At 30.6% G+C, this 59,890-nt stretch overlaps 4 protein-coding genes and 4 pseudogenes across 10 annotated transcripts; 6 read left to right on the forward strand and 2 right to left on the reverse strand.

Annotated features, from left to right (window-relative positions):
• The first annotated feature begins 7,578 nt into the window (after positions 1-7,578).
• On the forward strand, positions 7,579-9,335 carry LOC111277575 (uncharacterized). Its single transcript, XM_022863992.2, has one exon. The coding sequence runs from the start codon at positions 7,641-7,643 to the stop codon at positions 9,084-9,086; it is 1,446 nt and encodes a 481-aa protein (XP_022719727.2). The 5' UTR covers positions 7,579-7,640; the 3' UTR covers positions 9,087-9,335.
• A 5,349-nt stretch (positions 9,336-14,684) lies between these two features.
• LOC149518244 (uncharacterized) lies at positions 14,685-16,035 on the forward strand (annotated as a pseudogene).
• Positions 16,036-18,098: 2,063 nt separating this feature from the next.
• On the forward strand, positions 18,099-20,840 carry LOC111277576 (uncharacterized; annotated as a pseudogene).
• On the forward strand, positions 19,824-20,817 carry LOC149518245 (uncharacterized; annotated as a pseudogene).
• A 2,207-nt stretch (positions 20,841-23,047) lies between the features above and the next one.
• On the reverse strand, positions 23,048-29,029 carry LOC111277577 (auxin-responsive protein IAA16-like). 5 transcript variants are annotated; one of them, XM_089764013.1, is made up of 5 exons: positions 28,782-29,029; positions 23,927-24,168; positions 23,717-23,836; positions 23,540-23,601; positions 23,048-23,464 (listed from the first exon to the last, which is right to left on the reverse strand). In XM_089764013.1, the coding sequence occupies exons 2-4, from the start codon at positions 24,129-24,131 to the stop codon at positions 23,573-23,575; spliced, it is 354 nt and encodes a 117-aa protein (XP_089620139.1). In that variant the 5' UTR covers positions 24,132-24,168; positions 28,782-29,029; the 3' UTR covers positions 23,048-23,464; positions 23,540-23,572. The 5 variants fall into 5 exon arrangements, 4 of the variants coding, with proteins under 4 accessions (XP_089620139.1, XP_089620136.1, XP_089620138.1 ...); XM_089764010.1 differs by having other exon boundaries at positions 23,540-23,599; positions 23,699-23,836; positions 28,782-29,023; XM_089764012.1 differs by lacking the exon at positions 28,782-29,029 and adding an exon at positions 26,093-27,425 and having other exon boundaries at positions 23,540-23,599; positions 23,699-23,836.
• Positions 29,030-39,923: 10,894 nt separating this feature from the next.
• Positions 39,924-41,687, forward strand: LOC111277578 (uncharacterized). Its single transcript, XM_022863996.2, has one exon. The coding sequence runs from the start codon at positions 40,007-40,009 to the stop codon at positions 41,450-41,452; it is 1,446 nt and encodes a 481-aa protein (XP_022719731.2). The 5' UTR covers positions 39,924-40,006; the 3' UTR covers positions 41,453-41,687.
• Positions 41,688-47,943: 6,256 nt separating this feature from the next.
• LOC149518246 (uncharacterized) lies at positions 47,944-51,324 on the forward strand (annotated as a pseudogene).
• A 1,628-nt stretch (positions 51,325-52,952) lies between these two features.
• LOC111277888 (auxin-responsive protein IAA16-like) lies at positions 52,953-58,831 on the reverse strand. Of its 3 annotated transcripts, XM_089764017.1 has the most exons (6): positions 58,590-58,831; positions 55,902-57,334; positions 53,735-53,976; positions 53,507-53,644; positions 53,348-53,407; positions 52,953-53,272 (listed from the first exon to the last, which is right to left on the reverse strand). In XM_089764017.1, the coding sequence occupies exons 3-6, from the start codon at positions 53,937-53,939 to the stop codon at positions 53,235-53,237; spliced, it is 441 nt and encodes a 146-aa protein (XP_089620143.1). In that variant the 5' UTR covers positions 53,940-53,976; positions 55,902-57,334; positions 58,590-58,831; the 3' UTR covers positions 52,953-53,234. The 3 variants fall into 3 exon arrangements, 2 of the variants coding, with proteins under 2 accessions (XP_089620143.1, XP_089620142.1); XM_089764016.1 differs by lacking the exon at positions 55,902-57,334 and having other exon boundaries at positions 58,590-58,815; XR_016343703.1 differs by lacking the exon at positions 55,902-57,334 and having other exon boundaries at positions 53,348-53,644; positions 58,590-58,814.
• Between the last annotated feature and the right edge of the window lie 1,059 nt (positions 58,832-59,890).

Genomic DNA, 59,890 nt, shown 5'->3' on the forward strand with positions numbered 1-59,890 from the left:
TGATATTGGTGATGGACTAAATCCTTTAGAGGGGAATGAACGTACTGTCGGATCTAACTCAGTCAATTTTAACCCTTCAACTGATATTAGATCTAGCAATACGAAAGGTTTAAGTTTATATAGTATCCTGTCAATTGATCATGCTTTAAATTTGAATACAGGTATCATATACCCCATATTTACAAATCGATTATAATGATAAAAGTATTGCCATTTTACAAATTAATTTTTTAATTTTTGTAGTTGATAACAATGGTCAACAGAGAACCAAAGGCCAGACAACTTTAAAGGAATTGTTTGTACTACCTCCGAACGAGCGTATTATCATGTCTGCAAACTCTGATAAGCAAACAATTGGTGAAGAGGCTTAACTATTGGCTGAATTTCTAGGCATGCTTACCCATAATGGAATGAAATTGCCTATTCATTATGAAACATGGCATAAAGTTTCAATAGAAGTAAAGGCTGATACTTTAAACTTTATTGAAGTATTAGTATAATTAATTACATATAACAAAAATTAATTATTTTAAATTTGATTTATTGATTAAAACTTTTTATTTTTGTATTATTACAATCAAGATTTGTACTTAAAATATCAACTTTATTTGTGCTTAAGTCATTGGGAAAGAAATGAAAAGATTATAAGCATAACTTGAAGAATAAGCATTTCAATAGAAATACAACTGTAGAGGCGACGATGGAAAATCTACCCCATAATGTGATTAGATGGCAATATGAACAATTAATTAGATTTTGGTTTTCAAGAAAATGGAATGTACTAATTTATAACTTTGTATAGTAGAATGAAATAATAAAAGTGTTTTTTACTTTAAGTTGGTAATATTTATATTTGTACAATATACTCAATTATTTTTTATGATAGAAAAGAGAATAGATTGGGATTGGTAGCAGAAAGTAACAAAAATATAGCCACATAAGTGGATCAAAAAGTTTTATAAGAAAGCAAAAAGAAATAGTAAGTTTATGATTTTAAACTTATTCCAATGAATGAACTTTTTATACCATTAAAAGGTAAATATGCAAGTTAACATTTATTGTACTATTTTAATAGTTTTGATAGTTTCAATACATGATATTAAACTTATCAAAAGTTTTAAACTTAGTTAAGATAGATGATATATATGAAAAAGTTATTGTTTACATCTATTTAGGTAACATTACAAATTTTTTGTTATTGTTCTATTTAAACAGTTTGGATAGCTTCAATACTTGATATTAAACTTGTCTGATTGATTGAACTTGGTTTTTACGATTGATATGGGTGAAAAGTTATCGTTATGTCTATTTGGGACTCTTTTTGCCTTTAAAAGGCAAAAATACAAATTAAACTTTTGGATGGCTTTAAATAGTTTGAATGGCTTCAATCCATGATATTAAACTTGTCCAAATAATTGAATTTGGTTGCCATGATCAAAATGTGTGAAAGGCTAAAATGCTTTTATATACGTTTGCGTCTATTTAAGACTATTGTGTTGTAAATGTGCCAAAATATAATACATGATATTAACATTGTTCAAAATTTTTAAACTTGATTGACAAACATGATATGCATGAATAAGTTACGGTTGATATGTATCCTATCAAATAACATATGTTTTTGTATAGGAGATTGAGATGGATGGTCAAATTAGACGTGTGAAACTTTTTTGCTCAACACATATAAACAAAGACGGATCTTACATGAATGTCAAAACATAAAAAATTATGATAATTTGTAATATCTATTTTAACAGAAAGTAAATATTTACTTTTTTTAACATATTATCAATTAATCATTAAACTTAATATTTGTATATAACTATTTTACAAGAGAAAGCGAAAAAGAAAATAGCTGTTGAGATTAAAGTAGCATCTGATGGTTTTTTCAACATGCAAGAATTGAAAAATCGGATATTCATAGAAGTTGCTAGAAAAGAAAGGCATGGACGGGTTTGAGGCCTTGGATTGGGTCCAACACCATCTACCTACTATGGACGAAGCTCTCAGCAATTTACATTCTCAGCAAGTAAGTCTTCGTGAGACATTTTGATATTGAGAGAGCAGTTACAAATTATACAATAACTTTTCCAGCAAATGAAAACAGAAAGAGAACATGAGCATGTCAAAATTGAAGAAGAACGTGCTAGAATAGAGCAAGAACGTGTAAAATTTTAGCAGTTGCATGATCGTTTTGATTATCTTATGAATTTTATGCAACAATAATTTTTAGGAATTGATCTCAGTGGTCCTCCAACTCAGGTAATATTTTAGTAAATATTTATATTTTTTAATATCATAATAGCTTACAATGAAATCTTAAAAATTGTATGCTATTATTCAGTAAGTTTTTGAGCACGCTAGTGATCAAAGTGAAAAAATTCCTTCATCAATTGGCAACCTTCAAAATGTATGCAATCATCAATTTCATACATTTTAATTTCTATTTTGTTAATAAATTAAAAAAATTTGGATGTTATTATAGTAATTATTAAATTTTGTGTTAACTAGATGCATATTTGAATGTGAATTAAGTTTTTATTAATTTCAGTATCTGAATTTAAGTTTGTTTATGAAAATAAAAAATATTAACAAGTATTTTTTTTAAAAAAAATATTTTTTAATTTCGCGGTATTTGTATTAAAGAATATTGCTAAATGAATAATTTAGTGACATTTGGACCATAAAATGCCACTAAAAGTAGCAGCGCTCTTGCTAGATACCGCACTAAATTAACGACATTTTTTTTGATAAAAATGCCACTAAATTAGTGACATTTGTATCTGAAAAATGCTGCTATATTAGCGGCATTTGTATCTTGAAAACACCACTAATATAGCGGCGTTTTTTGGAAAATGCTGTTATTTTTCGTGACGCATGTATAGTCGATACTCTAAATAATATCTTTTGCAAACGTCGTAAATCTTTTAGTGACGTTTATAAATGCCACTAAATGTAAAAAAAAAAATACCACTAAAAACCAAAACCCCTGTAATGTTATAAAATTTAGAAAATCAAAGAAAGGGTGTTTAGCTTTACCTAATTGTAAATTATTACAATAGAACGTGAGTAAGTTTGTATGTGTTTTATGCCTCTATTTATTTCGCCACAAATTTTTTTGGTTCATTCCTTAAAAACAAAGGAATATGCTTACTTAATGACGGACAAACATGGCGAGAATAATTGAAATTTTGAAATTATTTGGTGTAACATATGTTACAATGTCATAATATAAAAGGATAAGAATAGTTGTGAAATTAATATCATTTGGCATAAATTGGATTAGAAGTATCATAACACCTTAACAAAAAGTTATGATAATTAAAAAAGTAATAAAAGTAAAGACAAGTATAAAAAAAATATTATTGTAACATAAATAATATTTTTGATAATATAAAAGAATTATTATTATAAATAAATAATAATTGTAAACTAGAAAATAAGTGTTGATATAAAAAAGGTAAGAATAATAGTAATATTGATATCATTTGGGATAAAATAGTTAGAAGTGTCATAACACCTTTAAAAATTTTATGATAATCCTAAACGTAATGAGATAACAACAAGCGTAAAAAGATATTGTTATAATATAAATAATTAAGTTGGTAATGTAAAAAAATTATCATTATAAATATAAAAAATAATTTTAAACAAAAAATAAGAGTTAACTTAAAATGATGAGAATAATTGTAAGATTAGTATTATTTTACCTAAAATGATTAGAAGTATCGTTACACCTTTAAAAAAAATTATAATAATTTTAAACATAATGAAAAAAAACAACAAACATAAAAAGATATTATTGAAATGTAATAAATTTGTAACATAAAAAAATTAGTATTATAAATAAAAATAATTCTAAATCAAAAAATAAGTGTTAAAGTAAAAAGATGAAAATAATTGTAAATTTGGTATAATTTGCCATAAAATATGTTCAAAGTTTTGTAATACTTAAGAAAAGTTTGTGATAATTTCAAATATAATAAAGTATAAGAACAAGCATAACAAATTTTATTATAACATAAATAATTAAATTGATAACATAAAAAATTATTATTATTATAAATAGAAAATATTCTAAACCTAAACATAAATGTTAACATAAAATGTGAGAATAATCGTAAAATTGGTAAAATTTAACGTGAAATGTGTTAAAAGTATCATAATATAAAAAAGTGAGAATAGTTGTAAAATTAACATCATTTAACATAAAATAGATTAAAACTATCATAATAACCTAAGGAAGAGTTGTGATAATTCTATAAATAATGAAATATAAGAATAAGTGGAAAAAAATTATTTTAACGTAAATAATTAAGTTGACAACATAAAAAAATTATTATTATTAATAAAAAATAATTTAATCAAAAAATAAATATTTACGTAAAATTATAAGAATAATCATAAAATTTATATCATTTGACATAAAGTGTATTAGATGCGTTGTAACACTTTAAGAAAAAGGTTGTGATAATTTTAAATATAATAAAAAAGAAAAACAAATGTAAAAACATATTAGTATAATGTAAATAATTAAATTGATAATATAAAAAATTACTATTATAAATAAAAAGTAACTTCAAACCAAAATATAAATATTAATGGAAAAAAAAGAGAAAATAATTTTATCATTTGACATTCAAGAAAAAGTTATGATAATTTTACATGAAATAGAAAGTAAGAACAAATGTAAAAAAATTAAAATAATTAATTAATTGGACAATGTAAAAGAATTGATTTTTTTTTTAAATTAAAATATTCTAAATAAAAAAATTGTTAATGTAAAAAGATAAAAATAATCATAAAATTTATATCATTAGATGTAAAATGAGTTTGAAATATCTTATCCTTGAAAAAAGTTTTAATAATTCTAAATATAATGATAAAAAAGTATAAAAATATATCATTAAACATAATTAACAAAGTTAATTTCATAAAATAAATTGATATAATAAAATTAAAAAATATATCGTCTTTTTATTTGTTAAATTAATAAATTAAATAAAATTATATATATATTTTTTAATATTTAGTTGTTAACTTATTCTTTCTCTTTTCTTTTTTACAAGTTATATTATTTTTACATTTTATCATAATATATAATGAGATGTCATAATATCTCATGATTTTAGAATAAGATCGATATATTTATTACGACCTTATTATAGACAAACCTTAATATATAATTTGTTATGATTAAAAGTTGAGGAGCAAAATATTCTTGATATGCTTTTGAAATTTAATTTAGTGAGTAGTTAGTTACATGAAGTAATGTTTTCTTTTTTTTTTTTTTTTTAAGTTTACGTGATTGAAAATTATCGAATGCTTATCACAGGTTTCAACGATAAGTTATTTTAAATTTATAGATTGTTTATTAAAAATATTGTTGATAATGAAAATTAAGTTTAAATTTTTTAAACAAAATATTCAGTCTTTATCTACTTAACCAATCACGTTGACATAAAACAATGAACTTTTAGAATATGAACAGAATTCAAATTTATCAAATTACTCCAAGAACTCGCATAACAAACCAAACGTCAGGATGCCTAACTATCGAGATGATCTCTTCATCTCTATTCCAAAGGACGGAGCTAATATATCAAAATCTACATCTCTAAATGAATTTGATTTTTCTTTTCTATATATAAGATGATATATATATATATATATATATGAATTCTATACATCAGTACTATCATATTTCAACCCAAGATAAAGGAAATTTTGTTGTTATATATGGTTTGCTAGCTGTATTTTTTTTTTTCAAAATTCAAACTAGTAGAACTTCATTGATTTAACTGATTAATGTCCATCAATACAGTTAGAGTTAAAAATTCAGGAAACTCATCAATCCAGTACATGTCCTCTTCAACCTGTAGACCATGTTTAGCCAAAGTATGGGCTGCTTTGTTATCTTCTTTTTTTGTTTGCCAAATCTGACATGAGTCATTCTTTCTGATATATTCTTTATTATCTTGTATGAATGCATCTATATCGGAAAAAACTTCATTTTTCTGTTGTAGAGCCTTTGGGATTATCCACGAGTCCCCTTCCAGAATGATCTGTCTGAATCCTATTTGTAAAGCTACATCTAGAGCTTTGGTTGCTGCAATCGTCTCAATAACACAAGCCTCAATGACCCTGTGTACACATGTGAAAGCTGCTCCCACCGCTTGACCATTCTGGATGAGATAATTCACACATGATGAATATATTAAATTATTACCATAAATATTTTAGAGAACAATGGAGGTGGTTAATTATTTGTCTGTCATTTTGTCCATAAGTGGGAAAGGTGACAAATATATAATAAATATTAAATATTAACATCTCAAAATATTATCTTACTTAATCATCAAAAATGGATCATGTCGTTTCCTCAAAAAAAATATGATGTTAATTAAACATATATTATTCGTTTTGATTGGGATGCGAAAAATCGTGGAATCTTTCACACGTAGGACCCCATGACGTAAGACTTGCAAATAATTTGTAGGGTTCAATTTTGAATTACAATTTAAAGTTTTTTTTTTTTTAAATTTCAATAAAAAACTTAAAAAATCAACATTATTAGAGGATATAACTCCCCCTGCCTCCCTTTTTTTTTTTGTTGGAAGGATAGAACCCTAATTAATTAAGTGTTTGTAGAAAGGATAAAATTTATTTAGTTTCATGATCGATTCATGCAATTTGATATATATATATATATATATATCATAATGACTGCGTGGTGTGTTATTCAAAAGGAAAAACCATTAGATCAATTTCTTTCCATCTTTACACCATCTCTCATTACATTTTATTATCACTTGACAAGGACAATGCTAAAAGAAAATTAATATGGTCAATGCAAGCAATGATTGAATTTCCACTTGCTTGTGTTTTATTTATAAAATCCTTAGGGTACACACTTGTCTACAAGTTGCAATAAAAACATATAAGATCAGCTATGAAAATTAATTAAAAACATATTAATAATTGATTCTTAAATGTCTCCTTTGCCCATGGCCTTGCCCTACCTTATCACCTAATCTGATATCTCCATCCAGATGTTTCACATGCATGCTCCATTGCCCATGGCCTTGCCCTACCTTATCACCTAATCTGAAATCTCCATCCAGATGTTTCACATGCATGCTCCATCTTTTGTTTCCCAAGACAAACTGTCCCAAACTTTATTATTCCCAAAGGAAATGACGGATCTTTACTTAAGTATCAACGTAAGGTGATAAGGAAATCTCCATCAGATGTTTCACATGCATGCTCCATCTTTTTTATGTGTTTTATGCCTCTATTTATTTCGGCACAATTGTTTTTGGTACATTCGTAAAAAACAAAGGAATATGCTTACTTAATGGCGGACAAATTTGGTCCATCGAATTAAAATAATTGAAAACGTATTTTTGTTTTGGTGCAAGGCTTCTGGGATAGATGCAGAGCAAAGAAAAAAAAAAAGATAATAAAGTGTTAATGGTCGGATTTGATACACATGCTTCACGTAATCACATGCACGCTCCATCATCCAATTCCAAAGGATTAAAGATATTTTGGATATAAATAGGTAACGTAGGTGGTTGTGGTAAGCAAGCACAAGAGTGAAAAACACCAAGAGAGCAAATTCAAAGATTTAGCGAAACATGGCTTTGGCCTTAACATTGGCATTGCCAAGGTATATCGTCCTCAAATCCAATGACAAGAACGACTACTTGGGCTACATCCGTGATGATGGGGAGTCTAATGGGTATATCTGCTTCATGGAAACTCAGGCTGTGAGTCCATATGCAAGATTTGAAGTGGAGACTGCTAGCACTAATGGCTTGGTGAACATAAGGAGCTGTCAAAACAATAAATATTGGGTACGAACCAAAAATCTTTCCATCACTGGAAATCCAGCGGAGCAATACTGGATTACTGCAACCGCCGTCAAGCCGGAGGAAGACCAATCCAAGGAGTCGTGCACATTGTTCAAGACTATCTCTGTAGACCCTGCAACAAATACGGTTCGAATTATGCACGTCCAATCAGGATGCTATTTATGCTTATGGCGGCTTAACAATAAAAAATTTGCTCGCTGCGTGTTGGCAAATTACCAAGTTTATGATCATAACAGCCTTGATATCTTCACAATTATTGATTGGCAGTCGCTGGTGATTCTCCCTAGATACGTGGCATTCAAAGGAGATAATGGTCAGTATCTGTGTCTTCGTCAGATCGAGGGTTACCCATATTTGCAGTTTTCAACTAATGATATTGGTGATTCAACCGTGCCATGCGAGGTTTTCAACACTAACGATGGAGACGTCCGCATCAAGACCATTTCTTCCAATAAATTTTGGAGGCGCAGCCCAAATTGGATTTGGGTGGACTCTAATGACATCAGCAGCTACAACAAGGACACCTTGTTTCGCCCCGTCATAGTTAACAATACGACTATTGGTCTTCTTAACTTGGGCAACAATAATTTCTGCAAGCGCCTCACAACCGAGGGAAAGACGAACTGCCTTAATGCAGCAGTCCCCAGTGTTACCAAAGAGGCCCAGCTAACGGTGGAGGAGCCTGTCTTGACAAGGGACATTTATAATGTCAAATATGTTCTTGATAATTCTAGGGTCTACGACGAAAGAGTCCTCCTTGTTGCCAAGAATACTGCAGATAACCATACCCAGCAATCTAGCACTTTAGACGTGAAGCTTTCCTACACAGATACCAAGACTAGTTCGTGGAAGACTATGTTTTCGCTAAAGTTAGGTATGAAAACCACCTTCGACATCGGCCTTCCACTCATTTTTGAGGGAAAAGTTGAATTATCCGGTGAAGTTCAATCAGCTACCGAGTGGGGAGAGACCACGACATCAACCTCTATTGTGGAAGTTGTACACAAAGTTACTGTGCCTCCAATGACTAAGGTGACGGTACATCTAATTGCAACAAATGGTAAGTGTGATGTTCCCTTCACATTCATGCAAAGAGACACTCTTTATAATGGAGCCACTGTTACGACTGAAGTGCAAGGCGGCACCTTTACTGGTTCTAATTACTACAACTTCCACTTTGAAACCAAAGAAGAGAAGATCACGAACTGAGAAAACACTCAAAACTCCTCTTGGGCACAATTTGGGAATTACAAGGATTGTACGTGTTACGTCTGTGTGTGTGTGTGCTGTATCCACTAAATAAAATTATGTTTCCTTGGTGGAAGCAATGCTTTTTTTCTAATTATTAAACTACAATAAACATGTAAACTGCATGCATAGCCCTGTGGCATATCATGTACTTTAATTTGAGAATAAATAAATTTACGTGTAATGTTATTTTATGTGATTTGGATATTATTTTGTATTTGTCTTTTATGGTAAAGAAATAGATTAAAATTGTATATGATTATAGAAACTATTTTATGTATATTTCCCTTATTATTTTAATTCTAAATTTTATTTTGTAACTGTTTTATTGATTCAAATTCTTCTAGACCTATGCCTATTTTTTTGAATCAAATCATATATAATATTATATTAAAGCATATTCACATGCGTGGTAAAGTTTGCTTGCATGTAATCTTATGTAGACAATTTATAATATTGACACATAAGATAGTTCTTTAATTGCAGTTGATCATCAAATAATCTTATTATTTAAATTTAAAAGATATTCCAAATCTTAAAAAAATCATACTTATCCAAATTTTTTAAGTTGATTAATTTATAATCTTTATATTCATTTAAATGAAATATGATTATTAAGATCAATCCAATGAAAAAAATAAAAATAAAATCTCGTTTAAAATTAACTTGAGTATTTTTTATATAAAACATGTACATATTATTTATCTTGCATTTAAACTATATAAGTACATTGTAAAACAATTTTAAACTTTTGGACTTCATTTATTTATTATATGTTAGGTACAGCATGAATACATTTAAATATTGCATTTTTATTATTATATTTGTAATATATGTTTTCAATAGTTTTATTTTAAATTAATTGATTTTTGTATAATAATCAATAAAAATAAAAGCTTGCATGAAAGATATGTTTTGTTATAATTTCATCTTGTACAATAAATATATATTCAACTTTCACTTTAAATTATTTTTTAGTGTATAAATTAAGTTAAGAATTATAAAAAAGACTTTCTTTAATAAGTTAAATAAGATCATAAGTCAATAATAACATATAATACTTATAATTATTTTTTATTTGCATTACAATAATAATTTTTTAATGTTTTCATATGTCCTACGATATATAAAAAATAATCAAAACTAAAATAGATGAAATTAATATTTCTTATATAGATGGTGAATTTAAACTTTTGTTTGGGGTTAGGTTGACATTATGTAAATAAGATAATAATATATGACAAAATACTCATTAACCAAGTAATTAATTTTTAATTTAAATATTGATAACTTTAAAAACAAATTAAATTATTGATGTTTTTTACTATAAATATGCAAAAAGAAATAATTAAAACAAAAATATTTTCCCTAAATTTAAAATCACATATATCTCTTCTATTTTTTAAAATTTTTAAATGCTTTATTATTTTTTAAATTCAAAAAACACATATCACTTTAAGTCTATTAATAATTAATAATTTGTTCTACATCATTTTTCTCCGTATTCAATTTTCCTTTAAGATTTATATTGTTTTCGTAATTTTATTGTTTATTTTATTTAGATGGTTTCTTCTTCCAACATTATTTTTATTCAATTTTTTTTGTTTGTCATACATTTCTTGATTTATTTTTTTAATATTTTGATTAAAATCATAATTTAATAAAAATATGTCGATACTTCTTTTATTATTTAATTGATCATTCAATATTTATGTTCTCCTAAAAAACTAATATTATATTTATATTCAATTTTTTTTTTACTTTTTGATCCATATCTAATATCTCTTATTTTTCACATTTATTTTCAACATTTTGATCAAGATAATAATAGTAAAATTAAATTTCTTATGACATGTTAATTGAATATAATTTATATTTTATATTTGTCATAAAATTTTAAACTTAGATATAATTGTAAGAAAAATATAAATTTTTCAGTGTAAACACATATTTAAATAAATAAAATAATCCATGGATTGCATGGGTTACAAACTAGTAGTGTTATTATTGCACTTGTTGAAAAATTGGTGATAAATTTAGTTTATCATCTTAAATAGAGTTAAAATTTTAGCCCTCATCTCAAAATACAAAGATAGGCCTATAACTTAAATTTACATTAATTAGACCCAATAATTTTAAATTAGATATAATGATTTAATACGGAAAAAAAAATGAAAACGACAGGGTTAAAATTAACAAAAACTTATGTATAGATTTGATAAAAGCTAAAAAATAAATTTTTATATCTGATGTGTCAAAACAAATCGTAACTCAATAATTTTTATATTTATACAAATCAAACATAATTATATGTATATACAATTTAATTGGATGAATAGTAATTACAAAAAATATGAAGTCATATCTAACTTAAAACATAATCCTTAAGAAAAACTGATTAATTAAATCTACTTGCTTCACAAAGTCAATCGATATTCCAATTTGGTTCACAAAATTTACTTTCAAGTTGAAATTCTTTAATGCACCCAATTAAGATATATCATGAAATTTATTTTATACGAAGCAAATATACTCCGTATTATTGATACTTTGCTTTTGCTATTTGTCTTTTATTTTTAATTATTTTTTATTTTCTCACAATAATTTATTCAGAAAAAGAAAAATAAAAAATGAATAGCAAAAGTATCAATTGATCGAAGTCTTAATTAGTTATAAAAATAGTAGTATATATAGTACTTGATCATTACTTGTTGATTTTTTGCATGAAGTATATATTATCAATTTGAATCTATTTAAAATAAGTCATTTCTCTTTCAAAGCGTTATGATTGGTAAGAGCTACAGTAACAACCGAAAGGTGCTTCTTGAGAAGAAATGTCTATAGCTTAGACCATAGCTAGACTAGGCAATCATGCCAACAAGCGATAAATCCTAGTAAATTGCAATAAATCTATGTCAAAAATGTTTAGACCAACAAATTTTCCTGTAAATAGGAGATAACAAATTAATGCATGTTGTATGAAAATGTGAAATTGTTTGCTATCTGCAAATTATTTTTTATGTATTGTTTTTCCTTTCAAAATTTTCAGCAAAGATTCAGAAGATTCTTTCCAGAGGGAGTAGATATGTATCGTATGTGAGTTTACACGAGAAAGCATGCATTCTATGTCAGCAACAAACAAGCCATGACATTCTTCACAATAATAGATGTGGTTTTCTGAAAATCTTTCTTCCTCGCAAACATCGTAATAATATTCTACTGATACATCCTCAACAAATGAATCCTTAATAATAAGTGGCTGAATGTGATGTTCTGCACATTCAGACGAAACCTTATGTCAGCCTCTGTGCAGAAATAGAAGGGCTCGGTACAAATTTCGAGACATCTAAACATGAAAAGCCTGTATAGATCAATTTGAATTATATACATCAAACCGAATTTGGCAACTGCCCCAAAATATAAAATGAATTATGTGAGCATTCGAAAGTTATGTTTTAGAGGCTGACTCAAAGTATTAAGGCATGTAGGATGGAGATGTAAATGACAGTCGAAACAACTATAGCTGATGCCAACGAATTCGAAAGTGCAGGCATGGCAGATTTTGGTAGAGTGTCGACCAAATGAAGCGGGTGTGGTCATGCATCTTTTTTGGAAATCGAAGACAAGATTCATGTAAAGCATAAATATCATCGCATTCTAGGATAACAATAAGCCAGCCAGACCAAAGATTGTTAGTTAGCAATAACTGCAGTCCACCTTCCTTGCATTGTCAAGTATCAGCATGTGCTCATGACTGAAATGGGATAGCATGTTTTTTTTTTTTTTTTTTCTCCACCTTGTCTTTTGGCCTTGGGCTTTGATTTCTAGGCGTACTGACCAATCTTGCACATTTCACATCGAGCTTGAACTAACACTCGAAGCAGATGTAAACGAAACCATCCGAAATGTCCCCCAAATTCATCGCATATAAAGCGCTTTGATTTGTTTAAAGGAGATTCAGTAGAAGATTTAGAGGATCGGTGCTGGGGAAGAAGAGGATGAAACACCTCAGGGACAAATACAATTCAGTGCATGTTTTGTTTAGGTAATGTCCACTTTCTTTACAGATATAGGCTGGACTACAAATTTCCATCTTGGAAGCCTGGAAGCCAGGATTTTGATCATCTTCCTCAAGTACCTCATGAAAATTCAACGGGACTATGGTTGAAATGTTGAATTTGCATCTGAAATTAACACACACACACACACACACACGCAAAAGGAAAGAAAAAAGGAGACAGTTATTCTGTTTTGAGTTACTATGTTGAGAAAAGAATAATAGTTTTTGTACACAAGCATTCAACCTAAAATCAATTGAGAGGCCTATTTGATTTAAGCCAAGTGGACTGTCTCTTTAAAACAATCTGATCAATTATTGTTTGAATTGCTCTATGCAACATAGCTTGTAAAGCCATTTTTGTACATTACAGTAGTATCATCAAATTGCCTCAAGAGTTGGGGGAAAATTATACCGTTGTCTATGATGCTGCACCGTAAGTTGTCGATTGTTGTAAATACTAGTATCAATTTTTTCACAAACCTCAAATGAAAATTCTGGATTGCCCTGCCCTGATTCATCTTGTTCCATCACTTTCTCCACCGAAACTTCGCCATCCACCTTCTGGGAGGTCGCCGCATGGTCAAATTTCGTTTTTATAAGTTATTTCTTCATGTTTTTATCCTTAACCCATAAATCTTCTTTACTTAACTCAAAATAAAAGGATATTATGCGTTTAACATCTCTTGAACTCTCATCCTCTAAAAAACTAATTAATTAGCATTTATGCTATCTAAACTAATTCTTAGTTAACCTAAACTAATCATCATATTAATAATATATATGTATAGGATACTGCCTACATTAATCTTCCGCATGCGGTCTCTAGCTTAGGTTACTGGTTTAAAATTCATCTTGCTTATCGAGAAGCCCCTTTTAATAGACATATATAACCATTGCCTGAGTGTTGTACACAAGCGTAACAGCTCCATGGTTGGCACGGAAGCTTATGTCGCTGAACAATATGGAAATAAAAAATAATAGAGGGAAAATTTCTGCTTAATCTTTATAGCTTTTAATGAATTAAAATTGGAATGACGTACAAATAGGTGGTGGTTTTTTTTTTAAAAATAAATGTTAATTTTATTTACCAAGAAGTAGGGAAAATAAAATTTGCTATCAAAAAATTGTACATTCACCAATTATAAATCAGGACGAATGGATAACAACTATATTATATGTCTAACAAAACTAAATTTGTATTCGAATGTAGTACCCAATTGAGTCAAAATTATATAATCAGAATCAACAGATTTCACAATACAATAAAACACGTTTTTAATAGTTAATGTTTTCTACTTATATTTTTTAGTGTTACGTTCAATTCATATGAAATAATTGTTTACGTGTCATGGATCGAGACTTAAATTCTGAATCCACATGGTTTTGGGATTCGGATATTCACCCTTCTGATGTCTCGGATTAATCTACCTGTCATGTTCATACCCTCGTGAGGTATTATCATCTTTGACTCTCATGATCTCACGGTTTTGTCCTACAAAATGCACCTCACAAAGAAGAGGTAATGTGAACCCTTTTAGACTCCAGTGATCTTTTTATTATATTCGATATGAGATTTAAAACTCCTTCTTAAATCCATGATATACACACTAAATAATTCTTTTCAAGTTAAATGGAGATGTGGGTTTCTAGAATTTAAACCTCCTTTAATGGCTTTCAAGTAAAAAAAGTTATTTTATTGGAAAATTAGAGAAAGGATGTTCACGCAAACAAGGTAACTTAAAACTGAGTGAGTAAAAGATTAAGTGTGATCTGATTTTGGATCTAAACTAAGACTGATCAGAACTACGTTAGTAGGATATTATCTCTTTGTCGTTACAATAAACTGTACGTTATAAAGGGACACTCTTTATAACGGGACTACTGTCACAAATGAGTTGCCAGGTACAATATCGACTTTCAAACCAAAGAAGAGAAGATCCCAAATTTAAGAATAAATAAATGCATCTGTGGTATGATTTTATATGATTTAGAGATTGCCTTGTATTTGTCTTATGGTAAAAAAAAAAGATTAAAATTGTAAATTTAGCAAATTAAATATGAAATAGATTAAAATCTAGTAAAGAAACGAAGTAAAATAATTTGTGCTTAGGTTCGTGGCATTCAAAGGAAATAATGATAACTATCTGTGTCTTCGTCAGATCGAGGATCACCCATATTTGCAGTTTGCAACTGATGATATTGGCGATTCAACTGTGGCATGCGAGATTTTCGTTGTTGACGACGGAAATGTCCGCATCAAGTCCATTTCTTCCAATAAATTTTGGAAGCGCAACCCGAATTGGATTTGGGCCGAGTCTGATGACACGAGCAGCAACAACAAGGATAACTCGCTTCGCCCCGTCAAAGTTGACAATAAGACAATAGGTCTTCTCAACTTGGGCAACAAAAATTTCTGCAAACCCTCACACTCGAAGGAAAGACGAACTGCCTTAATGCAGCCGTCTCCAATATTACTGAACAGGCCCAGCTAACGGTGGAAGAGTCTGTCTTGACGAGGAAAATTTATAATGTCAAATATGATCTTGATAATTTCTACCAAAGTATCCTCTCCGTGGCCAAGAATTCTGCTAGTAACTATACCCAGAAATCCACCACTTAAGACGTGAAGCTTTCGCATACAGATACCACATTTAGAACTTGGAGGAATAGGTTTTCACTAAAGTTAGGTATGAAAACCACCTTGGACGTTGGAATTCCACTCATTTCAAATGGAGAGAGAATTAGCAAACAGGTGTGGAGTGGGGAGAGACCAAGAGCTCGACAACTGTTCTGGAAGTTATACACAAAGTTGTTGTGCCTCCAATGACTAAGGTGACAGTGGATTTTTAATAGTTGGTGTTTTTTACTTATACCTTTTTGTGTTACGTTCAATTCATATAAAATAAACATGCACGTATCACGGGTTGAAATTTAAGCTTCGATCTGCGTAATTTTGAGATTCGAGTATTCATCCTTTTGACGTTTCGGATCAACCTAATCGTCACAGTTCACATTCTTGTGAGGTATTGTCCGCTCTGGCCCCCCTGACCTCACGGTTTTGTCCTATAAAAGACGACTCACAAGCAAGAGGTGGTGTGAATTCTTTTATACCCCAATGACCCTCCTATAATGTTTGATTTGGGATTCAAGACTCTTCCTTAGTTCCGTGACATTCTCCTCCACCCAACCTCGTAACGCCCTCGTCATGGAGGTTAGCCACCCTGCCTACCTCTCTCGAAGTGCTTGGCATAGATCGAACGGTTTAGGACTGGCTCTGATACCACTTGTCACGGGTCGAGACTTAAGTTCAAACCCGCGCGGTTTCGAGACCCGAGCATTCACCCTTTCGGAGTCTCAGATCAACCTAACCGCCACGGTTTATACCCTTATGAGGTATTGTCCGCTCTGGCCCCCCTGACCTCACGATTTTGTCCTACAAAATGTCCCTCACAAGGGAGAGGTGGTGTGAACCTTTTTATACCCCAGTGACCCTCATATTATGTTCGATGTAGGATTCAGGACTCTTTCTTAGGTCCGTGACATTTTTCTCCACCCAATCTCGTGACGTTCTCGTCACGGAAGCTGGCCATCCTACCTACCTCCCTCGAGGTGCTTGGTGTAGATCGAACGGTTTAGGGCTAGCTCTGATACCACTTGTCACGGGTCGAGGCTTAAGCTCCAACCCGCGCGGTTCTGGGATCCGGGCATTCACCCTTTCGACGTCCCGAATAAGCCTAACCGTCACAGTTCATACCCTTACGAGGTATTATCCGTTCTGGTCTCACAGTTTTATCCTACAAAATGTGCTTCACAAGAGAGAGGTGGTGTGAACCTTTTTATACACTAATGACTTTCCTATTATGTTCAATGTAAGATTCAAGATTCTTCTTTAAGTCCGTAACACACGTACTAAACAATTCTTTTCAAGTTAAATGGAGATGTGGGTTTTTAGAATTTAAACCTCCTTTAATGGCTTTCAAGTAAAAAAATTATTTTATTAGAAAATTAGAGAAAAGATGTTCACGCAAACAAGGCAACTTAAAACTAAGTAAGTGAGTAAAAGATTAAGTGTGATCTCATTTTGGATCTAAATTAAGACTGATCAAAGTTACGTTAGTAGGACATTATATTTTTGTCGTTACAATAAACTGTAAATTTTAAAAAAATTATATTAAATTTAAAAATCAATAATCAAGAGAGATTATTAAAAATAAGATCCAAATTTAAATTTTACAAAAAAAAAAAATTTGAAAGTTTATCAATTCAATCAGTCAAATTAAGAACATATTATCCTTGTGGGCCACTTCCATTTTTTAAGTACAAAAAAATAATTATTTAAAAATAAAAAATTATATATATTAAAATTTGAATTTAAAAATAATATTTTAAAAAAATAATTATATTAATCTGCTGAAGTAAATTTCAAATTTCATTCTACCCATCTAAAACAACTCTCCCAAACTTTATTATTCCCAAAGGAAATAACTGATCTTCACGTAGGTATCACCCGAAAACTCTTCCCATGCTTTGTTTCCAAAATACAAACTGACGAAATGCCGACACGTGCGTACGCTACAAAATAAGGGCAAATGCATACTCTTAAGGAAAATATGTTATACGCTTTTTTTTAATTCTTTAAAAATACTTAGTGTTTTTTAATTTAAAAAAGTATATTTATTCTTAAATTTTCAAAATATTGTTTTGAGATATTAATTTACATGTCATTTATATTTGATATACTATTAATGTATCAATACTATACATTATAATAGAATCACACAATGATACCTTATAAAAAATTAATTAGAAATGTATTTTAAAATTAAATTTATTTGCTTTTTAAAAATTTAAATTTTCAAAATTAATTTTAATTAAATATCATTATATTTATATGATTCATTAACTATTATAAATTTTACTGTGCATCGAATATAATGTATCAAATATAATGTTACAAATAAGTGTATATAGTACATCCTACTCTAAAATCTCTATCCTGAAGGTGTGTAGAAATTTCATACGCACGTTTCAAATGCACTCTCCATCATCCAATTCCAAAGGAGCAAGAAATTTTGGATATAAATAGCTAGCCTATGAGGTTGTGGTAAGCAATCACAAGAGTGAAACAAAGCAAGAGAGCAAACTAATAGTTACTTGGTAGAGATCATCAATTCAAATTCAAATTAAAGAAAGAGAGCTGCCGAAAATGAACTTGATATTGCCAAGATTTATCGTCCTCAAATCCAATGACAAGAACGATTATCTGGGCTACATCCATGAAGATGGGGAGTCTGATGGGTATCTCAGCTTCAAGGAAACTCAAGCTGTGAGTCCCATACGCAAAATTTGAAGTGGAGATTGTTGGCAAAGATGGCTTGGTGCACATAAGCAGATGTCAGAACAACAAATACTGGGTACGAACCAAAAATCTTTCCATCAGAGGAAATCCATTGGAGCAGTACTTCTGGATTACTGCAACCGCCAACAAGGAGGAGGAAGACCAATCCGAGGAGTCATGCACATTGTTCAAGTTTATCTGTGTAGACCCCGTAAAAACTACGGTTCGAATCAAGCATGTCCAATCAGGATGCTATTTATGCTTATGGCAGATTAGTAATCCAGCATTTCCTCGCTGCGTGATGGCCAACTACACATTATGTGATAGTAATAGTTGTGATATCTTCACAATCATTGATTGGGAGCCTTTGTTGATTCTGCCTAGGTACGTGGCATTCAAAGGACATAATGATAGTTATTTATGTCTTCGTCAGATCGAGGGTCACCCATATACGCAGTTTGCAACTGATGATATTGGTGATTCAACTGTGGCATGTGAGATTTTCGTTACTGACGACAGAAACGTCCGCATCAATCCTACTTCTTCCAATAAATTTTGGAGGGCAACCCGACTTGGATTTGGTCGGATTCCGATGACACTAGCAGCAACACCAAGGACACCTTGTTTCGCCCCGTCAAAGTTGACAATAAAACAATAGGTCTTCTCAACTTGGGCAATTATAATTTCTGCAACCGCCTCACACTCGAATGAAAGACGAACTGCCTAAATGCAGCCGTCCCTTCTGTTACTAAAGAGGCCCAGCTAACAGTGGAAGAGCCTGTCTTGACGAGGAACATTTATAATGTCAAATATGATCTCGATAATTCCAGGATCTACGATGAAACAGATCTTCCTGTGGTCAAGAATTACAGTAACTATACCCAGGAATCCACCACTTTAGACGTGAAGCTTTCCTATACAGATACCAGGACTAGTACTTGGAAGACTATGTTTTCACTAAAGTTAGGCGTGACATCCACCTTCGACGTTGGCCTTCCACTCATTTTGAGGGAAATATTGAATTATCTGGTGAAATTCAATCAGGTGTCGAGTGGGGAGAGACCAAGACGTCAACCACTGTTTTGGAAGTTGTACACAAAGTTGTTGTGCCTCCAATGACTAAGGTGACGGTACATCTTATTGCAACAAATGTTAAGTGTGATGTTCCCTTCACATACATGCAAAGGGACACTCTTTATAACGGGACTACTGTCACAAATGAGTTGCCAGGTACAATATCGACTTTCAAACCAAAGAAGAGAAGATCCCAAATTTAAGAATAAATAAATGCATCTGTGGTATGATTTTATATGATTTAGAGATTGCCTTGTATTTGGCTTATGGTAAAAAAAAAAGATTAAAATTGTAAATTTAGCAAATTAAATATGAAATAGATTAAAATCTAGTAAAGAAACGAAGTAAAATAATTTGTGCTTAGGTTCGTGGCATTCAAAGGAAATAATGATAACTATCTGTGTCTTCGTCAGATCGAGGATCACCCATATTTGCAGTTTGCAACTGATGATATTGGCGATTCAACTGTGGCATGCGAGATTTTCGTTGTTGACGACGGAAATGTCCGCATCAAGTCCATTTCTTCCAATAAATTTTGGAAGCGCAACCCGAATTGGATTTGGGCCGAGTCTGATGACACGAGCAGCAACAACAAGGATAACTCGCTTCGCCCCGTCAAAGTTGACAATAAGACAATAGGTCTTCTCAACTTGGGCAACAAAAATTTCTGCAAACCCTCACACTCGAAGGAAAGACGAACTGCCTTAATGCAGCCGTCTCCAATATTGCTGAACAGGCCCAGCTAACGGTGGAAGAGTCTGTCTTGACGAGGAAAATTTATAATGTCAAATATGATCTTGATAATTTCTACCAAAGTATCCTCTCCGTGGCCAAGAATTCTGCTAGTAACTATACCCAGAAATCCACCACTTAAGACGTGAAGCTTTCGCATACAGATACCACATTTAGAACTTGGAGGAATAGGTTTTCACTAAAGTTAGGTATGAAAACCACCTTGGACGTTGGAATTCCACTCATTTCGAATGGAGAGAGAGAATTATCAAACAGGTGTGGAGTGGGGAGAGACCAAGAGCTCGACAACTGTTCTGGAAGTTATACACAAAGTTGTTGTGCCTCCAATGACTAAGGTGACAGTGGATGTAATTCCAACAAATGGTAAGTGTGATGTTCCCTTCACATACACACAAAGGGACACTCTTTATAACGGAACTACTGTCACAACTGAAGTGCAAGGTGACACTTACACTGGTTCTTTATAACTACAACATCCACTTTCAAACCAGATCAGAGAGTATCACGAATTGAGAAAACACTCAAAACTCAACTGGTGCAAAAGCAAGGAATTACAAGGATTGTGTGCATCCACTAAATAAAATAATGTTTCCTTCATGGAAGCAATGTCCGTTTTCTTGTTATTAATCTATAATCAATATGTATACTGCATGCATAGCCCTGTGGCATTTCATGTCCTTTAATTTGAGAACAAATAAATTCCTGTTTGATGTAAATTTATGTAATTGGAGATCATCTCGTATTTGTCTCTGTGGTAAAGAATAAAAGAATTGATTAAAACAAAAAGAAGATTAAAATTTGAAGATTTAGCACATTAAATATAAAATAGATTAAAATGTGGTAAAGAAAATGAAGTAAAAAAATTTAGAAAATCCATTAGAAGTGAAATTGTTATTAACAATTATTGTACTCGAGGCTCAAACAAAATTAATTGGTATTATCTTGTCAAAACATGCTGTGAGTTTGGTTGAGAACATGCTCGCATGCAGACGATAAATCCTTTTCTTGGAAGCCAATGTCGAATCGGTGGTTGTGGTAAAGAAGATGCTGACTTGTTTGGAGTTAGCCAACCATTGAAAGGAGGCCGAATAGATTGTTGGATTGGGCCAACCATCGAAAAATAAACCGACCCACTAGCTTTAATAAATTTGCCATTGAAGACAACATTGGAGGCAACCTACAATTCAACAGTTTTGGGTAAAAAAAAATCAATTTCATTAAATTTCATTAAATTTAGGACAAGGATTTTCATTAATCATGATCTTATCCCAAATTTTAAGAAAAAATAATATCAAAGCATGAGTAAAATAATCATGCACCAAAATACTGAATCAAATGCTAAAATGTTTTTAATTTTTTTTTTTAATCACAAGCTTACATGATAGAAAATAATCTTATTTGGTTCTTTCACCCAACCATCTGACCTTAAAGCTCATTGCAAGCAAACTTAAGCCTCCATTTTCTATCTTATATGGGGTTTTCATTTTTCTCTATCCCTTCAATAGGAAAGCAAATTATCACAACAATGATTGAAGTAGAATAGATCTGAGTAATAAATTTCATGTTAGATCAGACAACCATTATTATCAATATTTTTTTTATTTATATTCATTTCACTTGCCTGAACAAAAGGAATCTTTGAAAAATGGAAAGGACAAAACCAAATTTCTCAAATCCCCAGTTTCATGTTGGGGGAGATCTTAAAGAAAGAGGCTTTTCCATCCTCCATTTCAGTTAATTAAAGCCAATAATTTCAAAGATATTTAGTTAGTTAACCATTTTTTTTCAATTAAGAAGCCTGCCTAAGAATAAATTTATATATGCTTTGTCTTGAGCTGCTTCAAAGTCATTAGAAACCAAAATGCCAGTCAAATTTGGTTATAGAACATGGTTCATTCACCTTATTGCAAAGACATTTCCCACACCTCCATGTTTTGACTATCAATAGGAATGCTTTTTTTATGTTCCATTTTCTTTTTGGTTTAATGTCACTGAATTCCATACTAAATATAATGACATTATTTTATATCTATGTACATAATTTTTTCTTGTACAAAAAAAAAGTGTGGAGAAGCTATCTCACTTCAAGATCAAAATATATCATAGACTTAAATTCAACAATGAATTACATTAAATTTACAAATCATTCAAAAAAAAAAATAATTGGTAACAAAAATAAAATTTAAATCGTACAAGCGAAGAATTATCAACTCAATCAAAACCATTAACCTATTTACATAATTTTGAATCTCTTTATTTATTATCAAATAATTATGAATCATATATATCATTTTTCAATATTTGTGTATAACTCGAGTGTTAGAAGAAAAGGAATTTTGTAGTAAATGTAATGTTTTTATATTGAAAATTCAGATTTTCAATAATTTTATATTAAATATAATATTGACAACTTTATTCATGATTTTCAATATATTCAATGAAAATATTATTTTTATAATAATTTTAAAATTTTCAAAATAATTCTAAGGTCCACACTTGTCTACAACTTGCAATAAAAATATACAAAATCAGCAATGAAAATTAACTAAAAAAAAAAAAGTAATGATTGATTCTTAAATGTTTCCTTTGCACATGGCCTTGCTCCGCCTTATCACTTTGTTCATGGATCTTGTTTATTTGTCTCCTCAACCAATTACAAAAACATTATAAAATTTATGAAATAATAATAATAATAAGTATACATAATTCAGAGAATCTTTTCATACATTACATTGAAAAAAATACATGCAATAATATTACAAAATAGAGTGAAAAAAAAAAAAAAAAACACTCATGACAACTAAAAACATTAATATTTTTAAGAAATTATTAAACAAGCCATTGACAATAAAAAAGGGTTACACAGAAGAAAAGCAAAGTCTTATTGATTTCCTATTATTTGATTTCTTGTCCATTAATAAATCTCCCAATATATTCCTCATAATTTTTTTTTTCTTCATGCTGATGAACACATTCAAACTCCCTACTCAATCCCTATATTCGAGCCGGTTTGCCGCTCTGTTTTTTATCTTTGTAACGCTTGATTTCAACTGAGATTGTTGTTTGTGAAACTGCTTCAACTTCTGTTCTTGCACTTCTCTACTGCTCTTGGAGCTGCAAATTCCATGAAAATCAAATCAATAATTACGATTGAACAGTCATGATTATATAGAATTAATAGTTACTAACCAAGTCCAATTGTCTCAGATCCTTTCATGATTCTCAGTCGTTTGCATGAATCAACGAACATCCTATAAATTTAGCAAAAAAAAATATAAATTAGTAAGATTTAATCATAAAATAAATATGCCAATTAATTAGAAAATGTAAAATTGAAGTTAAAAACTTTCTCCCATGGGACATCACCAACAAGCATCCAATCTCCATCTTTGTCTTCATAAGTTGGAACATACTCAGAACCATTCAAGAGGTCTATCAATTTGCTTTCATTCATGAAATCTTTCATTCCTTGTGACCCACAGTTACCTAAAACATTAATCCCCCCAAAATTTAATTCACATCTTCACATTAATTTGCCTAAAATTAACAAAATTGTATTTTGGGCTTATTAATTACCAATAGTAAAGGAGCTGAACATTTTGCCCAAGGAATCATAGAGTTCTTGGTAACTCTTGTATAATTTCAAGTCCACCTTGCGTAGATAGGGTGCACCATCCATGCTGACCTTAACAAACGCTGCTGCACTGGTGGTGTTGGTGGCAGTACTGCTGCCAGCCTTCTCGCCGGCCTCTTCCTCGGAGCTGTTCTTCTGGACGGCCATGATGTTCTTCCGGAAGGATCTGACTTATGTGTTGCGCCTGAAGCAATAATCACAACAATACAGAAGCAATAGACAACAATCAATAATCAAATACGCAGAAAAAATAAAGCACACCAAGATTTACGTGAAAAACCCTCCAGTGTAGAGGAAAAAAATCACAAGCCACCAGAAAAATCTTCACTATCAAATAATAGTTATACAAAGTTCTTCTCTAGCTAAAACTAGAGCTAATCAACAACTAGAGAAACAATTGGAGAAATCTCACCAAATAAGTGACTCAACAAATACACCCTGGATTTGTTCCTAGAGAGCTTCAAACCCGATCTTCACCGTTCAGAATGTAAAACTTTGAATCATAAACCGCCTGACAAGGTTCTAACTCAATCGGATCACGGATCGACTTTCGTTCAACCAACTCTCCCTTTTTTTCTCTCTCTCTCTGTTTTTCCTGGCTTTTCTTCTTTCTCTACTTGGTTTTCGACACATACCTAAAACAACCCCACCTCTTTTTTATTAAGTAGCTAGGGCTCTGTCTAAAATAAAAGATCAAGGCCCATGGCCTTTACTTGGTCTAAAACCACTTACATGGGACTAGACCCCATTTTTCTAACAATCTCCCCCTCCAGCCCCATTAGGAGGAGATTCATCACCATAGCAGTTTCATTTGGAACTTACCTTGACCAAGGAACTCATTCCGGCTAAGTTACTGCAAAGCTCAAGCTTTTCTCTGAAAAGTTTAACAAGATCATAAGTATCATTTTTTCGCAATTACTCCATCTCTTCTTTCATTGCTTTTAACCAGTGCTTTCTATCAGGAGTAGCCTGCACATCTTGAAAGCTTTCTGGCTCTCTTTCACTGGTAATTAAAATAAAATCTGAACTTCGATACCTGATAGATGACCTGTGCTCTCTAGTAGATCTTCTGGACTGAGACTTTACATCACTTGATGCCGAAGATAGCTCCCCCTGCTCAACACTCTCAGGTAGAGAGGATTGCTCCTCCTATTCAAAACTAATAGCATCTGGCTCATCACCAACTATAGCTGACTCATTCATATCCCCAAGTTCTGTTTCTTGCTCATTTTCACCATCTGTGGCTCTTTCCTGTGGAATCTCTGTCGGTGTTGAAATATCATACTCAACAGTAACCTGTGTAGTCTTCTTATTTTTCTCAAAGTCTGTTATGGTTTTTTTTTCATGAAAGACCACATCCCTGCTTCTGACTGTCTTTCTCTTTACTGGATCCCATACCCTGTAGCTAAATTTTTCATCACAATATCCTATAAACACACACTGTGTAACTTTACTGTGAAGCTTTGATCTCTGCTCTTTCGACACATGCATAAATGCTTTACACCTAAAAACTTTTAAGTGAAAGCATGAAGTACCTTTCCCTGTCGACACTCTTTCTGGAATGTCAAAGCCCAAAGGAACTGATGGTGACCTGTTAAGTAAATAACAAGTTGTATTGACTACTTCACCCCAGAATGACTTTGATAATTTTAACATCTTCAACATACATCTGATTTTTTCCACAATGGTGCGATTCATTCTTTCAGCTATACCATTATGCTGCGGTGTTCCAGGTTCTGTCCTCTCATGCCTGATCCCATGCTTTGAGCAATACTCTTCAAAGTCTTTAGATGTGTATTCCCCATCATTATCAATTCGAATACACTTCAAGGGTAACCCTGTCATCCTCTCAACCATGGCATAAAATTTTTGAAAATACTGCAATACCTGACTTTTATATTTCAACATATACACCTAAGTCTTACGTGAAACATCATCAATAAAAGTAACAAAATATCTGCTACCACCTAATGACTCAACCTCAATGGGACCACATACGTCAGAATAAATTAATTTCAATCTATTTTCTTTTCTCTGAGAACTTTTACAAAAAGAAACTCTATGATTCTTACCAAACAAACAATAATCACATGAATCGAGAGACATACCTTTGGTCAAGGGAATGAAAGACTGCCTTGCCAAAACCTGTAACCCTTTTTCACTCATGTGCGTCAGCCTCCTGTGCCACAAGTTTGTTGAAGCATCATTTTCAACGGTATTTATCTGGTTACCGTTCAATTGCATCCATGTCTTATACATTGTACAGCATAATTTTTCTCTTGCAACTACCATAGATCCTTTGAGAAGCTTCCATTGTTCATTCTTTTGTCAACTTTCATATTCTTCCTTATCAAAGACATTAATAACAAGCAAGTTCATTCTCATATCTGAAATGTGTCTGACATCCCTCAAAGTCAACATGCAACCTATACTAATTTGTACAACAATATCACCAATCCCAATAATCTGTGACACACTCTTGTTTCCCATCTTGGTACAACCAACATCTCCTGTTTTGTAAGTTGTAAACAACTCTCTCTTAGAAACACAATGATATGTCGCTCCTGTGTCAACTATCCACTCAATACCGAGATCACTAACATGATTACAATCACTATGTGTACAAATCAAAGTAACTGAATCACTATCTGAATTCACTGCTGCAACATTGCCATCATTTGAACTCTTACCTTTTTCATCTTTTCGCTCTTGCTTTAAGATTCTACAGTTTCATTTTATATGACCCACCTTACCACAATGAAAACACTTCACTTTACCTCTAGACTTGGATCTATTTTTAGACTTAACACGACCTTTTGAGTCCTGACCTCTGTCGATGTTTTTATCCCTGTTTTCTGTGACTAGAACTTGATTTTCAGGATCTACATCTTTTTGCTTTGCTTTTTCATTAAGCATACTGTCTTTTACAATCTTCAATGTCACCTTATAATCAGAAGCTGAATTAAGAACAATCACAACTAGAGTATTTTAACTGTCTGACAATGAACCCAAAAGAAATAACGCTTTCATTTCATCATCCATCTTAAGCTCCATAGTAGTCATCCGATTAAATATATCTTAAAAATAACTTAAGTGCTCTGTAACAAATCGTCCATCCCTGTACTGTAAAGTTATAAATTTTTTAATAAGCATAACTTTAATTATACCTATTTTTCTCTCATATAATGCTGTCAATTTTTTTAAATAATGTGAGCATCTGATTCTTGTGCTACATGATGAAATACGCTAATATTAACCCATTTTTTTATTGTAGCCAGCGTCTTTCTACCTAGCTTCTTTCAGCTTTCATCTTTCATATTTACTGATTTAACCAAATCACCCAATACTAGCTCATACAAATCTTTACAGTATAAATGATCATCCATCATAGGCTTTCAAATTGAATAATTCGATGCTGTCAATTTTATCATGAAACTTGTATCACCCTCCATGATCTCAAACAGAATTTACTTTTATCTTGAGTTGCTTCTGTATCGATGTTTCAAAATAACTTTTGCTCTGATACCACTTGTTGCGTCTGAAGTAATAATCACAACAATACAGAAACAATAGACAACAATCAATAATCAAATACGTAAAAAAAATAAAGCACACCAAAATTTAGTGAAAAACCCTCCAGTGTAAAAAATCACAGACCACCAGAAAAATCTTCACTATCAAATAATAGTTATACAAAGTTCTTCTCTAGCTAAAACTAAAGCTAATCAACAACTAGAGAAACAATTAAAAAAATCTCACCAAATAAGTGACTCAACAAATACACCATGAATTTGTTCCTAGGGAGCTTCAAACCCGATCTTCACTGTTAAAAATGTAAAACTCTGAATCATAAACCTCCTGACAAAGTTTTAACTCAATCGGACCACGGATCCACTTCCGTTCAATCAACTCTCCCTTCTTTTTTTTCTGTCTCTACTTTTCTTGACTTTTTTTTTTTCTCTACTTAATTTTCGACACACACCTAAAACAACTCCACCACTTTTTTATTAAGTAGCTAAAGCTCTGTGTAAAATAAAAGATCAAAGCCTATGAGTTTACTTGATTCAAAACTACTTACATGAGACTGGATCTCATTTTCTTAAAATGGTGACCATCCCACCACTTGTGCCCTGAAATTTAATGTGCCCTCAAATTTAAGTTACTAGATCATTTTAAATTTACCATAACATTAATCATATTGGTCATACGAATGAAATAACATAAAATTATTGGAATTCCATTCTGATTTTCCTTTATTTTTTGGATTTTATTGTAAAAAATATTATTATCAACTTTTGAGAAGGTGAATGTGGTAATACTTTTGACATTTACCAATGTTTGGTAGCTTAGCTGTGGACTATCTTAGGCACTTTCCTGTTAAAAACTTTGAATTATTGTTTGGTTGTTAGGAAAAAAGTAGTAGAGATTCCACATGTTTTGTTCTTTTCTCTATTTTTCCCGACAAACAACCAAAGCCATCAAATATCAAAATTAAACTGTTTTTTCACTTTACAAAGCCAAGATTCAATGGACACTCATCTTCTTCAATTCCAAATTAATATTCAACAATTGAAAGAAAAAAAAAACCCCTAAAAACAAGAAATTAATTTCACTGAAAAATAAATTAACTGATGCATATGCAAATGCATGCTCACTTCTTGATTTCATTATTAATCAAATGAACTTTCATTCTAAAGGAAATGAAATGAAAAAAAAAAAAAAAAAACAATCAAAAAGACGGAAAAAAAAACAAATATTGAGAAACAAGATAACCAAGAAAAGATATGGGTAGCTTACTTTGCAGGGGGCTTTGCAGGGTCAGTAGATAGAGGAGCAACAGAGCTCTTCTCCTTCATCTTCTCAGTTTCGTTCGCCATCGCCTCCTTAGTTGTTGAAAGGTTAAGTTTCAAATCAACAGTCTCCAAAAACCCTCTTTTTCCATTATTTTTGGTCGTTTCGCCATCATTTCCATTGCCTCCGGGCAACCCCCGGAGATCTTTGGTTCAGGATAATTGCCAGAAGATGTGGCTTTAACAAGCGAGATAAATTAATATTTTAATAAAAATATATATAAAAAATAAAACTGAAAAAAAAAACAAAAAGTAGTATCTCAAAACAGTGAATCCATTGAAAAAGAAAATATGTAAAAAAAATAATAATAAAATGCCAATGGTGAAAAAAAGTGGATCCTACTTTCTAAAATATTTTATAATTAAATATAAAAATTAAAATTAAAAAAAATCGTGACTCTTCCGATTGAAAATTTTTTATAAAAAAAATAAAATAAATAGATAAAAATAAAAATAAATAAAAAAAATCTACTGGTGCAATTAAACAGTGCTATCAACAACTGTAGTGTTTATTTATTTGATTGTCATTATTCATTGGTACTTGATTGGCATGTTTCATTGAAATTATTATCCGTGACAACAAATACTGTCAAACAACTGTGAAGTTTATTTATTTAATTAACATGATTCATTGAAATTATTGTCCTGATACTGTTAAACAGTACTATGAAACAATTGTAAAATTTATTTATTTGGTTGTTACGATTCATTGAAATTATTATTTTTGATTAGAGATATAATTGAATCGAGTCAAATAGTAATAAGTTTAAATTCGACTCATAATTTGAGATTCGTTATTCGATTTGAATTTGATCGAATTTTATTTTTTAAGTTTGAGTTCAATTCGTGATCGAATTCGAATTATTATTGTTCGCTCGATTAAGTTTGATTAATATGTAAAAATAAGTTCGATTCATATACTCAATAAGAATTCAATTATTCATACTCGAACTCGAACTCGAATTCGGATTCGAAATATTTTATTAATTAAAATAATAAAAATATATTTAAATATAAAAGTTCGATTAAGCTCACGAACTATTCGAATCGGATATAAAAATATTTAAATTCGATTCGATCGATAAATCAAATTACTTGAATTTAAACTTGACTCGAAAATAATCAAACCAAATTTAAATTTTTTTCGAATCAAATTCGAATAATTTATTAATATTAATATATCATTACACCTTTATTTTTGACAAAAATACTATTAGACAATTATAAAATTTATTTACTTGATTGATATGATTCATTGAAATTATTGTCCTGATGCTATTAAACAGTACTGTCAAACAGCTATAAAGTTTATTTGTTTGATTGTTATGATTCATTGAAATTATTGTCCTGATGCTATTAAAAGTCAAACAGCTATAAAGTTTATTTGTTTGATTGTCATGATTCATTGAAATTATTGTCCTGATGCTATTAAATAATACTGTCAACAGCTTGTAATATTTATATATATTTGACTGATTCGATTCATTCAAGTTATTGTCCTTCAAGACAAGTGCTGTCAACAATATTTATATACTTAGATTCAATAAATCTGATTTCATATAATAATTTAAAGCAAATTTCATACCAGCAAAATTTTGTCTAACAAAAAGTAAGCGAACTTTTTGTTTATATGCGGCCTTGTTCCTCATCTTTGTATTAACTCTTTTCCTCTTTGAGAAAACTTTCTATTAACTCTTAAATCAATGCGGATGGATATCCATTATCAATGAAACTTAAGCGATTATACTTAATTTAAAAGTGATTAATTAGTAATGTATGTAAAAATTAATCAATGTCTGAAATGTTAATAAATTTAGATTAAAAAATATAATAATTGAAAATTAATTAATTTCAGTACCCTCCTTTCAATCAGGCACCCATGATACCTTTATCTTGGAAACATAATGGAGCCTATTATGAAAATCAAAGAATATAGCTATTTTATTAAGAGAGCGTTTTATTTATAATTTTTATTATAATTACTTAATTATCATAAAAATTATATAAAAATTTATTGTTTATAAATATAAATTTTATGTAAAATTTTTATAAATTTTACACAACTTTAAATTATGTTTACTTAATTATATCATAATTATTATAAGTAATATATTCTCTCTACTAAACTTTGGACCAACTCCAATATTCTTTCTTAATTAGCTTTTCCTTTTTAATTTCATATTATCATAAAAATAAAACATTAACTTAATTTACATAAGTTGTTAGTATATTTATTATTTTTATGCTGTGTTAATAATTTTTTATTTTTAAATATTATTTATGTTGTTTTTTTTTTCTTAATCTTTTGGTTTTTTTACAACTTATATATTTTCATGAAAATTGAAGTTAAAATGATATATTCTCAAAAAATTTCTGCTAACTCCCCGAACACTCCTAAACCTTTTCTCAGCTTCCTATACGCCTCTTTTTCTCTCAAATCAGTAGCTTTGCTCATTGTTTGTTCTGTGTGTCCTTCATTCTGTTCCAGAGGTCCATTTTATAGGGATTGATCAGGAATTTCTAATCAATCCCAATTCCTCCTTGGACGAAAATTCAATCTTTGAATCCAATCTAGACTCTTCTGATTGAATTCTCATTCACAATGAAATTCTTCAACTTTCAATCACAGTCATCAAAAAAAAAAACAAAAAAATAATAATACTAATCAGATAATCAAGAAAAAAAATCAGATAAAATTAACAGATAATTTTAAAAAAAATAATAAAAAATAAAATAAGATAAACCCAAATAATAATAATAATAATGATATAATAATAAATATATAACTATATAAATAAAATACAAAAAAATAAATAAATAAATAAAGATATACATATGTTAATACATAATAATAATAATAAATAATAAAATACATAAAATACAAAAGAAAAAATAATAATAATAATACAGGATAAAAATTAAATTGGGCCTTATCCATTCGGGCCATACCCAATTGATCTGGGCCTGAACCTAATTAGGTGTCTACAGCAATGACTCCATATCTTCTTTCATTACTTTTAACTAGTGCTCTCTATCCGGAGTAGCTTGCACATCTTGAAAGCTTTCTGGCTCTCCTTCACTGGTAACTAAAATAAAATCTAAACTTGGATATCTGGTAGATGGCCTGCGCTCTCTAGTAGATCTCCTGGACTGAGACTCTACATCACTTGATGTCGAAAGTAGCTCCCCCTACTTAACACTCTCAGGTAGAGAAGATTGCTCTCCCTGTTCAAAACTAATAGCATCTGGCTCATCACCAACTGTAATTGGCTCATTCATATCCTCAAGTTTTGTTTCTTGCTCATTTTTACCATCTGTGGCTCTTTCTTGTGAAATCTCTGTCGGTGTTGAAACATCACACTCAACAGTAACCTGTGTAGTCTTCTTATTTTTCTCAAAGTCTGCTATGGTTTCTTTTTCATGAAAGACCACATCCCTGCTTCTAACTGTCTTTCTCTTTACTGGATCCCATACCCTATAGCTAAATTTCTCATCATCATATCCTACAAACACACACTGTGTAACTTTACTGTCAAGCTTTGATCTCTGCTCTTTCGACACATGCATGAATACTTTACACCCAAAAACTTTTAAGTGAGAGTATGAAGTATCTTTCCTTGTCCACACTCTTTCTGGAATGTCAAAGCCCAAAGGAACTGATGGTGACCTGTTAAGTAAATAACAAGCTGTGTTGACTGCTTCACCCCAGAATGATTTTGGTAATTTTATCATCTTCAACATACATCTGACTTTTTTCATAATGGTGTGATTCATTGTATTCTTCACCATTATCAGTTCGAATACACTTCAAGGGTAATCCTGTCATCCTCTCAATCATGGCATAAATTTTTAAAAATACTGTAGTACCTGACTTTTGTATTTCAACATATACACCAAAGTCTTACGTGAAGCATTATCAATAAAAGTAACAAAATATCTGCTACCACCTAATGACTCAACTTCAATGAAACAACATACGTCAGAATAAATTAATTTTAATAAATTAATTTCAATCTATTCTCTTTTCTTTTAGAACTTTTACGAAAAGAAATTCTATGATGCTTACCAAACAAACAATAATCACATGAATCGAAAGACATACCTTTGGTCAAGGAAATGAAAAACTGTCTTGCCAAAACCTGTAACCTTTTTTCACTCATGTGTGCCAACCTCCTATGCCACAAGTTTGCTGAAGCATCATTTTCAACGATATTTACCTAGTTATCATTCAATTGCATCCATGTCTTATACATTATGCAGCATAATTTTCTTCTTGCAACTACCATAGATCCTTTGAGAAGCTTTCATTGTCCATTCTTTTGTCGGCTTTCATATTCCTCCTTATCAAGGACATTAATAGCAAGTAAGTTCATTCTCATATCTGAAATGTGTCTGACATCCCTCAAAGTCAACATGCAACATGTACTAGTTTGTACAATAATATCATCAATCCCAATAATCTGTGACACACTCTTGTTTCTCATTTTGGTACAACCAAAATCTCCTACTTTGTAAGTTGTAAACAACTCTCTTAAAAACATAATGATATGTTGCTCCTGTGTCAACTATCCACTCAACGTCGGGATCACTAACATGATTACAATCATCATGTGTACAAATTAAAATAACTGAATCATTATCTGAATTTGCTGTTGTAACATTGTCATCATCTGAACTCTTATCTTTCTTATCTTTTCGCTCTTGCTTTAAGATTCTACAATTTCGTTTTATATGACCTGCCTTACCACAATGAAAACACTTTACTTTACCTCTAGACTTGGATCTATGTTTAAACTTACCATGACCTTTTGAGTCCTGACCTCTGTCGATGTTTTTATCCCTGTTCTCTGTGACTAGAGCTTGATTCTCAAAATCTACATCTTTTCGTCTTACTTCTTCATTAAGTATACTATTTTTTATCATCTCCAACGTCACCTTATAATCAGTAGCTGAATTGAGAACAGTCACAACTAGAATATTCCAGCTGTCTGACAATGAACTAAAAAAAAATAACTTCATTTCATCATCCATCTTAAGCTCCATAGTAATCATCCGATTAAATATATCTTAAAAATTACTCAAGTACTCTGTAATAGATCATCTATCCTTGTACTATAAAATTATAAGCTTTTTAATAAACATACCTTTATTCATACCTATTTTTCTCTTATAAAATACTGTCAATTTTTTTCAAATAATGTGAGCATCTGATTCCTGCGTTACATGATGAAATATGCTGATATTAACCCATTTTTTGATTGTAACCAACATCTTTCTACCTAACTTCTTTTAACTTTCATCTTTCATATCTGCTAGTTTAACCGAATCATCCAATACTGACTCATACAAATCTTTACAGTATAGATGATCTTCCATCATAAACTTTCAAATTGAATAATTCAATGCTGTCAATTTTATCATGAAACATGTATCACCATCCATTATCTCAAACAAAATTTACTTCTATTCTGGGTTACTTTTGTATCGATGTCTCAAAATAACCCTTGCTCTGATACCACTTGTTGCGCCTGAAGCAATAATTACAACAATACAAAAATAATAAATAACAATCAATAATCAAATACGCAAGAAAAAAAAAACACACCAAGATTTAGTGAAAAATCCTTCAGTGTAGAAAAAAAAAATCACAGACCACCAGAAAAATCTTCACTATCAAATAATAGTTATACAAAGTTCTTTTCTAGCTAAAACTAAAACTAATCAATAACTAGAAAAACAATTAGAGAAATCTCACCAAATAAGTGACTCAACAAATATACCCTGAATTTATTCCTAAAGAGCTTCAAACCCGTTATTCACTGTTCAAAATGTAAAACTCTGAATCATAAATCTCTTGACAAGATTCTAACTCAATTGAAACACGGATCGACTTCTGTTCAACCAACTCTCCCTTCTCTTTTTTCTCTCTATTTTTTTTTAATTTTTTTTTCTACTTGATTTTCGACACATACCTAAAACAATCCCACCACTTTTTTATTAAGTAACTATGGTTCTATGTAAAATAAAAGATCAAAACCCATGACCTTTACTTGATCCAAAACTACTTACATGAGATTGAATCTCATTTTCCTAACATGATAATCATCCCACCACTTGTGCCCTAAAATCAAATGTGCCCTCAAATTTAAGTTACTAGATCATTTTAAATTTACCATAACATTAATCATATTGGTCATACGAATGAAATAACATAAAATTATTGGAATTCCATTCTGATTTTCCTTTATTTTTTGAATTTTATTGTAAAAAATATTATTATCAACTTTTGAGAAGGTGAATGTGGTAATACTTTTGGCATTTACCAAAGTTTGGTAGCTTAGCTGTGGACTATCTAAGGCACTTTCCTGTTAAAAACTTTGAATTATTGTTTGGCTGTTAGGAAAAGTAGTAGAGATTCCACATGTTTTGTTCTTTTCCCTCTTTTTCCCGACAAACAACCAAAGCCATCAAATATCAAAATTAAACTGTTTTTTCACTTTACAAGGCCAAGATTCAATGGACACTCATCTTCTTCAATTCCAAATTAATATTCAACAATTGAAAGAAAAAAAAAACCCTAAAAACAAGAAATTAATTTCACTGAAAAATAAATTAACTGATGCATATGCAAATGCATGCTCACTTCTTGATTTCATTATTAATCAAATGAACTTTCATTCTAAAGGAAATGAAATGGAAAAAAAAATAAACAAAAAGACGGAAAAAAAAACAAATATTGAGAAACAAGATAACCAAGAAAAGATATGGGTAGCTTACTTTGCAGGGGGCTTTGCAGGGTCAGTAGATAGAGGAGCAACAGAGCTCTTCTCCTTCATCTTCTCAGTTTCGTTCGCCATCGCCTCCTTAGTTGTTGAAAGGTTAAGCTTCAAATCAACAATCTCCAAAAACCCTCTTTTTCCATTATTTTTGGTCGTTTCGCCATCATTTCCATTGCCTCCGGGCAACCCCCGGAGATCTTTGGTTCAGGATAATTGCCAGAAGATGTGGCTTTAACAAGCGAAATAATTAATATTTTAATAAAAATATAGATATAAAATAAAACTGAAAAAAAAAAACAAAAAGTAGTATCTCAAAACAGTGAATCCATTGAAAAAGAAAATATGTAAAAAAAAATAATAAAATGCCAATGGTGAAAAAAAGTGGATCCTACTTTCTAAAATATTTTATAATTAAATATAAAAATTAAAATTAAAAAAAATCATGACTTCTCCGATTGAAAATTTTTTATAAAAAAAATAAAATAAATAGATAAAAATAAAAATAAATTAAAAAATTCTACAAGTGCAATTAAACAGTGCTATCAACAACTGTAATGTTTATTTGTTTTATTGTCATTATTCATTGGTACTTGATTGGCATGTTTAATTGAAATTATTATCCGTGACAACAAACACTGTCAAACAACTGTAAAGTTTATTTATTTAATTGACATGATTCGTTGAAATTATTGTCCTGATACTGTTAAACAGTATTATAAAACAATTGTAAAATTTATTTATTTGGTTGTTACGATTCATTGAAATTATTATTTTTATTAGGGATTTAAATGAATCGAATTGAGTCGAAATAATAATAAGTTTGAATTCGATTCATAATTTGGAGTTCGATTTATAATTTAAAGTTCGATACTCGATTCAAGTTTGATCAAATTTTACTTTTTAAATTCGAGTTTAATTCGTAATCGAATTCGAGTTATTCTCATTCGCTCTGAGTTAAAGAGAGAAGGGAAAAAAAAAATAAGAAAAAAACAGAAATAGGCTTTTTATAGGCCTTTCAAAACGATGTCGTTTTGGATGTCTGAACCGAGTTCGACCCGCGCATGATCTGCGCGCTGACTCGAGCGTCAACCCGACCCGTTTCGCAGGTTTTCTTTTTTATTTTTCTTTTTATTTTCTATTTTAATTTTGATTATATTTATTTTGTATTGATTTTTATGTTGATTTTTTTATTTTTTTATTTTTTCATGATATTATTGTTATTATTATTATTGTTATTTTATATTAATAATTCTTAAAATAAAAATAAAACTAAAATAATATAAGGACTTAAAAATATAATATAAAAAATTTAGTAATAACTTTTTTAATGAAAATAAAATTTTTATTACAAGCAAAAATATTATTTAAATTTCACCAAAGTGTTTGGATAATTTAAAAAAAAATAATTTTTGCTAAAAAAATAAATTATAAAAAATGATAAATAAAATAAAAATAAATTGTTTAAATAAATCTTTTAAATGTAATTTTAAAGAAAGCTAAAAGTGTTTAGTTTTCTTTAATTATTACAAGTAAAAATAATTTTTTTGAATTTCACCATAGAGTTGAGATAATTCAAAATTATTTTTAATAAAATAAAGATTGATTTAGACAATGTAAAACAATAATAAAAATAAAAATAAAAAATAATAACAATTAATATTTTGAATTTTTTAAAAAAGAAATAAAAATTAAAAGAGTTCGATTTTCTTTAATACGAGTAAGATATAAATATTTAGATTTCTCTAGTGAAAGGATAATCTAATTTCTTTTTTATAATAAAAATAATTAATAAATAATAAAAAGTTTTTTTAAAATAATCATAATAAAAATTAATTAATAAATTCCTTTAATTATAAAAAAATGATTTTATTTAAGATCTTGTCAAAAGGTTGAGATGATTCTAAAATTTATTAAAAATTTTTAGGATTTCACCGAAGAGTCAGGATAATCTTAAAACTTGCTTAATAAATTTTAGGAACTCACCAAAGAATCAGGATGTTCTTGAAATCATTTTCGAAATAAATAAATAAAATATATTATGACGAGATTTCAAAAATTTTGTAAATGATCAATTTTCTCAAAATATTTTTTAAATAATAATTTTCTATAAATTCCACCAAAGCGTTGAAGAATTTATAGAATACGTAATAACAATAATAATGTTGATTTCATAATAAAAATATTTTTTTAAAAAATAAATTTTAAAAAATTAAATTTAAATAAAAAAATTATATTACCAAAATTAAAGGATTATAGTACTGTTCAACAGCTGTAAAGTTTATTTGTTTGATTGTTATGATTCATTGAAATTCTTGTCCTGATGTTAGTAAAAGTCAAACAATTATAAAATTTATTTGTTTGATTGTCATGATTCATTCATATTGTTGTCCTGAAGCTATTAAATAATACTGTCAAACAGCTGTAAAATTTATTTGTTTGATTGTGACGATTCATTGAAATTATTATTCTGACAATAAATACTGTCAAACAGTTGTAAAATTTATTTTTTTATTGTCATGATTCATCGAAATTATTGTTCCGATACTGTTAAACAGTACAGTACTATGAAACAACTGTAAAATTTATTTATTTGATTATCACGATTCATTAAAATTATTATCCATGACAATAAATACTGTTAAATAATTATAAAATTTATTTATTTGATTGACTTGATTCATTGAAATTATTGTCCTGATGCTATTAAAGTCAAACAGGTGTAAAATTTATTTATTTGATTGCCATGATTAGTTGAAATTATTATCCTTACCATAAATACTGTCAAACAGCTGTAAATTTTATTTATTTGGTAGACACAATTCATTGAAATTATTATCCTGGTGCTGTCAACAGCTTGTAATATTTATATATATTTGATTGATACGATTCATTCAAGTTATTGTCCTTCAAGACAAGTGCTGTAAACAATATTTATATACTTAGATTCAATAAATCTGATTTCATATAATAATTTAAAGCAAATTTGGCAGGTTTTGGAAAGGCAAAATTATTAATCTGCATTTGGCAGTGTTTGGTGAAAGATAATGTTTTTAATTAAAAACACAGAAAAAAAAAAAAAAGTATTCATACCAGCAAAATTTTGTCTAACAAAAAGTAAGCGAACTTTTTGTTTATATGCGGCCTTGTTCCTCATCTTTGTATTAACTCTTTTCCTCTTTGAGAAAACTTTCTATTAACTCTTAAATCAATGCGGATGGATATCCATTATCAATGAAACTTAAGCGATTATACTTAATTTTAAAGTGATTAATTAGTAATGTATGTAAAAATTAATTGAAATGTTAATAAATTTAGATTAAAAAATATAATAATTGAAAATTAATTAATTTCAGTACCCTCCTTTCAATCAGGCACCCATGATACCTTTATCTTGGAAACATAATGGAGCCTATTATGAAAATCAAAGAATATAGCTATTTTATTAAGAGAGCGTTTTATTTATAATTTTTATTATAATTTTATAATTACTTAATTATCATAAAAATTATATAAAAATTTATTGTTTATAAATATAAATTTTATGTAAAATTTTTATAAATTTTACACAACTTTAAATTATGTTTACTTTATTATATCATAATTATTATAAGTAATATATTCTCTCTACTAAACTTTGGACCAACTCCAATATTTTTTCTTAATTAGCTTTTCTTTTTTAATTTCATATTATCATAAAAATAAAACATTAACTTAATTTACATCAGTTGTTAGTATATTTATTATTTTTATGCTGTGTTAATAATTTTTTATTTTTAAATATTATTTATGTTGTTTTTTTTTTTCTTAATCTTTTGGATTTTTTACAACTTATATATTTTCATGAAATTTGAAGTTAAATACATTGATAATATATTATATATTTAAATTTATATATAATATATTATCAATGTATAATATTTTACAGGTTGATAAATGACATAATAAAATGTTATTAAAAATTAATTTTAAATATGCAGTTAAGGATAAAGCATATTTGTTTTTTATTTTAAAATTAAATTTTTATAAAATATTATTATATGTTAATTGACAATGATAATACAAGAAATATAAATTCTATATATATCTTATCTTTCACTATGTTTATAACAATTACATCCTATAAATACATTAATTTCTTAAAATGACAACGGGTTAAATGCAGAGCAAAGGAATAAATAAAATAAAATAAAATAAAAAGAAAATGAAGTGTTATTGGTCAGATGATACACATGTCTCACATAATCACATGCAGTCTCCATCATCCTACTCCTAAGGACAAAGAAATTTTGGATATAAATAGGTAACGTAGGTGGTTGTGGTAAGTAGGTGGATGTTGTAAGCAAGCACAAGAGTGACAAACACCAAGAGAGCAAATTCAAAGATTTAGCGAAACATGGCTTTGGCCTTAACATTGGCATTGCCAAGGTATATCGTCCTCAAATCCAATGACAAGAGCGATTACTTGGGCTACATCCGTGATGATGGGGAGTCTAATGGGTATATCCGCTTCATGGAAACTGAGGCTGTGAGTCCATATGCAAGATTTGAAGTGGAGACTGCTAGCACTAATGGCTTGGTGCACATAAGGAGCTGTCAAAACAATAAATATTGGGTACGAACCAAAAATCTTTCCATCACTGGAAAACCAGCGGAGCAATACTGGATTACTGCAACCGCCGTCAAGCCGGAGGAAGACCAATCCAAGGAGTCGTGCACATTGTTCAAGACTATCTCTGTAGACCCTGCAACAAATACGGTTCGAATTATGCACGTCCAATCAGGATGCTATTTATGCTTATGGGCGTTAAACAATAAAAAATTTGATCGCTGCGTGTTGGCAAATTACAAAGTTTATGATCATAACAGCCTTGATATCTTCACAATTATTGATTGGCAGTCGCTGGTGATTCTCCCTAGATACGTGGCATTCAAAGGAAATAATGGTGAGTATCTGTGTCTTCGTCAGATTCAGGGTTACCCATATTTGCAGTTTTCAACTAATGATATTGGTGATTCAACCGTGCCATGCGAGGTTTTCAACACTAATGATGGAAATGTCCGCATCAAGACCATTTCTTCCGATAAATTTTGGAGGCGCAGCCCAAATTGGATTTGGGCGGACTCTAATGACATCAGTAGCAACAACAAGGACACCGTGTTTCGCCCCGTAATAGTTAACAATACGACAATTGGTCTTCTTAATTTGGGCAACAATAACTTCTGCAAGCGCCTCACAACCGAGGGAAAGACTAACTGCCTTAATGCAGCAGTCCCCAGTGTTACCAAAGAGGCCCTGCTAACGGTGGAGGAGCCTGTCTTGACAAGGGACATTTATAATGTCAAATATGGTTTTGATAATTCTAGGGTCTACGACGAAAGAGTCCTCCTTGTTGCCAAGAATACTGCAGATAACCATACCCAGCAATCTAGCACTTTAGACGTCAAGCTTTCCTACACAGATACCAAGACTAGTTCGTGGAAGACTACGTTTTCGCTAAAGTTAGGTATGAAAACCACCATCGTCATGGGCGTTCCACTCATTTTTGAGGGAAAAGTTGAATTATCCGGTGAAGTTCAATCAGCTACCGAGTGGGGAGAGACCACGACATCAACCGCTATTGTGGAAGTTGTACACAAAGTTACTGTGCCTCCAATGACTAAGGTGACGGTATATCTAATTGCAACAAATGGTACGTGTGATGTTCCCTTCACATTCATGCAAAGAGACACTCTTTATAATGGAGCCACTGTTACGACTGAAGTGCAAGGCGGCACCTTTACTGGTTCTAATTACTACAACTTCCACTTTGAAACCAAAGAAGAGAAGATCACGAACTGAGAAAATACTCAAAACTCCTCTTGGGCACAATTTGGGAATTACAAGGATTGTACGTGCTACGTCTGTGTGTGTGTGTGTGCTGTATCCACTAAATAAAATTGTGTTTCCTTGGTGGAAGCAATGCTTTTTATCTTATTATTAAACTACAATAAACATGTAAGCTGCATGCATAGCCCTGTGGCATATCATGTACTTTAATTTGAGAAAAAATAAATCTACGTGTGGTGTTATTTTATGTGATTTGGATATTATTTTGTGTTTGTCTTTTATGGTAAAGAAATAGATTAAAATTGTAAATTTAGCACATTAATATGAAATAGGTTTTAATTTGATAAAGAAGATGAAGTAAAATAATTTACAAAATCCATTACAAGTGAATAATTAAGAATTAAAATTGATATTGTTGTCCTTGAGGCTCAAACAAAATTAATTTGTATTTCCGTATTATCATGTAAAAACTTGCTATGAGTTTGGTTGAGAATATGTTACCGCTGTGGTTTTTCCCTTTAAGTTACATTTTTTTTAGAGCATTGAAAATTATTATAGAAACTATTTTATGTATATTTCCCTTATTATTTGAATTCTAAATTTTATTTTGTAACTGTTTTATTGATTCAAATTCTTCTAGACCTATGCCTATTTTTTTTAATCAAATCATATATAATATTATATTACAGCATATTCACATGCATGGTAAAGTTTGCTTGCATGTAATCTTATGTAGACAATTTATAGTATTGACACATAAATATATAATCAACTTTCACTTTAAATTATTTTTTAGTGTATAAATTAAGTTAAGAATTATAAAAAAGACTTTCTTTAATAAGTTAAATAAGATCATAAGTCAATAATAACATATAATACTTATAATTATTTTTTATTTGCATTACAATACTAATTTTTTAATGTTTTCATATGTCCTACGATATATAAAAAATAATCAAAACTAAAATAGATGAAATTAATATTTCTTATATAGATGGTGAATTTAAACTTTTGTTTGGGGTTAGGTTGACATTATGTAAATAAGATAATAATATATGACAAAATACTCATTAACCAAGTAATTAATTTTTAATTTAAATATTGATAACTTTAAAAACAAATTAAATTATTGATGTTTTTTACCATAAATATGCAAAAAGAAATAATTAAAACAAAAATATTTTCCCTAAATTTAAAATCACATATATCTCTTCTATTTTTTAAAATTTTTAAATGCTTTATTATTTTTTAAATTCAAAAAACACATATCACTTTAAGTCTATTAATAATTAATAATTTGTTCTACATCATTTTTCTCCGTATTCAATTTTCCTTTAAGATTTATATTGTTTTCGTAATTTTATTGTTTATTTTATTTAGATGGTTTCTTCTTCTAACATTATTTTTATTCAATTTTTTTTGTTTGTCATACATTTCTTGATTTATTTTTTTAATATTTTGATTAAAATCATAATTTAAAAAAAATATGTCGATACTTCTTTTATTATTTAATTGATCATTCAATATTTATGTTCTCCTAAAAAACTAATATTATATTTATATTCAATTTTTTTTTTACTTTTTGATCCATATCTAATATCTCTTATTTTTCACATTTATTTTCAACATTTTGATCAAGATAATAATAGTAAAATTTAATTTTCTTATGACATGTTAATTGAATATAGATTTATATTTTATATTTTTCATAAAATTTTAAACTTAGATATAATTGTAAGAAAAATATAAATTTTTCAGTGTAAACTCATATTTAAATAAACAAAATAATCCATGTATTGCATGGGTTACAAACTAGTAGTGTTATTATTGCACTTGTTGAAAAATTGGTGATAAATTTAGTTTATCATCTTAAATAGAGTTAAAATTTTAGCTCTCATCTCAAAATACAAAGATAGGCCTATAACTTAAATTTACATTAATTAGACCCGATAATTTTAAATTAGATATAATGATTTAATACGGAAAAAAAAAAAAAGAAAACGGTAGGGTTAAAATTAACAAAAACTTATATATAGATTTGATAAAAGCTAAAAAAATAAATTTTTTATATCTGATGTGTCAAAACAAATCGTAACTCAATAATTTTTATATTTATACAAATCAAACATAATTATATGTATATACAATTTAGTAGGACGAATAGTAATTACAAAAAATATGCAGTCATATGTAACTTAAAACATAATCCTTAAGAAAAACTGATTAATTAAATCTACTTGCTTCACAAAGTCAATCGACATTCCAATTTGGTTCACAAAATCTACTTTCAAGTTCAAATTCTTTAATGCACCCAATTAAGATATATCATGAAATTTATTTTATACGAAGCAAATATACTCCGTATTATTGATACTTTGTTTTTGCTATTTGTCTTTTGTTTTTAATTATTTTTTGTTTTCTCACAATAATTTATTCAGAAAAAAAAAATAAAAAATGAATAGCAAAAGTATCAATTGATCGAAGTCTTAATTAGTTATAAAAACATATAGTAGTATATATAGTACTTGATCATTACTTGTTGATTTTTTGCATGAAGTATATATTATCAATTTGAATCTATTTAAAATAAGTCATTTCTCTTTCAAAGCGTTATGATTGGTAAGAGCTACAGTAACAACCGAAAGGTGCTTCTTGAGAAGAAATGTCTATAGCTTAGACCATAGCTAGACTAGGCAATCATGCCAACAAGCGATAAATCCTAGTAAATTGCAATAAATCTATGTCAAGAATGTTTAGACCAACAAATTTTCCTGTAAATAGGAGATAACAAATTAATGCATGTTGTATGAAAATGTGAAATTGTTTGCTATATGCAAATTATTTTTTATGTATTGTTTTTCCTTTCAAAATTTTCAGCAAAGATTCAGAAGATTCTTTCCAGAGGGAGTAGATATGCATCGTATGTGAGTTTACACGAGAAAGCATGCATTCTATGTCAGCAACAAACAAGCCATGACATTCTTCACAATAATAGATGTGGTTTTCTGAAAATCTTTCTTCCTCGCAAATATCGTAATAATATTCTACTGATACATCCTCAACAAATGAATCCTTAATAATAAGTGGCTGAATGTGATGTTCTGCACATTCAGACGAAACCTTATGTCAGCCTCTGTGCAGAAATAGAAGGGCTCGGTACAAATTTCGAGACATCTAAACATGAAAAGCCTGTATAGATCAATTTGAATTATATACATCAAACCGAATTTGGCAACTGTCCCAAAATATAAAAATGAATTATGTGAGCATTCGAAAGTTATGTTTTAGAGGCTGACTCAAAGTATTAAGGCATGTAGGATGGAGATGTAAATGACAGTCGAAACAACTATAGCTGATGCCAACGAATTCGAAAGTGCAGGCATGGCAGATTTTGGTAGAGTGTCGACCAAATGAAGCGGGTGTGGTCATGCATCTTTTTTGGAAATCGAAGACAAGATTCATGTAAAGCATAAATGTCATCGCATTCTAGGATAACAATAAGCCAGCCAGACCAAAGATTGTTAGTTAGCAATAACTGCAGTCCACCTTCCTTGCATTGTCAAGTATCAGCATGTGCTCATGACTGAAATGGGATAGCATTTTTTTTTTTTTTCTCCACCTTGTCTTTTAGCCTTGGGCTTTGATTTCTAGGCGTACTGACCAATCTTGCACATTTCACATCGAGCTTGAACTAACACTCGAAGCAGATGTAAACGAAACCATCCGAAATGTCCCCCAAATTCATCGCATATAAAGCGCTTTGATTTGTTTAAAGGAGATTCAGTAGAAGGTTTAGAGGATCGGTGCTGGGGAAGAAGAGGATGAAACACCTCAGGGACAAATACAATTCAGTGCATGTTTTGTTTAGGTAATGTCCACTTTCTTTACAGATATAGGCTGGACTACAAATTTCCATCTTGGAAGCCTGGAAGCCAGGATTTTGATCATCTTCCTCAAGTACCTCATGAAAATTCAACGGGACTATGGTTGAAATGTTGAATTTGCATCTGAAATTAACACACACACACACACACACACACACGCAAAAAGAAAGAAAAAAGGAGACAGTTATTCTGTTTTGAGTTTCTATGTTTAGAAAAGAATAATAGTTTTTGTACCCAAGCATTCAACCTAAAATCAATTGAGAGGCCTACTTGATTTAAGGCAAGTGGACTGTCTCTTTAAAACAATCTAATTATTGTTGGAATTGCTCTATGCAACATAGCTTGTAAAGCCATTTTTGTACATTACAGTAGTATCATCAAATTGCCTCAAGAGTTGGGCGAAAATTATACCGTTGTCTGTGATGCTGCACCGTAAGTTGTCGATTGTTGTAAATACTAGTATCAATTTTTTCACAAACCTCAAATGAAAATTCTGGATTGCCCCGCCCTGATTCATCTTGTTCCATTACTTTCTCCACCGAAACTTCGCCATCCACCTTGTGGGAGGTCGCCGCATGGTCAAATTTCGTTTTTATACGTTATTTCTTCATGTTTTTATCCTTAACCCATAAATCTTCTTTACTTAACTCAAAATAAAAGGATATTATGCGTTTAACATCTCTTGAACTCTCATCCTCTAAAAAACTAATTAATTAGCATTTATGCTATCTAAACTAATTCTTAGTTAACCTAAACTAATCATCATATTAATAATATATATGTATAGGATACTGCCTACATTAATCTTCCGCATGTGGTCTCTAGCTTAGGTTACTGGTTTAAAATTCATCTTGCTTATCGAGAAGCCCCTTTTAATAGACATATATAACCATTACCTGAGTGTTGTACACAAGCGTAACAGCTCCATGGTTGGCACGGAAGCTTATGTCGCTGAACAATATGAAAATAAAAAATAATAGAGGGAAATTTTCTGCTTAATCTTTATAGCTTTTAATGAATTAAAATTGGAATGACGTACAAATAGGTGGTGGTTTTTTTTTTTTAAATAAATGTTGATTTTATTTACCAAGAAGTAGGGAAAATAAAATTTGCTGTCAAAAATTGTACATTCACCAATTATAAATCAGGACGAATGGATAACAACTATATTATATGTCTAACAAAACTAAATTTGTATTCGAATGTAGTATTCAATTGAGTCAAAATTATATAATCCGAATCAACAGATTTAACAATACAATAAAACACGTTTTTAATAGTTAATGTTTTCTACTTATATCTTTTAGTGTTACGTTCAATTCATATGAAATAAATGTGTACGTGTCACGGATCGAGACTTAAATTTCGAACCTGCATGATTTTAGGATTCGGACATTCATCCTTTTGGTGTCTTGAATTAGCCTACCTGTCAATGTACCTCACAAAAAAAAGGTAGTATGAACCATTTTAGACCCCAGTGACCTTCTTATTATATTTGATATATGATTTAAAACTCTTCCTTAAGTCCGTGATATACGCACTAAACAATTATTTTCAAGTTAAATGGAGACGTGGGTTTCTAGAATTTAAACCTCCTTTAATGGCTTTCAAGTAAAAAAAATTATTTTATTGGAAAATTAGAGAAAGGATGTTCACGCAAACAAGGCAACTTAAAACTGAGTGAGTAAAAGATTAAGTGTGATCTGATTTTGGATCTAAACTAAGACTGATCAGAGCTACGTTAGTAGGACATTATCTCTTTGTCGTTACAATAAATAGTAAATTTTAAAAAAATTATATTAAATTTAAAAATCAATAATCAAGAGAGATTATTAAAAATGAGATCCAAATTTAAATTTTACAAAAAAAAATTGAAATTTTATCAATACAATGAGTCAAATTAAGAACATATTATCATTGTGGGCCACTTCCATTTTTTAAGTACAAAAAAAATTATTTAAAAATAAAAAATTATATTTATTAAAATTTGAATTTAAAAATAATATTTAAAAAAAATAATTATATTAATCAGCTTAAGTAAATTTCAAATTTCATTCTACCCATCTAAAACAACTCTCCCAAACTTTATTATTCCCAAAGGAAATAACTGATCTTCATGCAGGTATCACCCGAAAACTCTTCCCATGCTTTGTCTCCAAAATACAACCTGACGAAATGCCGACACGTGCGTACGCTACAAAATAAGGGCAAATGCATACTCTTAAGGAAAATATGTTATACGCTTTTTTTTAATTCTTTAAAAATACTTAGTGTTTTTTAATTTAAAAAAGTATATTTATTCTTAAATTTTCAAAATATCATTTTATTTTACAAAAAATATTGTTTTGAGATCTTAATTTACATGTAATTTATATTTGATATACTATTAATGTATCAATACTATACATTATAATAGAATCACACAATGATACCTTATAAAAAATTAATTAGAAATGTATTTTAAAATTAAATTTATTTGCTTTTTAAAAATTTAAATTTTCAAAATTAATTTTAATTAAATATCATTATATTTATATGATTCATTAACTATTATAAATTTTACTGTGCATCGAATATAATGTATCAAATATAATGTTACAAATAAGTGTATATAGTACTTCCTACTCTAAAATCTCTATCCTGAAGGTGTGTAGAAATTTCATACGCACGTTTCAAATGCACGCTCCATCATCCAATTCCAAAGGAGCAAGAAATTTTGGATATAAATAGCTAGCCTATGAGGTTGTGGTAAGCAATCACAAGAGTGAAACAAAGCAAGAGAGCAAACTAATAGTTACTTGGTAGAGATCATCAATTCAAATTCAAATTAAAGAAAGAGAGCTACCGAAAATGAACTTGATATTGCCAAGATTTATCGTCCTCAAATCCAATGACAAGAACGATTATCTGGGCTACATCCATGAAGATGGGGAGTCTGATGGGTATCTCAGCTTCAAGGAAACTCAAGCTGTGAGTCCCATACGCAAAATTTGAAGTGGAGATTGTTGGCAAAGATGGCTTGGTGCACATAAGCAGATGTCAGAACAACAAATACTGGGTACGAACCAAAAATCTTTCCATCAGAGGAAATCCATTGGAGCAGTACTTCTGGATTACTGCAACCGCCAACAAGGAGGAGGAAGACCAATCCGACGAGTCATGCACATTGTTCAAGTTTATCTGTGTAGACCCCGTAAAAACTACGGTTCGAATCAAGCATGTCCAATCAGGATGCTATTTATGCTTATGGCAGATTAGTAATCCAGCATTTCCTCGCTGCGTGATGGCCAACTACACATTATGTGATAGTAATAGTTGTGATATCTTCACAATCATTGATTGGGAGCCTTTGTTGATTCTGCCTAGGTACGTGGCATTCAAAGGACATAATGATAGTTATTTATGTCTTCGTCAGATCGAGGGTCACCCATATACGCAGTTTGCAACTGATGATATTGGTGATTCAACTGTGGCATGTGAGATTTTCGTTACTGACGACAGAAACGTCCGCATCAATCCTACTTCTTCCAATAAATTTTGGAGGGCAACCCGACTTGGATTTGGTCGGATTCCGATGACACTAGCAGCAACACCAAGGACACCTTGTTTCGCCCCGTCAAAGTTGACAATAAAACAATAGGTCTTCTCAACTTGGGCAATTATAATTTCTGCAACCGCCTCACACTCGAATGAAAGACGAACTGCCTAAATGCAGCCGTCCCTTCTGTTACTAAAGAGGCCCAGCTAACAGTGGAAGAGCCTGTCTTGACGAGGAACATTTATAATGTCAAATATGATCTCGATAATTCCAGGATCTACGATGAAACAGATCTTCCTGTGGCCAAGAATTACAGTAACTATACCCAGGAATCCACCACTTTAGACGTGAAGCTTTCCTATACAGATACCAGGACTAGTACTTGGAAGACTATGTTTTCACTAAAGTTAGGCGTGACATCCACCTTCGACGTTGGCCTTCCACTCATTTTTGAGGGAAATATTGAATTATCTGGTGAAATTCAATCAGGTGTCGAGTGGGGAGAGACCAAGACGTCAACCACTGTTTTGGAAGTTGTACACAAAGTTGTTGTGCCTCCAATGACTAAGGTGACGGTACATCTTATTGCAACAAATGTTAAGTGTGATGTTCCCTTCACATACATGCAAAGGGACACTCTTTATAACGGGACTACTGTCACAAATGAGTTGCCAGGTGGCACTTACACTGGTTCTAATTACTACAATATCGACTTTCAAACCAAAGAAGAGAAGATCCCAAATTTAAGAATAAATAAATACATCTGTGGTATGATTTTATATGATTTAGAGATTGCCTTGTATTTGGCTTATGGTAAAAAAAAAAGATTAAAATTGTAAATTTAGCAAATTAAATATGAAATAGATTAAAATCTAGTAAAGAAACGAAGTAAAATAATTTGTGCTTAGGTTCGTGGCATTCAAAGGAAATAATGATAACTATCTGTGTCTTCGTCAGATCGAGGATCACCCATATTTGCAGTTTGCAACTGATGATATTGGCGATTCAACTGTGGCATGCGAGATTTTCGTTGTTGACGACGGAAATGTCCGCATCAAGTCCATTTCTTCCAATAAATTTTGGAAGCGCAACCCGAATTGGATTTGGGCCGAGTCTGATGACACGAGCAGCAACAACAAGGATAACTCGCTTCGCCCCGTCAAAGTTGACAATAAGACAATAGGTCTTCTCAACTTGGGCAACAAAAATTTCTGCAAACCCTCACACTCGAAGGAAAGACGAACTGCCTTAATGCAACCGTCTCCAATATTACTGAACAGGCCCAGCTAACGGTGGAAGAGTCTGTCTTGACGAGGAAAATTTATAATGTCAAATATGATCTTGATAATTTCTACCAAAGTATCCTCTCCGTGGCCAAGAATTCTGCTAGTAACTATACCCAGAAATCCACCACTTAAGACGTGAAGCTTTCGCATACAGATACCACATTTAGAACTTGGAGGAATAGGTTTTCACTAAAGTTAGGTATGAAAACCACCTTGGACGTTGGAATTCCACTCATTTCGAATGGAGAGAGAGAATTATCAAACAGGTGTGGAGTGGGGAGAGACCAAGAGCTCGACAACTGTTCTGGAAGTTATACACAAAGTTGTTGTGCCTCCAATGACTAAGGTGACAGTGGATGTAATTCCAACAAATGGTAAGTGTGATGTTCCCTTCACATACACACAAAGGGACACTCTTTATAACGGAACTACTGTCACAACTGAAGTGCAAGGTGACACTTACACTGGTTCTTTATAACTACAACATCCACTTTCAAACCAGATCAGAGAGTATCACGAATTGAGAAAACACTCAAAACTCAACTGGTGCAAAAGCAAGGAATTACAAGGATTGTGTGCATCCACTAAATAAAATAATGTTTCCTTCATGGAAGCAATGTCCGTTTTCTTGTTATTAATCTATAATCAATATGTATACTGCATGCATAGCCCTGTGGCATTTCATGTCCTTTAATTTGAGAACAAATAAATTCCTGTTTGATGTAAATTTATGTATTTGGAGATCATCTTGTATTTGTCTCTGTGGTAAAGAATGAAAGAATTGATTAAAACAAAAAGAGATTAAAATTTGAAGATTTAGCACATTAAATATAAAATAGATTAAAATGTGGTAAAGAAAATGAAGTAAAAAAATTTAGAAAATCCATTAGAAGTGAAATTGTTATTAACAATTATTGTACTCGAGGCTCAAACAAAATTAATTGGTATTATCTTGTCAAAACATGCTGTGAGTTTGGTTGAGAACATGCTCGCATGCAGACGATGAATCCTTTTCTTGGAAGCCATTGTCGAATCGGTGGTTGTGGTAAAGAAGATGCTGACTTGTTTGGAGTTAGCCAACCATTGAAAGGAGGCCGAATAGATTGTTGGATTGGGCCAACCATCGAAAAATAAACCGACCCACTAGCTTTAATAAATTTGCCATTGAAGACAACATTGGAGGCAACCTACAATTCAACAGTTTTGGGTAAAAAAAAATCAATTTCATTAAATTTCATTAAATTTAGGACAAGGATTTTCATTAATCATGATCTTATCCCAAATTTTAAGAAAAAATAATATCAAAGCATGAGTAAAATAATCATGCACCAAAATACTGAATCAAATGCTAAAATGTTTTTAATTTTTTTTTTTTAATCACAAGCTTACATGATAGAAAATAATCTTATTTGGTTCTTTCACCCAACCATCTGACCTTAAAGCTCATTGCAAGCAAACTTAAGCCTCCATTTTCTATCTTATATGGGGTTTTCATTTTCTCTATCCCTTCAATAGGAAAGCAAATTATCACAACAATGATTGAAGTAGAATAGATCTGAGTAATAAATTTCATGTTAGATCAGACAACCATTATTATCAATATTTTTTTTATTTATATTCATTTCACTTGCCTGAACAAAAGGAATCTTTGAAAAATGGAAAGGACAAAACCAAATTTCTCAAATCCCCAGTTTCATGTTGGGGGAGATCTTAAAGAAAGAGGCTTTTCCATCCTCCATTTCAGTTAATTAAAGCCAATAATTTCAAAGATATTTAGTTAGTTAACCATTTTTTTTCAATTAAGAAGCCTGCCTAAGAATAAATTTATATATGCTTTGTCTTGAGCTGCTTCAAAGTCATTAGAAACCAAAATGCCAGTCAAATTTGGTTATAGAACATGGTTCATTCACCTTATTGCAAAGACATTTCCCACACCTCCATGTTTTGACTATCAATAGGAATGCTTTTTTTATGTTCCATTTTCTTTTTGGTTTAATGTCACTGAATTCCATACTAAATATAATGACATTATTTTATATCTATGTACATAATTTTTTCTTGTACAAAAAAAAAGTGTGGAGAAGCTATCTCACTTCAAGATCAAAATATATCATAGACTTAAATTCAACAATGAATTACATTAAATTTACAAATCATTCAAAAAAAAAAATAATTGGTAACAAAAATAAAATTTAAATCGTACAAGCGAAGAATTATCAACTCAATCAAAACCATTAACCTATTTACATAATTTTGAATCTCTTTATTTATTATCAAATAATTATGAATCATATATATCATTTTTCAATATTTGTGTATAACTCGAGTGTTAGAAGAAAAGGAATTTTGTAGTAAATGTAATGTTTTTATATTGAAAATTCAGATTTTCAATAATTTTATATTAAATATAATATTGACAACTTTATTCATGATTTTCAATATATTCAATGAAAATATTATTTTTATAATAATTTTAAAATTTTCAAAATAATTCTAAGGTCCACACTTGTCTACAACTTGCAATAAAAATATACAAAATCAGCAATGAAAATTAACTAAAAAAAAAAAAGTAATGATTGATTCTTAAATGTTTCCTTTGCACATGGCCTTGCTCCGCCTTATCACTTTGTTCATGGATCTTGTTTATTTGTCTCCTCAACCAATTACAAAAACATTATAAAATTTATGAAATAATAATAATAATAAGTATACATAATTCAGAGAATCTTTTCATACATTACATTGAAAAAAATACATGCAATAATATTACAAAATAGAGTGAAAAAAAAAAAAAAAAACACTCATGACAACTAAAAACATTAATATTTTTAAGAAATTATTAAACAAGCCATTGACAATAAAAAAGGGTTACACAGAAGAAAAGCAAAGTCTTATTGATTTCCTATTATTTGATTTCTTGTCCATTAATAAATCTCCCAATATATTCCTCATAATTTTTTTTTTCTTCATGCTGATGAACACATTCAAACTCCCTACTCAATCCCTATATTCGAGCCGGTTTGCCGCTCTGTTTTTTATCTTTGTAACGCTTGATTTCAACTGAGATTGTTGTTTGTGAAACTGCTTCAACTTCTGTTCTTGCACTTCTCTACTGCTCTTGGAGCTGCAAATTCCATGAAAATCAAATCAATAATTACGATTGAACAGTCATGATTATATAGAATTAATAGTTACTAACCAAGTCCAATTGTCTCAGATCCTTTCATGATTCTCAGTCGTTTGCATGAATCAACGAACATCCTATAAATTTAGCAAAAAAAAATATAAATTAGTAAGATTTAATCATAAAATAAATATGCCAATTAATTAGAAAATGTAAAATTGAAGTTAAAAACTTTCTCCCATGGGACATCACCAACAAGCATCCAATCTCCATCTTTGTCTTCATAAGTTGGAACATACTCAGAACCATTCAAGAGGTCTATCAATTTGCTTTCATTCATGAAATCTTTCATTCCTTGTGACCCACAGTTACCTAAAACATTAATCCCCCCAAAATTTAATTCACATCTTCACATTAATTTGCCTAAAATTAACAAAATTGTATTTTGGGCTTATTAATTACCAATAGTAAAGGAGCTGAACATTTTGCCCAAGGAATCATAGAGTTCTTGGTAACTCTTGTATAATTTCAAGTCCACCTTGCGTAGATAGGGTGCACCATCCATGCTGACCTTAACAAACGCTGCTGCACTGGTGGTGTTGGTGGCAGTACTGCTGCCAGCCTTCTCGCCGGCCTCTTCCTCGGAGCTGTTCTTCTGGACGGCCATGATGTTCTTCCGGAAGGATCTGACTTATGTGTTGCGCCTGAAGCAATAATCACAACAATACAGAAGCAATAGACAACAATCAATAATCAAATACGCAGAAAAAATAAAGCACACCAAGATTTACGTGAAAAACCCTCCAGTGTAGAGGAAAAAAATCACAAGCCACCAGAAAAATCTTCACTATCAAATAATAGTTATACAAAGTTCTTCTATAGCTAAAACTAGAGCTAATCAACAACTAGAGAAACAATTGGAGAAATCTCACCAAATAAGTGACTCAACAAATACACCCTGGATTTGTTCCTAGAGAGCTTCAAACTCGATCTTCACCGTTCAGAATGTAGAACTTTGAATCATAAACCGTCTGACAAGGTTCTAACTCAATCGGATCACAGATCGACTTTCGTTCAACCAACTCTCCCTTTTTTTTCTCTCTCTCTCTGCTTTTCCTGGCTTTTCTTCTTTCTCTACTTGGTTTTCGACACATACCTAAAACAACCCCACCTCTTTTTTATTAAGTAGCTAGGGCTCTATCTAAAATAAAAGATCAAGGTCCATGGCCTTTACTTGGTCTAAAATCACTTACATGGGACTGGACCTCATTTTTCTAACAATCTCTCCCTCCAGCCCCATTAGGAAAAGATTCATCACCATAGCAGTTTCATTTGGAACTTACCTTGGCCAGGGAACTCATTCCGGTCAAGTTACTGCAAAGCTCAAGCTTTTTCCCGAAAAGTTTAACAAGATCATAAGTATCATTTTTTCGCAATGACTCCATCTCTTCTTTCATTTTTTTTAACCAGTGCTCTCTATCCGGAGTAGCCTGCACATCTTGAAAGCTTTCTGGCTCTCTTTCACTGGTAATTAAAATAAAATTTGAACTTGGATACCTGATAGATGACCTGCACTCTCTAGTAGATCTTCTGGACTGAGACTCTACATCACTTGATGCCGAAGGTAGCTCCCCCTGCTCAACACTCTCAGGTAGAGAGGATTGCTCCTCCTATTCAAAACTAATAGCATCTGGCTCATCACCAACTATAGCTGACTCATTCATATCCCCAAGTTCTGTTTCTTGCTCATTTTCACCATCTGTGGCTCTTTCCTGTGGAATCTCTGTCGGTGTTGAAACATCATACTCAACAGTAACCTGTGTAGTCTTCTTATTTTTCTCAAAGTCTGTTATGGTTTCTTTTTCATGAAAGACCACATCCCTGCTTCTGACTGTCTTTCTCTTTACTGGATCCCATACCCTGTAGCTAAATTTTTCATCACAATATCCTACAAACACACACTGTGTAACTTTACTGTGAAGCTTTGATCTCTGCTCTTTCGACACATGCATGAATGCTTTACACCTAAAAACTTTTAAGTGAGAGCATGAAGTATCTTTCCCTGTCGACACTCTTTCTGGAATGTCAAAGCCCAAAGGAACTGATCGTGACCTGTTAAGTAAATAGCAAGCTGTATTGACTACTTCACCCCAGAATGACTTTGATAATTTTAACATTTTCAACATACATCTGATTTTTTCCACAATGGTGCGATTCATTCTTTCAGCTATACCATTATGCTGCGGTATTCCAGGTTCTGTCCTCTCATGCCTGATCCCATGCTTTGAGCAATACTCTTTAAAGTCTTTAGATGTGTATTCCTCATCATTATCAATTCGAATACACTTCAAGGGTAACCCTGTCATCCTCTCAACCATGACATAAAATTTTTAAAAATACTACAATACCTGACATTTATATTTCAACATATACACCTAAGTCTTACGTGAAACATCATCAATAAAAGTAACAAAATATCTGCTACCACCTAATGACTCAACCTCAATGGGACCACATACGTCAGAATAAATTAATTTCAATCTATTTTCTTTTCTCTGAGAACTTTTACAAAAAGAAACTCTATGATTCTTACCAAACAAACAATAATCACATGAATCGAGAGACATACCTTTGGTCAAGGGAATGAAAGACTGCCTTGCCAAAACCTGTAACCCTTTTTTCACTCATGTGCATCAGCCTCCTGTGCCACAAGTTTGCTGAAGCATCATTTTCAATGGTATTTACCTGGTTACCGTTCAATTGCATCCATGTCTTATATATTGTACAGCATAATTTTTCTCTTACAACTACCATAGATCCTTTGAGAAGCTTCCATTGTTCATTCTTTTGTCAACTTTCATATTCCTCCTTATCAAAGACATTAATAACAAGCAAGTTCATTCTCATATCTGAAATGTGTCTGACATCCCTCAAAGTCAACATGCAGCCTATACTAATTTGTACAACAATATCACCAATCCCAATAATCTGTGACACACTCTTGTTTCCCATCTTGGTACAACCAACATCTCCTGCTTTGTAAGTTGTAAACAATTCTCTCTTAGAAACACAATGATATGCCGCTCCTGTGTCAACTATCCACTCAATACCAAGATCACTAACATGATTACAATCACCATGTGTACAAATCAAAGTAACTGAATCACTATCTGAATTCACTGCTGCAACATTGCCATCATCTGAACTCTTACCTTTTTCATATTTTCGCTCTTGCTTTAAGATTCTACAGTTTCATTTTATATGACCCACTTTACCACAATGAAAACATTTCACTTTATCTCTAGACTTGGATCTATGTTTAGACTTAACACGACCTTTTGAGTCCTGACCTCTGTCGATGTTTTTATCCCTGTTCTCTGTGACTAGAACTTGATTCTCAGGATCTACATCTTTTCACCTTGCTTTTTCATTAAGCATACTGTCTTTTAGGATCTTCAATGTCACCTTATAATCAGAAGCTGAATTAAGAACAATCACAACTAGAGTATTTCAACTATCTGACAATGAACCCAAAAGAAATAACGCCTTCATTTCATCATCCATCTTAAGCTCCATAGTAGTCATCCGATTAAATATATCTTAAAAATAACTTAAGTGCTCTGTAACAAATCGTCCATCCCTGTACTGTAAAGTTACAAACTTTTTAATAAGCATAACTTTAATTATACCTATTTTTCTCTCATATAATGCTGTCAATTTTTTTAAAATAATGTGAGCATCTGATTCCTGCGCTACATGATGAAATACGCTGATATTAACCCATTTTTTTTTATTGTAGCCAGCGTCTTTCTACCTAGCTTCTTTCAGCTTTCAACTTTCATATTTACTGATTTAACCAAATCACCCAATACTAGCTCATACAAATCTTTACAGTATAAATGATCACCATCATAAGCTTTCAAATTGAATAATTCGATTCTGTCAATTTTATCATGAAACTTGTATCACCCTCCATGATCTCAAACAGAATTTACTTTTATTTTGAGTTGCTTCTGTATCGATGTTTCAAAATAACTTTTGCTCTGATACCACTTGTTGCGCCTGAAGCAATAATCACAATAATACAGAAACAATAGACAACAATCAATAATCAAATACGTAGAAAAAATAAAGCACACCAAAATTTAGTGAAAAACCCTCCAGTGTAAAAAATCACAGATCACCAGAAAAATCTTCACTATCAAATAATAGTTATACAAAGTTCTTCTCTAGCTAAAACTAAAGCTAATCAACAACTAGAGAAACAATTAGAAAAATCTCACCAAATAAGTGACTCAACAAATACACCATTAATTTGTTCCTAGAGAGCTTCAAACCCGATCTTCACTGTTAAAAATGTAGAACTCTGAATCATAAACCTCCTGACAAAGTTCTAACTCAATCGAACCACGGATCGACTTCCGTTCAATCAACTCTCCCTTTTTTTTTCTGTCTCTACTTTTCTTGACTTTTCTTTTTTCTCTACTTAATTTTCGACACACACCTAAAACAACTCCACCTCTTTTTTATTAAGTAGCTAAAGCTCTGTGTAAAATAAAAGATCAAAGCCTATGAGTTTACTTGATTCAAAACTACTTACATGAGACTGAATCTGATTTTTTTAAAATGGTGGCCATCCCACCACTTGTGCCCTGAAATTTAATGTGACCTCAAATTTAAGTTACTAGATCATTTTAAATTTATCATAACATTAATCATATTGGTCATACGAATGAAATAACATAAAATTATTGGAATTCCATTCTGATTTTCCTTTATTTTTTGGATTTTATTGTAAAAAATATTATTATCAACTTTTGAGAAGGTGAATGTGGTAATACTTTTGACATTTACCAATGTTTGGTAGCTTAGCTGTGGACTATCTTAGGCACTTTCCTGTTAAAAACTTTGAATTATTGTTTGGTTGTTAGGAAAAGTAGTAGAGATTCCACATGTTTTGTTCTTTTCCCTCTTTTTCCCGACAAACAACCAAAGCCATCAAATATAAAAATTAAACTGTTTTTTCACTTTACAAAGCCAAGATTCAATGGACACTCATCTTCTTCAATTCCAAATTAATATTCAACAATTGAAAGAAAAAAAAACCCCTAAAAACAAGAAATTAATTTCACTGAAAAATAAATTAACTGATGCATATGCAAATGCATGCTCACTTCTTGATTTCATTATTAATCAAATGAACTTTCATTCTAAAGGAAATGAAATGAAAAAAAAAAAAAAACAAACAAACAAAAAGACGGAAAAAAAAACAAATATTGAGAAACAAGATAACCAAGAAAAGATATGGGTAGCTTACTTTGCAGGGGGCTTTGCAGGGTCAGTAGATAGAAGAGCAACAGAGCTCTTCTCTTTCATCTTCTCAGTTTCGTTCGCCATCGCCTCCTTAGTTGTTTAAAGGTTAAGTTTCAAATCAACAGTCTCCAAAAACCCTCTTTTTCCATTATTTTTGGTCGTTTCGCCATCATTTCCATTGCCTCCGAGCAACCCCTGGAGATCTTTGGTTCAGGATAATTGCCAGAAGATGTGGCTTTAACAAGCGAGATAAATTAATATTTTAATAAAAATATATATAAAAAATAAAACTGAAAAAAAAAACAAAAAGTAGTATCTCAAAACAGTGAATCCATTGAAAAAGAAAATATGTAAAAAAAATAATAATAAAATGCCAATGGTGAAAAAAAGTGGATCCTACTTTCTAAAATATTTTATAATTAAATATAAAAATTAAAATTAAAAAAAATCATGACTCTTCCGATTGAAAATTTTTTATAAAAAAATATAAAATAAATAGATAAAAAATAAAAATAAATAAAAAAAATCTACTGGTGCAATTAAACAGTGCTATCAACAACTGTAGTGTTTATTTATTTGATTGTCATTATTCATTGGTACTTGATTGGCATGTTTCATTGAAATTATTATCCGTGACAACAAATACTGTCAAACAATTGTGAAGTTTATTTATTTAATTAACATGATTCATTGAAATTATTGTCCTGATACTGTTAAACAATACTATGAAACAATTGTAAAATTTATTTATTTGGTTGTTACGATTCATTGAAATTATTATTTTTGATTAGGGATATAATTGAATCGATTCAAATAGTAATAAATTTAAGTTCGACTCATAATTTGAGATTCGTTATTCGATTCGAACTTGATCGAATTTTATTTTTTAAATTCGAATTTAATTCGTGATCGAATTCGAATTATTATTGTTCGTTCGATTAAGCTTGATTAATATGTAAAAATAATTTCGATTCGTATACTCAATAAAAATTTAATTATTCATACTCGAACTCGAATTCGGATTCGAAATATTTTATTAATTAAAATAATAAAAATATATTTAAATATAAAAGTTCGATTAGGCTCACGAGCTATTCGAATCGGATATAAAAATATTCAAATTCGATTCGATCGATAAATCAAATTACTTGAACTTAAACTCGACTCGAAAATAATCAAACCGAATTTAAATTTTTTTCGAATTAAATTTAAATAATTTATGAATATTAATATATCATTACACTTTTATTTTTGACAAAAATACTATTAGACAATTATAAAATTTATTTACTTGATTGATATGAT

Source organism: Durio zibethinus, chromosome 7 (genome assembly GCF_047325235.1).
Source record: "Durio zibethinus cultivar Kanyao isolate XHJ-2024 chromosome 7, ASM4732523v1, whole genome shotgun sequence".
Lineage (NCBI taxonomy): Eukaryota > Viridiplantae > Streptophyta > Magnoliopsida > Malvales > Malvaceae > Durio > Durio zibethinus.

What these genes read in the sequence shown, in the direction of transcription:
- LOC111277888 (XM_089764017.1), bottom strand. Translation starts at nt 53,939, where the DNA reads ATGGCCGTCCAGAAGAACAGCTCCGAGGAAGAGGCCGGCGAGAAGGCT. An exon ending in TGGTGATGTCCCATGGGAGA is followed by an intron (nt 53,408 to 53,506) that starts AAGTTTTTAACT and finishes AAATTTATAGGA; the next exon opens with TGTTCGTTGATTCATGCAAA. An exon ending in ATCTGAGACAATTGGACTTG is followed by an intron (nt 53,273 to 53,347) that starts GTTAGTAACTAT and finishes TGGAATTTGCAG; the next exon opens with CTCCAAGAGCAGTAGAGAAG.
- LOC111277577 (XM_089764010.1), bottom strand. Translation starts at nt 24,131, where the DNA reads ATGGCCGTCCAGAAGAACAGCTCCGAGGAAGAGGCCGGCGAGAAGGCT. An exon ending in GTTCAGCTCCTTTACTATTG is followed by an intron (nt 23,837 to 23,926) that starts GTAATTAATAAG and finishes TTAATGTTTTAG; the next exon opens with GTAACTGTGGGTCACAAGGA. An exon ending in TGGTGATGTCCCATGGGAGA is followed by an intron (nt 23,600 to 23,698) that starts AAGTTTTTAACT and finishes AAATTTATAGGA; the next exon opens with TGTTCGTTGATTCATGCAAA.
- LOC111277578 (XM_022863996.2), top strand. Translation starts at nt 40,007, where the DNA reads ATGGCTTTGGCCTTAACATTGGCATTGCCAAGGTATATCGTCCTCAAA.
- LOC111277575 (XM_022863992.2), top strand. Translation starts at nt 7,641, where the DNA reads ATGGCTTTGGCCTTAACATTGGCATTGCCAAGGTATATCGTCCTCAAA.